This window comes from Oryctolagus cuniculus, unplaced genomic scaffold (genome assembly GCF_964237555.1).
Source record: "Oryctolagus cuniculus unplaced genomic scaffold, mOryCun1.1 SCAFFOLD_114, whole genome shotgun sequence".
NCBI lineage: Eukaryota > Metazoa > Chordata > Mammalia > Lagomorpha > Leporidae > Oryctolagus > Oryctolagus cuniculus.
The window spans coordinates 60,595-132,683 of NW_027208290.1; the positions used below are offsets into that span (position 1 = coordinate 60,595).

The 72,089-nt window shown below is 39.7% G+C and overlaps 1 long non-coding RNA gene across 5 annotated transcripts; it reads right to left on the minus strand.

Annotated features, from left to right (window-relative positions):
- Nucleotides 1–13,860: 13,860 nt before the first annotated feature.
- LOC127485835 (uncharacterized) lies at nucleotides 13,861–53,831 on the minus strand. Of its 5 annotated transcripts, XR_011385977.1 has the most exons (7): nucleotides 53,691–53,831; nucleotides 50,265–50,454; nucleotides 48,545–49,316; nucleotides 45,458–45,566; nucleotides 42,265–42,328; nucleotides 24,418–24,470; nucleotides 13,863–19,451 (listed from the first exon to the last, which is right to left on the minus strand). It is a non-coding gene; the product is annotated as an uncharacterized lncRNA (long non-coding RNA). The 5 variants fall into 5 exon arrangements; XR_011385978.1 differs by lacking the exon at nucleotides 53,691–53,831 and having other exon boundaries at nucleotides 13,861–19,451; nucleotides 48,545–48,728; nucleotides 50,265–50,551; XR_011385976.1 differs by lacking the exon at nucleotides 53,691–53,831 and having other exon boundaries at nucleotides 13,862–19,451; nucleotides 50,265–50,555.
- Between the last annotated feature and the right edge of the window lie 18,258 nt (nucleotides 53,832–72,089).

Consider the following 72,089-nt stretch of genomic DNA (forward strand, 5'->3'; position numbering starts at 1 on the left):
CAAGAGAAAAAAAATAATACTTGAAAAATATTCTGCTAAAGCCCAAATTCATTGAAAAACATTATTTACATTCAGAAAAGCTTATGAAGCTCAAATCAAAATAAGTTCGAAATATATCTATAACTAAATTCTTCATAATCAAATTGTCAATAGACAAACACAACAGAAGAATCTTGAAAGCAGCATCAAATAAGGTAATCATCACACATATTACTTGAGGCTAATTCTCAGTAGGAGTAACAGCTGATTTCACATCAGAAAACCTACAGGCAGTGAGATGAAAAATTCAAGGCACTGAAAGAAAAAAACTGCATACAAGAAATTGGTATTGGGAAAAATGAATTTTCAGACAAAGGAGCAAACAAGATATCCTCATATTAAAACAAAGTTTGTCACTTGTAGATCAACCCTACAATGAAGGCTACAGGGAGCTCTCCAAGATGACATCAACCCAAATCTACATAAGGAAATTAAGAACACCAGTAAAAGTAACTGTATGGGCAAATACAGAAGAAACATTTTCTTTGTTAGTAAGTCCTTTTTTATATTTTATCTAATTTAAAGGACAATTGCATAATGCAATAATTATAAATCTATACTATGGCTACACAATGTATGTAAATAAATTTATAATATTAGCAGCACCAAACAGGGTCAAATCTATACTGTTGTTTTTTTAAATTTACTATTGATATTAATATGCCATTTATTCTACTTAGATTGTTATAAATTATGGTGTCATTTGTAATTCCTAAGAAAATAACTAAAAAAATTATAGCAAAAACAATGACAAAGGATTAAAATATTGCATTGTAAAATATCCATTTAAAACAATATGAGACAGTTAAAAAATGAATGAGAAACCAAAATATATAAGGAATAGACAACAAAAAGTGAAACGAAATGAATAATCCTTTCTACATTAATTACCACATTACATGTAAATAGATTAAATCCTCATATTAAAATACAGAGTTTGTTGGCATAGATAAAAAAAAATCTAATACATGCTATATACAAGAGACTTATTTTAGATCCAAAGATGCATAGAGATTTTTAAAAAATTAAAAAAATTTATATTCAAACAAAAAGGATCTGTAATGCTTATGCTTAAGTTGTATATAATAAAATTCAATATGAAAATTGTTATTAGAGAAAAAGAAGGGCATTGTTTAATAATACAAAGGTCAATCTATTAAGAAAATACAGCTACTGTAAACATATATGTAAATAACAATATAATCTCAAAATACATGAAGCACAAAATGATAGACATGAACAAAAATAATCTTCGAGGGGCCGGTGCGATGCAGCAGGCATTATTTGCCACACCAGCATCCCTATCAGAATGCCAGTTTGAGTGTTCTGCTTTCAATCCAGCTTCCTGCTAATGCAGGCAGGAAGGCAGTGGATGATGGCTCAACCATGTGGGCACCTGTCACCCACGTGGGAGATCTGCAAGGAATTCCTGGCTCTTGGCTTCAGTATGAACCAGCCCCAGCTATTGTGGGCTTTTGAGGAGTGAACCAGGGGACAAAAAATTTCTCTCTCTCTTTCTGCCTTTCAGATAAATAATTAAATAAATCTTTAAAACTTAGTAGTTGCTTGAGACTCCAATGACTTTTTTTTTAAATAAGGAATAGAAAAACCAGTATGAAGAGCAGCAGGAAAATACAAGGGATCTTTAAAAACTTTGTGAGAAATGTGTATTGTAGAAAACTATGCGGGAATTTCAAACTTTTTTTGCACCAAAATAAAATTTATTTTCCAGTGTCTGTCTTCATGAACAACTGTACTGTCATAGAAATCACCAATCAACAGAGGCCAGTGCTCTGGCGCAGCGGGTAAAGCCACCGCCTGTACTGCAGTGGTTTGAGACCCAGCTGTTCCGCTCCTGATCCAGCTCCGTGCAATGTGCCTGGGGAAGCAGCAGAAGTGGCCCAAGTGGGAGACCTGGAAGAAGCTTCTGGCTCCTGGCTTCAGTCTGGGCCAGGCCTGGTTATTGCAGCCATCTGGGGAATGAACCAATAGAATCTCTCTCTGCCTTTCAAATAAATAAAATCTTTTGAAAAAAAAATGGCCAATAATCCATGGAAAGTTGTTCTACATCATAAGCCACTGGGGAAACACAAATCAAAACCACAATAATGGCCGGCGCCGTGGCTCACTAGGCTAATCCTCCGCCTAGCGGCGCCGGCACACCGGGTTCTAGTCCCGGTCGGGGCGCCGGATTCTGTCCCGGTTGCCCCTCTTCCAGGCCAGCCCTCTGCTGTGGCCAGGGAATGCAGTGGAGGATGGCCCAGGTGCTTGGGCCCTGCACCCCATGGGAGACCAGGAAAAGCACCTGGCTCCTGGCTCCTGCCATCGGATCAGCGCGGTGCGCCGGCCGCAGCGCGCCGACCGCGGCGGCCATTGGAGGGTGAACCAATGGCAAAGGAAGACCTTTCTCTCTGTCTCTCTCTCTCACTGTCCACTCTGCCTGTCAAAAAAACAAAAACAAAAACAAAAACATAAGATGCTATTTCCTATCTTCCAGCATATATAAATATATACTTATATGCTATTTGTATAGTACATATATATGTGTGTGTGTTTATTACATATATGTGTATATATATATATAAGTTGGTGAGTGTGCAGAGAAATTGGAACTTTTTTTTTTTTGACAGGCAGAGTGGACAGTGAGAGAGAGAGAGAGAGAGAAAGGTCTTCCTTTGCCATTGGTTCACCCTCCAACGGCCGCCGCGGCCGGGGCACCACGCTGATCCGATGGCAGGAGCCAGGTACTTACCCTGGTCTCCCATGGGGTGCAGGGCCCAAGCACCTGGGCCATCCTCCACTGCACTCCCTGGCCACAGCAGAGAGCTGGCCTGGAAGAGGGGCAACCAGGACAGAATCCGGTGCCCCAACCGGGACTAGAACCCGGGGTGCCGGCGCTGCAAGGCGGAGGATTAGCCTAGTGAGCCGCAGCGCCGGCCGAAATTGGAACTCTTATACCTTGCTGATGGGAAAGAATAATACTGTGTGGAAAAAACAATCAGTGAGTTTTAAAAAGTTAAACATAGAATTACTGTATGCCCAGCAGCTCTGCTATTACCAGGTACACTCTTGAGAGAATATACTTCAGATGTTAACCCAGAAGGCTGTAAATGGTTATTTCTAGAGGTATTTTCTACAGAAATCAAAAACTGAAAATACTCCAATTGTCCATGATCTCAGAAATACATATAGAAAACTGTAATGTACAGCCTTACAATTGAATATCACTCAGTCCTAAAAAGTAATCGTATGGTATGCATAAACCTTTAAAAGTTACACTAATTTAAAGAACTTAAAAGGTAAAATATTGTGATTCCACTTGTATGAAATGCTGAGAATACACAAATTCATGGGGACACAGTTATCCTTGGATGAGGGAAGTTACAGAGGGTGAATTTGGAGCTGATTATATTAGGCTGGGGCTTCTTTTTAGAATAATGGGAACACCATGGAATTAGATGTGGTGATGATCACTTAGCATGGTGAGTATACCAAAAAGCATTAAGTGCAGAGCGTTGTCCCTCAAGAGCCATGGAGATTTGTTTAATGTACAGCCTGTACGTGCACATTTTACACCTATTTGGGATAATCCATTACGTACTCTACTTAGAAGTAACTTACTTAGTACTTACTTAGAAGTACTTACTTGGTAGTAAGTACTACTTAGAAGCAACTTCAGAGATGGTAATTAGTTTATGACTAAGGATAATCTGTTCCATTTTGTGAAGTTGTATATTTTACAGTTTTCAATAGTCTTAATCCTTTAGGATCAGTGATTGAATTCATTATGAGTCCATGTGTATTCATATCCAATTCACACTTTTCTACTTTGTGTTCATCATCAACATGAAAGACTATTGGTTCTAGAAATACACATGTGAGTATTTTTTTTGTCTTTTGGTTCATAGATATGTATATATATTTGTTATGCTACAGCAACTCACATATATTTATATGTTTGAGTATGAACTCACTTTTAAAATTTCAGGGAAAAAGATACAATCAAACTGGAAAGTATATGCGATAAATAATTTTGAGGAAAAGTGTCAAATATTAAAGTTAGATAAGAAATAAAAATATGAATCCCTTGAGGAAGATAAGAGATATAAATATTAAGTACTGTAATTAAAATACAATCTTCCCTAAATAAAATTTTTAAATAATTTGGAACTGTACAATGAAAAAGAATCCACTTAGTAAGCATTCTAATCCATAATAACCAATAGCAAAACATATTCAAAAATATTACTGAATGTTAGAAAGGAAAATTGTTCTTTGACAACCAAGCTTATGAGGAAAATTAAAATGAGATTATCTAGCACTTTCAACAGAAATGCTACATCAGCAGAAAAAAAAGTAGCATACTTAAGAAACTCGGTGAAAGAAAATGTAACCCAAGCACTTTATATCCAGGAAAAATTAACTTTTAAGTATAAAGAGCACAGGTGAAATGCTGTGGACATGAAAGAACTCTTTTGTTCCTATTATGTCTCCCTGAGGGGAATACACCAGAGGTATTAGCATAAGGATCAGGGATGAGTGCTAAAGTTACAGTTATTTGAAAACCTAAAACTAAGTTGGGGGTAAGACTGAAAGAACATAGTGTGTAGTGCAGTGTGCAGTGTTTGTATAACACTGAAAAACTAGGTAGAGGAAAAAATGTCAAAAGGCAACAAAAAAGTGACTGGGGCCCACGCGTTCTCCCACTCCCCTTAGTCACGGTCTCAGGTATTGGTGCTGGTGTGAGCAGGCGGTGACGTCCAGGTGAACATAAAGTGTGGGAGTTTGAAGTTGATGGCCATTTATTCATTCCCTAAGAGAGTTTTTCAAATTTAGTTCATACTCAATAAACATCTGTTTAACATCAGTTGTACAGCTGACAATGCTTATTGCTATGATTCACAAAAGAAAATATATCACCAAAAATAAAGCCTCTAATAAAAATAAGTTTAAAGTGTGAGCTGGTCTTACACCTTTACCCAGCAGATCAAAAAATACGAATGGTATTTAGGGTATTAATGAGACTGGCTTTCATTCAGTTAGGCACTGTTCTCTTTTCCTCATAGCATAGGAGGTATCTGTGAGTAGAACATGCCTGACTCCTGTTAGAGCTGGTATTATTTTTTAACGTTTACTTGTTTTTTTTTTTTTTATTTTTAATTGAAAGATAGACAGACTGAGATTTTGCATCTGTTGTTTCACTTACCAAATGACTGAAACAGGCATGGTTGGACCAGGCTGAAGCCAGAAGCCAAGAACTCCATCCAGTTTTCCCAAATGAATAGCAGGGAGCCGGCGCTGTGGCTCACTATGCTAATCCTCCGCTGAGCGGTGCCGACACACTGGGTTCTAGTCCCAGTCGGGGCGCCGGATTCTGTCCCAGTTGCCCCTCTTCCAGGCCAGCTCTCTGCTGTGGCCAGGGAGTGCAGTGGAGGATGGCCCAGGTGCTTGGGCCCTGCACCCCATGGGAGACCAGGATAAGTACCTGGCTCCCGCCATCGGATCAGCGCGGTGCGCAGGCCGCAGCACGCCAGCCGCTGCGGCCATTGGAGGGTGAACCAACGGCAAAAGGAAGACCTTTCTCTCTGTCTCTCTCTCTCTCACTGTCCACTCTGACTGTCAATAAATAAATAAATAAATAAAATGAATAGCAGGCATTCATTGTCCCATCCTCTGCTGCCTCCCAGAGTGCGCATTCGCATGAAGCTGGATCAGAAGCAGAGTAGCTAAGACTCAAACCAAGTACTCCAAAAAGGGATGCAGTTGTACCAAGCAGAGACTTAAACCACTGATCCTAACACCTGCCCCATACAGCCAGCATTATTAATAGTCGTTTGTCTCAAACTAAAACCTCTAGCCATCCAAATAATTTAATTTAACATATCAAACTTATTCTGGAAACATTTTGATCACTAACTTTTTACATTTCTACAGCTTCATAAGAGTTCAAAGTAGCAAAATAAAATATATCAGAAAGTCATAAGATGATTTCCTTAGTAAAATTATATAAGGATAATAACTGAGTCTTCCTAAGAAAAAAAATAACTGTATTGTTTGGGGAAAGCCCTTGTGAAAGCTGACTTACAATTGGGCCTTAACAGAGAAACAGTACTTTGAATGGTTAAACACAAAAGTAACACATTATATACATGGGACACACTGGTACTTTTCAAATCGGCTTTAGCACAAAGCGGTACTTCAAAAACTCTGTGGAGAAATGAAATTTAAAGATAAATTCTTGGGGCTGGTGCCGTGGCTCACTTGGTTAATCCTCCGCCTGCGGCGCTGGCATCCCATATGGGTGCCGGGGTCTAGTCCCAGTTGCTCCTCTTCCAGTCCAGCTCTCTGCTGTGGCCCAGGAGTGCAGTGGAGGATGGCCCAAGTGCTTGGGCCCTGCACCCACATGGGAGACCAGGAGGAAGCACCTGGCTCCTAGCTTCAGATTGGCGCAGTGCGCTGGCCATAGCAGCCATTTGGGGGTGAACCAACAGAAGGAAGACCTTTCTGTCTCTCTCACTGTCTAACTCTGCCTGTCAAATAAAAAATAAATAAATAAATAAATAAATAAATAAAGATAAATTCTTATGCTGGAAAATAATTTTGGGAGCCAGTGCTGTGGCATAGTAAGTTAAGCCTCTGTATACAGAGCCAGCATCCCATATGGATATCGGTCCATGTCCAGCTTCTTCTCTTCCAATCTAGCTCTCTGTACCTATGGCTTGGGAAAGCAGTGGAGGATGGCTCAGGTGCCTAGGCTTCTGCACCCATATGGGATACCCAGAGGAAGCTCTTGGCTCTTGACTTTTGATCAGCCCAACTCCAGCTATTGATGCCATTTGGGGAGTGAACCAACAGATGGAAGACCTCTCTCTCTTTCTCTATGTAACTCTGCCTCTCAAGCAAATATTTAAAAAAAATTTTGAAATCCACCCATAATGTTCAATTATGTGCATTCCTCATGAACTTTTTGAAGACCTCTTGCATGTATGAATTTCAAAATTTTTTGCATCACAATAAACTTGCCTTTTAAATTCATTCTTCCTTCATTCTTCCGTAAGTTTTTTGAAGTACACTCATAAAATGTAAGCATTGATTTATTTATCATCCCTTAGACAAATACAATTAGATTCATTACTTTCTAGTTAGCACAGTGTTTTTAGATCACAATTATATGACACACAGCAAGTATTTTGTGATTTAGACATAAGGGCTAGAATTTAGTTGCATTGTCTGATTTTTTGCAGTACCAGAACAAAAATGAAAAACAAAACGATTAAAAAAAATCATGGTCCTCTTGGAATTTATTTTCTTATGGAGTGAACAGAAAATCAAATGAGTAAATAAGCTAATGAGGTAATTCATAACTTAACTATAAAACTACAGTATGTTACTTGAGAGAAATATGTGCAGAACAGGAATATGTGCATAACAGTGATTCCTGAAGCATAAAGGAAAGATAAAACAGGACATGGGAGGAGAAGCAGTGATTCGGTCACAAAAGTCAATAGGGTGCACTCGGTGACCCTGGTGATCCTGGAATAAAGATATGACACAAGTGAGATAACAGGCCTCAGGAAGACAGAGAATCAAGAGTCAAGTGTTCGGGGGCAGAACCCTGTCTGACCAGGCTCAAGGAAGAGTGAGGAGGCTGGTGTAAAGGGAGCAGGGGTGATAGGAATCTGGGGTGGAGACAGCGGTCATGGTCACTGTAGGCAGCTATTCTCCCCCTCTGGGTACAGACCATGACTTTGATGCTGAGTGAGATGCTGAACCAGAGTACACTATTGAGTACAGGAGCAGCATGCTCCAACCTCAGTGCTAACAGGATCATTTCCTTGCTGCACATGGATGCACTACAGAGTGACAAGGGCAAAGACAGGAGGACCAGAAAGTGAGCTATCACCAGAGGTGACAGCACACGCTGTGGGGTGGCCACACCAGGGGAGAGGTGAGTCTGTTTGCATAACACCCAGCTGCAGATTCACGATGGAGCTGAGAGATTACCTGGAGGGACGCTCCTCTGCACAGGCTCCTTCCGAAGGCGGATTGTGTCCAGAAAGGATCTGTTGGCAGGGAGCCACAGACACAAAAACGTATACATGGGGGCTGTGGGTGAGGAGAGCTGGGCTGGAGGGCAGTGCAAGGTGGAGGACTAAAAAGGAAAGAAGTTTGAGCCATGAATCAGTCTATGAAAAAAAATTTCCGAAGATGAGGTTTGTAAACTTCTGAGTGTAGAATTTTTGTTCTGATTGATACCAAGTCAGAAAATTCCCTCCTGTCGGAGAAGCGTTTGATAGTGCTGCATACAAAACTGTTTCAATTTTATAAAAAAGATCTTTTGATGGAGACAAGTGCTTGGCACAGCTGTTACAAAACCACCTGGGGAACACGTGCCCCAGCACCCCGTATCTGAGTGCCCGCGGTTGGGTCCCTTAGGGTTCCTCCTTCCTGCTAATGAGCACCCTGGGACGGAGCTAGTGATTCTCAAGTACGTGGGTCCCTGTCCTGACGTGGGAGACCTGAATTCCTGGCTCCTGGGTCCAGCCTAGCCCCAGACTGGCTGTTGCCTGTATTTGGGGAATGAGCCAGTAGGTGGAAGATCTCCATCCCTCTGTCACTCAGATAAAATGAAAATAAATACATAATAAAATTTGAAAACAAATTCTTTAAAAGGAAGAATATGAAATAGAATTTCATATAATTTTTGTGTTTGTATTCAGAAACCTATAGCATTTTTACAAACAGCAAGCATATAATTGTATTTGATCTCATACATTTTACGTATTCACAGGAAATAGTTCAATGAAAATGACGTAATGCACCCCAAAAATAAGGTTACCATTGGTAAATTGGGTAATGAATATCCTCCATTCAAGAAATATCAGAAATTTTCACATGAGCATTCAGATGCCTCTAATTTAGTGTTTTATATGAAGGAAAAATTTATGAATATAATTCTAAATTCCAAAATATTATTCTGGAAAATAAGCAATCCAATAAACTTAACATTAAATAGCATTGCCAAGTTTAGATTAGAATCTGGAATTAAAAATTTTAATTTTGAAGCAAAAGATAATTTTAAATTCAATTATTTTGAGGAAGAGTGAACTGTTTTCTTCTCTTTAAAATCAACACTGTGAATTATTAATAAGCATGAAGCCAAAATTTCTAAGAAACAATTGCTATCAAGTTGTGTCAGTGGAACCAGTATTGTGGCACAGCAGGTTAAGTAGTGGATTAGGATGCCAACATCCCTTATCAGAGTGCTGGTTCATGTCCGTTCCATTCCAGTTCCTGCCCAGTTTTCTGCTAATGTGCCTTGGCAGGCAGCAGAAGATCACCCCAGTACTTGGGCCCTTGCCACCCAAGTGGGAGACCTGGATGGAATTCCTGGCTCTTGGCTTTGGCCTGGCCCAGAGACCTGGCTGTTGTGGTCATTTGGGGAGTGCATCATCAGATAGAAGATTCTCTCTCTCTCTCTCTTGTTCTATCAAATAAACAATTTTTTTAAGAAGATATATCAGGTAGTTCCTTAATAAAATAAAATAATTACCTGTGTTTCTTGTCAGCTTTTAAAATCTTATATCATATTATGATTTGTTTTTTGTTGTTGTTGTTGTTTGTTTGTTTTTTTTTTTTGACAGGCAGAATTAGACTGTGAGGAGAGAGACAGAGAGAAGGGTCTTCCTTTTCCATTGGTTCACCCTCCAATGGCCACTGCAGCCGGAGTGCTGCGGCTGGCGCACTGCGCCGATCCGAAGGCAGGAGCCAGGTACTTCTCCTGGTCTCCCATGGGGTACAGGGCCCAAGCACATGGGCCATCCTCCACTGCACTCCCGGGCCACAGCAGAGAGGTGGCCTGGAAGAGGGGCAACCGGGACAGAATCCAGCGCCCCGATCGGGACTAGAACCCGAGGCGCTGGTGCTGCAGGCGGAGGATTAGCCTAGTGAGCCGGGCCCCAGCCATACTATGATTCTTAATGCAAATAAATATTCACGTATGTACCTAATCTTATTTTCAAAATTTTGCATGTTGTTTCTTGAAGAGACCCACCCAAACAGAAAAGGTTCAGGTTTTATAATATCCAGATACACCCCTAGTACTTGACAGTAGAGCTGGTAAGATTTCCTGTGACACTGAAATGGAGAAAAAGAAAAGAATTAAGAACATGTCCAATCTACAGAGATGCGGGAGAGTGGAAGGGATTGCAGGAATAATCAGGAGTCCTGTTTCCCTTGTGTTAATCTTCAGGGTAACTCTGAGGTATGGGGATGTCAGTAGATGGTGTAGAATCCTGGGCAGAGGCTCAGGTGTGATGCATGGATTTGAGAATCACCAGCTTACTCGTGGCATTTGAAGCCATGAGACTTGAAGAGACAATATCACAGTGAGGCAGCACAAACTTCGATCTGTGAATCTGAGTATTAACAGAGAGATATGGGATGGAAATATAAATTTGAAGGTCACAGTATAAATGTTTTTTGTAAGTCTAATTGACATCATGAAGAAAAGAAGATCAACAGAAAAGATTCACTATCTGAGAACTGAACCATGCGTGAGCAAGTCACCTTTCAAAGGTATGGGTGATCACGAGGAGGCACCAGAGAGGTGAGCCACATACCTCGCCAGGGTGCCAAGGTGCAAGTCAGGACTCCAATTCCGAGTCCAGCTTCCTGGTACTGCAGATCCTTGGAGGTAGTACTTGGTCGTTCAAGCAGGTGGGTCGCTGCCTTGGCCGTGAGTGAACCAGGGGTTTCAGCTTGGCCTAACCCTGGCTGTTATGGGCATTTGGGGAGTGAGCACATAGATGCGCATTCTCCCTCTCTGTCTCTCACAGTCAAATAAAAAATTAAAAGAAAAGAATTATGCAAGTGAAACACCTGATGCCAGGGATGGAGGACAGAATGGCTGGAGGGGCTGGAAGGGATGAGGTTCAAGTTCCCTGGCAGCTGGGTAGAAGGCAGAGTGGAAGGACACAGAGCAGGTGGGAAGCTGGGTGCACAGTGACAACTTGGAGGGCTTGTCTCTGTTTTCTGCTCTCTCTGTGAGATAAGAAATGAGGTCATCAGCTGAAAACAAGGAATGAGGGCGTCAGAATTTTAAGGACAAGAGTAAAAATGAGCACTAGTTATCTTCCCTTTGGTGCTAGATGCTTTGGAATTTATCCAGCCAGTGCATAGAACTCTCTAAAAATGTCTTGTTTCCAGTGATTTTAAATCCTCATCTATAGGAGAAAAAAAAAGCCATTCCTAATGCAGTCCTTCCCTACATCAGGTATTATGACTTAGAAGTGCCTGCATTTGTATTTTAAAGCAAAACTATTCTGGGGCCAATGTTGAGGTGTAGTGGGTTAAGTTGCTGCCTGCGACACTGGCATCCCATACAAGTACCAGTTAGACTCCCTGCTGCTCCACTTCTGATCCAGCTCCCTGCTAATGTGCCTGGGATAGCAGCAGAAGATGGCCTAAGTGTTTGGGCCCCTGCACTAACACGTGGGAGACCTGAAAGAAGCTCCTGGCTCTTGGCTTTGGACCTGCCCAACTCTAGACATTGTGGCCATTTGAGGAGTGAACCAGCAGATGGAAGATCTCTCCCTCTCTCTCTAACTCTGACTTTCAAATAAATAAACTTTTATTAAAAGCAAAACTATTTTGCCCTTTGAAAATACATGTAAAGAAATACTACCTGATTTTATGTAAGATTCTACAATTTTTTTCCTATATTTATCGTCTGGAAGACGATATGAAATATTTAAGATGCTATGCCTTGAAGTCATGACCAGTGGAGGTGCTCTGGGCCTCTGACCTTTTTCATTTGCATGGTTGTTAACCTCCAGACACAAATGATTTTTTTGAAGGAATATCTTCAATTTTATGCAGTTTTTGAAGTTTCTTTCTTTCTTTATTTTTTTACCTGCAGGACCACCAGCTCTGTGTAATTGTGGTTTACATGCTAAAGGTAATATAAATGAACACATAAATATATGTGTACATATTCAAATACATGTAAACAGCCATCATAACCACAGAAAAAAGAAGGAGGTAGGATTTGCCCATTTCAAATGCTAGAAGCATCCTGTATAGTGCATACTAAGAAGTCATAAATTTATAATATGAAGCCATTGTGGCTTGAGGATAAATATTCAGTACCTGGTATTACCTGATAAAGTCATACATATGTATAGCTCCATTTTATGTGATAATTACTGAATCTAGCTTTAGCATCTGCCTTTACCAGATAAACTGAATTTATTATTTTGAATAAGGCAGTCACAATAATTCATGGCCTTGTGAAGAATTGGCAAACAAAAGGTTCATAAGGGAGAGGAAAGGTGAGTAGGAAATTTCATTAGAAATTCCATATAAAATCACAATGGTCCACTTTATGTAAATTTTTGAAATTGTCCATTGCATGTTCAAATTTTTAACTCTCCAGGATGAAGTTAAAATAACGCTCCGTCCAGAGACATCTGGAGGATTGCAGAAGTACCCATTTTAGCCCTTGAATTTTAAAGTGACTTTTATCGTATTTCAAAATAGCTGTGCATCCTCTCTCCACATTACCAGCAAACAACTGAACATGTTTCTCTATTTTCTGCTCAAGTGCTGCCCATCTAAAAGCAAGCAATAAGCAGGAAAATGTATTTTAGTGATGAAAGATAAGCTGGAGAAAGCAGCCAGCCATTCGGACACACGGGCGTAATAAATCCACATGCATCTCCACAGAATTCCTCTGCTTGGAGCCATCAGTTGTCAGCTGAATCTGTAAGCTGCCTATATCATAAATACTGCGTTATTTTTCCTTCATAGAGCTCAAAAACTCGACTTTATCTCAGACATTTTCCTAAAGACTGCCCATGCCAACATTCAGATTCATGATTTTAGCAGAATTTGTCATTCCTTTTCAGTGCTGTCGAATAATATATAAAAGTAAAATAACTGCAAAAAAGGAAAATATTAAAATATTTGAAAAAATAAAGATGAACATTTAATCTTAAAATAGGGATGCTCATTGCAGTTAATCATAAAGACAGAAAAGGCTGTATCTATGAAAATTTATATTTACTAAATATAAAAAGAAAAAAAACTTCCTATGTGCTAGAGACAAAGTTTAACAGGAAGCCAAAAAGGAATTGGAGATATTAATGATCCACAAAATATATACATAATCTTAATACAAATTAAGTATAAAAGAGAATGAAAGAAAAAACTCCTGAGTACCTTTCTCTGAAGGGAGGAGAGAACTTCCACTTTGACTATGGCCTTGTCTAAATAAGATTGGAGTTGGCGAACTCAAGAGGCTTCCATAGTCTGGGCAGCTCATGACAAAAGCCTAGGGAGATTACTTACGTCATAAATAAGGGTGTCAATTGTTAAATCAACAACAGCAGTCACTGTGCATCTACTTCCCATGTAGGATCTCTGTCCTTAATGTGTTGTACTATGTGAATTAACGATATAACGCATACTGAAACAGTATTTTATACTTTGTGTTTCTGTGTGGGTGCAAACTGTTGAAATCTTTACTTAGTATATACTAATTGATCTTCTGTATATAAAGATAATTGAAAATGAATCTTGATGTGAATGGGATGGGAGAGGGAGTGGGAGATGGGATGGTTGTAGGTGGGAAGGTGTTTATATGGGGAAAAAGCTGCTACAATTCAAAAGTTGTACTTTGGAAATTTATATTTATTAAATAAAAGTTACAAAAAAAATTAAAATGTAAAAAAACTCCTAAAAAGAAGAAAATTCTCTAATGAATATTTAACTTTTTTCATCAGTTCATTAAAGACATAAAATTTAAAGTAAGAATGCTTTTTTCTTATTCCTTCAACAGCATTCTACAAATGTGAACATTAAAATACACAGTGTTCATTTGTGGTCCAATGACATATTGGTAACAATGCATAATGTCAAAACTTTTAGACAAACAATTTTCCAACAAGTCTAGGAATATTGTGATCTTTTGGACTAATAAGTATATTTTTTGAAGTTTAGTTTATGGGAAAATAATAGACACACACAAAAGATGGTATCTCATGGTAGCTTTTAATCTATATTGGGATATAAGTCACTGTCTTGTCAATTTCCTTTCTCTCTCTAAATATATATATATAACTGAATTACAGACAAATACAATGTAGGTAAAGAAATGTTATGTTCTTTGCAAGAAGAAATTGAAAATTAGACCTTTCCACCATTTTGAAATCTCTCTATTTCCTTCAGAAGTTCCAGACAAGGTGTCAGCCTTTTGAATGCTCTTGGTTTTGCTTGTTCATTTCAGGTGTTCATTTATTTGTGTCACTTACTGTATGCCAAGTACTCTGCTAGGCATTGGCAATAGAGCATCAGGTTGGACGAGCTGGATCCTTTTCCTCCTAGATCAGACATCTCCATATAGAACAGAGGTTGGAAAATCACAGCAAGTGAAGGATGACTATGAAGCAAAAGTTCCAAGTGGTAAAGTATCACTAAATAAGCGTAAGTGAGGTAGTGATGGTAGAGGGAACTACAGCATGAAGAAACTGGGCTTTAGATAGGGTCTAGGGAACACAGGTGGCAAAAGCTGAGAGGGTGATGAGAAAAGAGACATTCCAGACAGAGGGGCTGGCTCTAGGCTTTAAGAGTAGAAATGAGAAGAAATTAACGGAAATCTGTAAGGTTACGTCTTAGGGGGAGAAGGCAAGGGGCAGTAAAGCTCCCCCAGCATCCACAGACAATCAAGGGCTGTATCATATATGACCTAAGCCATGAGGGGTTTGGCTCTCACTAAAATTTTTAATGAGAATCCACTGGAATACTAATTATAAGAAATTCAAAGTATTTTTAAAACTGTATTATAAAATATTTCTTTTTTCAGAATTTAGGAGACCAATAGTAACTTAGCTCAATAGTCCAAAGGCAGAATGATTGTGATTTGGGCCAATGTGATGGAATTGTGAATGGTGGAGATAGACTCATATTTAGAGGAGTGACAGGGGTACTTCCTTTTTGTACAGGTGGAATTACAAGCGATTGACAAATCAAGCAGGAATGAGAAGGTTATCACTGAAACAATTGTATATCTGTAAGCGCTCTTTAATGTGATATGGAAGATTGGGAGGGGTAATAATTATTAAGAGCTCAATTTCAACTATATCTGCTCTTAAATGATTGGAAAACATGAAAGGTTGAATTCCAAGAGTGAAGCCTACATGCAATGCAAAATAAGTTTGGGTTGGAGGTATGTATTTGTGACTATCAGCATTTTTAGGAACATGAGTCTGGATAGGATCATCTACAGTGAAGATGGAAAAGGAAGTGTTACAATGGATACTACAGAAATAAAAAGAATCATCAGAAATTACTACAAACAGCTATAAACCAATGAATTGGAAAGTCTAGAAGAAATGGATAGATTTCTGTACACATATGATTTACCAGAATTTATATAGAATATTCAAATAGAACAATTGCAATACAGATACCGAATCCATAAGAAGGACCCAGAAAAGTACAGGACAGAAGGGCTTCAGTGCTGAGCTATGGAATGAAATCCCTTCATTTGTAGTAAAATGGATGCAAGTGGAGACCACTATGAAATAAGCCAGTCTCCAAAGGACAAATAACACATTTCCTCTGGTTTGCGGTAACTAATACTTAGAGTATAACAATAAACTCAAGTTTTAGGAGCGAAATGGACATCTTGGGATGTGATGATTGTTTGACTACACTTCTGCAGGATGGCCGTCTTTCTATTTTTTACTTGTTGAATCTTTTTTTAATAGGACAGTTAAGCCTGTGCTTATAAAATAAATTTTAAGAGAAAAAAGAATTCTGTTTAAAAATGTACAGTACTTAGATCCTAAGTTCTGTAACTCTGGAACCTATAGAAATACAGATGTGTTATCTCAGCTCCAAGTTCCCCATGTTGTGGCCTGTGCTGTGGCACAACTTGTTAATCTGCTGACTGGCATGCTGTCATCTCCTGCGGGGGTGCTGGTCCCAACTCCTCTGCTTCCAATCCAGCTCCCTGCTAATGCTCCTGGGGAAGCAGCAAATGGCCCAAACGCCTGGGCCCCTGACACCCAAAGACGAGACCCAGAGGAAGTTACTGGTCATTTGGGGAGTGAACCAGCAAATTGGAGCTTCCTCCCTCCTTCCTCTCTCTCTCTCTCCCTCTCTCTCTCTCTTTCTCTCTCTCTCTCCCTCCCTGTCTCATCCTCTCTGTGTGTCACTCTACCACAAAATAAATGCAAGAAATACAATAAATCTTGTATTAATAGCCCCTACCCTCATAGCTTGACTCCTAAATATGAAATATTTGAAATAGTGAAATATTTTAATATTTCTTACTTTAAACTATATATAAAACAATTAAAACTTAGCTAGGTTGACAAACATATATATTAAATATCCAATGCAATCTACAGATTCAATATGATCCCCTCAAAATACCAAAGATATTCTTCTAACATAGAGAAAAATGATGCTAAAATTTATATGGAAACACCAGAGATCCAAAATAGATAAAACAATCTAAAACAACAAAAATAAAGCCCTAGGAATAACAAAACTAGATTTCAAGGTATACTAGAGAATACTACTGGCCCCAAAATAGGCATGTGGATAAATGGGGCAGAGTGGAAACCCCAGAAATTAATCCACACATCCACAATCAACTAATCTCTGACAAATGATCTAAAATCATTCCCTGGAGAAAGGACAGTCTCTTCAACAAAATTGTTGCAAAATTTCATCTATGCATGCAAAAGTATGAAACAAGACCCCTACCTGAGAGAGAGAGAGAGAGAGAGAGAGAGAGAGAATCTTCCATCCTCTGGTTCACTCCCTAAATGGCTGCAATGGCTGGAGCTGGGTCACTATGAAGTCAGGAGCCAGGAGCTTCTTCTGGATCTCCCATGGGGTTCAGGGGTCCAAACACCTGTGTCATACACTGCTGCTCTCCCAGGTGCATTAGCAGGGAGCTGGATCAGAAGTTGAGCAGCCGGAACTCCAACCAGTGCCCTTATGGGATGCCAGCACTGGAGGCGGTGGCTTTACCCGCTATGCCACACGCTGACCCCATTATTGTGTTATTTCAAAAGACTTTTCTTTATGTTTGAATAGTCTCTTTTCTGCTTGGTACAGTCTTTTATTGAGGCTTTCAATTCTGTTTTATATTTGACTTACTGATTTCTTCATTTCCAATATTTTTGCCTGGTTCTTTGTAAAGATCCCTATCTCTGTACTGAATTTCTTATTCATAGCATGCATTGTTTTCTTGATTTCATTCAGTGCTCTCTCTGTGTTCTTTTGATTTCTTTTAGCATGCTTATAATCATTCCATTTGATTCTTTATCATCTTTTTCACCAATTTCCTTTTCTTTTGGAGTCTGTTATTAAAGTATTATTCTAAACAAAAATTGAAAATAGAAAGTGACACAATTTTCATTTAGCAGAGATTTTAATCGTTCAAAATAAAACATTTTGAAGGACTATAATTAGTAATTTAGAATGTGGACAAAATGGATGCCTTATTATAAAGGAATTAATGACCAAATATTGAATAGATTAATAATTAATATATGAATTAAAATAATAGTTTAAGATGTCGTGAGGTCTAGTTGGTTTTTCATAGTTTTGTTAAAATTACAATTGGCAGTGGGCTCTGTTCTTTATAGATTTTTTCATATGTTGAAAAAAATGGGACATCCGTTCATGCCACTTTAGCAATATGCAAAAACATTAAAATTAACTTTTGACAAGTACAGTAAAGGAAGATCAGGTTGTGACATTGTTTGTGAAAAAAGATGAGAAATTCTAAATGAAGAACAAGCATATCTATTTCTCTTTTTTCAAGGTACAAAAATTAGTTTTATTATTAATTTCCAATAAATGAATGAAATCAAGGAAGTAACTGCATTTACAATAGCATCAAACAAAAGAATAATCATTTCTTAAGTAAATAACAGTGATGACCTACCAGCATGAGGAAGATTTCAATCCTGAAGCAGTAGTTTGCAGGTGGTTTTTCCCACTGCATTTAAAAAACTCCACAGCATACAGGTTATAAGACCCTGTTTGTGACTATAATGCAGTAAGTTGAAATCTATCAGGATTTATCAGGGATGTATTTTCAGAATTTAGGAGAGGCACGTTGGCCCTTGAGGTTTTATAAACAGCATGACTTAATTTTTAAAAGATTTATTCATTTATTTGAAAGGCAGAGTTACAGAGAGGGACAAGGAGACACAAACACACAGGCACAGACACAGGGTGGGGATGAGAGAGAGAGAGAGCGAGATCCTCCATCCAGTGGTTCACTCCCCAAAGTGCCCCAATGACTGGGGCTGGGCCAGGCGAAATCCAGGAGCGAGAAGATTCCTCCAGGTCTCCCAAGTGGGTGCAGAGGCCCAAGGGCTTGAAGCATCGTCTGCTGTTTCCCAGGTGCATTAGCAGGGAACTGAATCAGAAATAGAGCAGCCAGGACTTGAGCTGGTGTCTATATAGGGTGTGACAGTGCTGGCACTGACAGCATCATTTTGAGTGGCATGAGCCAGTCTCTATCCTGACCAAGCCTTGTCCTGCTGGCAAGCTTTATACTCACAGCTGTAGGATGTGGAGGAAGCTTGGTCTTCACCCTGTGTCCTCTCTTCAGCAGTCATGGTTGGGGTAACTCTGGAACCTTTCTTGAGGTGTCCAGGGTCTGTGGCCCAAATCTTACAATTGCAGCTTTGTGATAAAATGCACAAACATCTTTCAACTCTGCTCTGCCATGTCAGCATTCTACCAGGACTAATTACCCTTCACACTGGATTTTGCCAAGTTTTATGGGAAAAGTTCACAAATGATCCTCCTCTCCCAGAAACCAAACTTGTTTCAAAGAAGATGGCTTGCAAGGAAATAATTTTGGATAAACCAGCCATTGTCTTTCAATCTATTGCCCTTATTTGACTCAGCTCCGTATAACCACAGCTCACTTTATCAGTACCTCCTATCATGTCAATCCATTACATATACAAGCAAATTGCTGACATCCTGAAGAAAATGCAGGAAGATGAACTGATAGGTACATAGGACAGGAAGTACTGTAATTAAGACCTGGAACTCTCCCAATCACGTGAGGACCATCATGCTGGTATCATAAAGCACTACGACTACTATTCAACACTTAGTAGTTTTGAACATCAGGGCTGAAGGGTGGTCTCGAGAACTGGTCCCCGGATGACTTGGAGTGGCTGAGTGATCAAGGTCTGAAACATTCGTTCAAAACTCCTCCCAAACCTAGGGAATTCTTGCCGTTCTATTCCGTGGGAGAACCCTTCTGCCAGGAATGCTTCGTTTGAGGATTTGAAGTCTGCTGTTAGTGTTCATTTGATTCACAGGAAAGATGGTATAACCTGAGAGTGCCAGGAGGCTGGTAAGACCTAGAAGAAAGGTTACACTTTGAAAGGGTGTTGGCATGGCTACAGCTCCCCATCACCTCATGGAGTATCTAAGGAAATTACAACATTATGATATGCTAGTAAAAAACGTCAGTCTCTAAGAGGGCACACCAAGATAATTTTGGAAGGATTCAAATGCAATAATTAACATAGTTAATATAAGGCTACCTCAACAGGTTCATGGAAAATTAAATTAAAAGGTAAGTATTTTGGTGCAAAAATGTTGAAATCTATGTATAACAAGGGTTTTTGAAACCCTTGGGTTTTATACATAGATGTATAAAAAACCCTTGTTATACATAGATTTCAACATTTTTGCACCAATGATGAAAAAACTATACATGCGTTTCAAATTCTTGTGCCAAAATAAATGTATCTTTTAATTTCATTTTATCTTTGCCATATATACAACTCTCCTTCCCTTGATCTTATGTTTCGTCTAAAAACATTTATTTCTAGAAGCATCATAACTTCTGAATAATTGCCTTGGATGTATCTAGAAATCATAGTCACATTATGCACCCACATGGTCCTATGGTACTTGGAGTCCATTTATTTTGTACCTACACCACAGTGATGACACAAAACATAACCACATTGGCTCAGAGCACCTGCAACAAGATAGCTTAAAGGTAAAAGTAGAGCCTTAGACTGGAGCCATAACAGCTAGGAGAAGACAATGACTTACAATTGATATCACCTATCTCTTGACACACTATAGAGCTCAAAATGTTCCCAAATTCCTCAGAAAAGCAAACTGGAGGGAAACCAGCAAGGATAGACTCATGATATGCACCCTAGTCAGGGCTTTGCCATTTATCTACTTCCCTTCTCCTGGGTCCCTGTGAGATAGTAAAAAGCAGAGGAGCACCTGCGAACAACAGCACCATTCAGAATGTAACGATAGTGCAATCCTATCAGTGAATAGTGAATGCAGGGTCAGGACAAATGCTGTTGCCAAGTTCTAAATCTCATATGTTTTGTGGGTGATGTTAAGAGAGTAGGCACTTCACTCTGTCTATTTGGATGATGCTTCCTTGCACATTCCAAGAGTAATCAGAGTCATCCCTTCAAGAGATTTCAATGAGATTTGTAGATGCACTGTCGTTGCTTCCACAACTGTATCTCCACTTCCATACGATTCCTGGAGTCTTAAGGCAGTTGGCTTGAACAACCCTGGATACCACAATCTGGAAATATGTACTAGACCTACACTAATGCCAATGATACCAGACATAATGTAGGGATGTTAAAGGATTTTGCAGATGTAATTACAATTTCAAATCATAAGACCTTGTAAGATATTATCCAAAAGGGATAATCACATGAGCACGTTAAGCATGACTTTAGAGTTAAAGAAGAGTCCAAAATCTGAAGCAAGAGGTGGGCTTACAGAGCTGTTGCTGGCTTTCAGACAGTGGACGCCATGTGGCAAGAAATTACGGCAGTCTCTAGTTGCTGAGAGCAGCCAGCAGCCAATAAGTAAACAGGCACCTCAGTTCCCTGCACGAGCTTAATTCTTCCACATACAAGAACAAACTTGGAAGCAGACTTTCCCTGGAGATTCCAGATAAGTCCAGGCAACACCTTAACTTCAGCCTTGATGGAGAAACCAGGCATGCCATGCCAGATTTCTGATCTGTGGAACTGTGAGCTAATAATGGTATTGCTTTAAGCTGATAAGTGAGTGGTAATTTGTTCTGAACAATAGAGTACCAGCACAGTACAATATCACAAGGATGGTATCACTACTCAAACTTCAAATAAGTTGCAATTCCAATTAAATTCCAAACATATAATTTAATAATACTTTACAAATTAAACAATAGAATGAAAAGCTAGGAAAAGGCAAGCTAAATTAAAGGAGAAAGAAATCAGTCAGTTATCAAGAACTATTGTAAAGCTATAATAATTAAATTGTTATATTGGAATAATAGACAAGTATTTGTAGGTAGCATTGCAAAGAACCCTCAGGCAGAGAAATATGTATACACGAATTTAGTATACACAGAATTAGCACACATATAAATGAGTTAAGAATAAAGTATTTTAAAAATATTGTATTAAGCAAATGATTTCAATAATGAAGAAAAAGTGTGATTCAACCCTCAAACAATGTATAATAAGTTCTAGTTATTTTAAATATTTTCATTTAAAAATAAAAGCCTTATACCCCTTACTAAAAATCTAAATACACTTTATGGTCTCCATGGGATGGGAAAACATCCCCTCTCCCAACCCAAGGAAATAAAATATATATATATATATATATATATCATGATATAAACAGCTTGTTAAATATTACTATATTAAAATGATAATTTTACAAGAATGCTATCAATCAAAATCATGAGTAACCAATATCTAAAATAATAGTTAACTCCAAAAATTACTAAGCAAATGGCAAAAAAATGCAGGGAAAGCAGGAATGGTTAAAATACATATACAGAAATACAACAAATAGTAAGTAGAAAACTGAAAAATGAAATAACAAGAATTATTTTTCACATAGCAGATAAAGAAAAAAATCTAAAAATGCCAAAGATTCATAACAATGACAGAATCTTTAGATTCTGTAAATGTAGGAGAGGTGCACATTGTTGTACCTTTTTGCAATACAATGAGATACTTTTTAACAAAATTAAAGTAGTCACGATTTATGATCTGGTAATTTATCTCCTAGATTTAAAATTTTGAGACACTTCTACATGTACTCTAAAACTCTTAAAGAATGGCCATTGAAGTGTTACTTCTCATAAACATTTATCCATAATCTAAACATTGAAAGAAAAAGCAATACATAAAACATCAGCTATTTATAAATGGGGTACTACATAACAGTAAAACAAATACATAAATAAACATGAATTAATAAACCTTGCATATGTCTTACAAATAAGTTGATGAATGAAAACATCAAAATTAGGACTTCTTGAAAAAATGGTTGATTCTATGGCACAAGAGTTGAGGATACTTCTAAAAGTTTGTGGAAAGTGAAATTAAAAGATAATTTTGTTACAAAAAATTGGACATCCATGCACTTCTTTCATATTACACATTTTTAAAAAGTTATTTTTTTCATTTGAAAGACACAGTGAGAGAAAGAGAAAGAGAAAGAGAAAGAGAAAGAGAAAGAGAGAAAGAGAGAGAGAGAGAGAGAGAGAGAGAAGCTATCTACTGTTCACTCCCCAAATAACTGCAACAGCCTGGGCTGTGCCAGGGTAAATCCATGAGCCAGCAGTCCCATCTGTGTCTCTCACATGGGTGCAAAGAACTTAAGTACTTGAGCCCTCCACCACTGCTTCCAACACACATTAGCAGGAAGCTGGGTCAGGACCACAGTAGCCAGGACTTGAACCAGCACACAGAAACAGATTGTGTGCATCCCAAGAGATGGTTAACCCACTGTGCCACCATACCTACCCCTCATACAACACTTTTGCATGTGAACTTTGCAAAAATCCCTGTGTATATGAAATGACCCTGGAACACCTTTTAGTGCCAGAACATTGCGGAATCACCACACAAAAAGAAAGACATCCATGACAGTGAAGTTATAACAAAGGGACACAGGAGCCAACCGAAAGATTGGCCCCAGTTCAAATATTAGGAGTAGCCCAATAGTTTTGGATTGTATCTAAAATATACAATCCATATCCATGAATGTACACTGGCATAAGAAATCATTGAATATATACATAGAGAAAAAAAGAAAAACCTGAATTGCAGCAGAAGTACAAAATTTATACTACTAACTTATTCTCAAGGAGAGAGAACTAACCTCTACATTGTAGCTGTGTGTATTAGTCTGTTTCATGAGTTTAACTTCTTTGGAAGGAAAGGTTTATTTCAGCTTACAGTGTACAGGTGGCCCATTGCCCACCGTCTCTAGAGGCTATTCATGGCAGGTATGGAGGAGCAATCATATGGTAAGCTAGAAAGCAGAAGGAATAGCCAGGCAGAACTTGAATTCAAATAATCAACCATCCCTCAAGGACAACCCTCTGAGGGAATCCCCCACTCCCACGTCCTGAAGACCTCCTACCAGATCCAGCTCTCTGTTGCACAATTAGATCAACTCTCCATCAACTCTTACCATCAACTGTTACCACTAAGACCCCTAATCCACCAGCTGTTACCACTAAGACCACAGGGTTTAAACTTCTGCGTGAATTTTGGGGAGACAAATTCTCCTCAACCCTTCACGCTGCACGTAAGAACTTCCATCCAAAGAAGGGTAAGTATGGAATGGGAAAGGGGGGGTGGGTACTCTCTCATGGAAAGAAGAATCAGATGTGTCACTCCCTCAGCCAGGTGGCTAGGGTGCAAATAATGTAGGAAACTGGGTGAGATTGTTCTGAAAACATTCTGCATTATTTTATCAATTTTCTGGTAAATATAAACCCATTCTGAATAATCAAATGCGTTTCTTTTAAAAAATGGAAAAAGAAGGCCAGCGCCACTGCTCAGTAGGCAATCCTCCGCCGGCACACCGGGTTCTAGTCCCGGTCGGGGCGCTGAATTCTGTCCCCTGAATTCAGGCGCTGAATTCAGGTGGCAGCGCACCTGCTGCATCTGCCATTCAGGTGGTGAACCAATGCAAAAGGAAGACCTTTCTCTCTGTCTCTCTCTCTGACTGTCCACTCTGCCTGTCCAAAAAAAAAAAAAAAAAAAAAAAAGGAAAAAGCAGAATAATTGAATATGGTTCTATTTTTAAAGAAAACACATGTATTATAACATGTAAAAACTACCAAAGTGGAGACATGTATATTACCTTAAACATTTTATATTTCATTATTTACATAATTTCCTCTGTCCTTCCTTGCATTATTTAATTCTTATAATTAAAATATAGGTCATGTTTGAAGAAAAAGGAAGCTCTGCCAGATATCCCATGAATAGGTAATATTGGCTAATTGTTGACCTGAACCACCACCAAATTACTGACCTGATTTACTGATACATGTTGTCCAATGATGGCCAGTGCATGCAAAGCAGGAACTGAGATGGAAGCAGAGAACAAAGAATGAGTAAGGACATTCCCTACAAGAACAGGGAGCTCATTTGGGGCAACTTACAGACTACCATATCAAGGCAGGTGGGCAATCTGATCAACAATACTGTAGAAAGGGCTGGGAGTTTGCTTCAGTGTTTAGAGTGCCACTTGGAAAACATATTACAAGTCAGAGTCTGTGTTCAAGTCCAAGCTCCACTTATGATTCAGATTCCTGCTGATTCACATCTAGGAGGCAACAGGTGATGACTCAGGGACTTGGTTACCTGACATCCATGTGGGAGACCTGGATTTAGTTCAGGATCCTGGATTTCACCTGACCAAAGCCCCGCCTGTTTTGGACATTTCAGGAGTGAACAAGGGGATGGAAGATTTTATGTGCATATGTATGTATATGAATATATGTACATGTGACTATATATGTACATGTATATATTCAAATAAACAAAAACATAAATAACATGAAAATAAACTTAAATATATAAATAAAACATTCAAATAAATAAAGTTAAGTACATCAATAAAATTCTAAACACTTAAAGAAAAGGAAGCTATGGCGAGATTTTTTTCCCCAAAAGGAAGTAGATGGAGCAAATGTCATGCATTCAAATTCCACAGGGAGCTGATGCTATACTCCCTCACATATGCTTTAGGAGCTAACCTCTTAGGCATTCTTGTGGGCTTTCTGACTTTATCAAAAAGAGTTATTACAGCACTTAAGCCTTAGGACCTGGGAGCAGTGCCAGCTAGATCAGCAGGTGGTTCGTGTCCTTCTGAGTTAGGGAGAGAGGTCAAAGCCACGTGAGGAAGATGGCATCGCTATGGTTTGCTGTCACACATGAATGTGTTCTTTTTCTTTCACATCCACTGACATTGTGGCAAGGAATTTAAGTAGCCCTGTTTAATAGTCAGATTTATATGTAACAGTTATGACAGCGCTGCAAATTTTGACCCACTACAGCTTCATTGCTTTGTAGAATATTTACAAACCGAGCAACTGAGACGTTAGGTTTTGGGGTCTGCATTGTGGAATAGCAGGCTAAGCTGCTGCCTGGGACAACGGCATCCCATGTTGGGATGAAAGTTTGAGTTCCAGCTTCTGTACTTCAGATCCAGAACTCTGTTAATGCCCCTGAAAGCAGGAAATGATAACAAGGGTACTTTGACGCCTGCCACCCATGTAAGAGATCTGGATTGATTTCCAGGTTCCTAGCTTCAGCCTGATTCAGCAAAGGCTGTTGTAGCCATTTGGGGAGTAAACCAGCAGGTGGAAGATTCCCTCTTCCTCTCTCTCTCTCTCTCTTTCTCTTCTCTCTCCCCATCCCGAACCCCATCCCTCTGCCTTTCAAATAAAATAAATAAATCTTTTTTTAAAGACTTTCAGTTTGCAGATCCTTTTAAAGGGTAATTTTTGTCTATCTATAAAAACACTTCAAGCAGTTGAAATATTACCAGTATATGATCATTTGTAGACACTCTGTTACAGGTAATCTGACTAATTTTCTCCACCTTATCGCTATAGAGCTCAAGACTGTACAACCTGAAGTGTGGAAGAAGTAAACATTTTCTTATATCCGCCACTCAAACTCACTTTCTAACATAGACTGCAGAGAACAGCTCTGTGGTTAATGGGCCATCCATGCAGTTTTCTAAAAGCTTCTGAAAGCCTTTTGAAAAAAACAAGATAGGAGCAAGGTGCTTGTATTTTGTCAAGAAAAAAGGAATCTGAGAATCAAGAGAAGGAAGGGAATACAGACTGGAATTACAAAGACGGCTCTGCAGAATAGACAACCTGTCAATTATTTAAGACTGCTCTAAGTGGACCTGACAGGTCATTACTAATGACTTTCTCGCGGTTAAGTGCCCCTGGGGAATATGGATAAGCTGATGCAAGTCATTTGTCTAAAACATCTGGTTCAAGATCATTGTTATCTGACCCAACTGGAAAATACTATTAATTAAAAGCCAAAGGGATGAACACTTCTGTACATTACCAATGCAATATGATAGCAGGATATTCTAAATGTGGAATTCGCTTCACTGGTTCAATCTCATCATGTTTTGCTCTAGTCTTATTAAGAAATTAGCTTTGGGGCTGGTGCCATGGCTCACTTGGTTAATCCTCCACCCACAGCACCAGCATCCCATGTGGGTGCCAGGTTCTAGTCCCAGTTGCTCCTCTTCCAGTCCAACTCTTTGCTGTGGCCCAGGAGGGCAGTGGAGGATGGCCCAGGTGCTTGGGTCCCTGCATCCGCATGGGAGACCAGAAAGAGGCACCTGGCCCCTGGCTTCAGATCGGCACTGTGCTGGCCATGGTGGCCATTTGGACAGTGAACCAACGGAAGGAAGACCTTTCTCTCTGTCTCTCTCTCTCACTGTCTATAACTCTGTCAAATAAATAAATAAAAATAGCTTTAAGAATATATTGGGTGAGGGGGAGTCAATTTTCTAAAGCAAAGTTTTGTGCATTTATAAAGCATCAGAGGAAAGTATATCTTTTGTCATGACAATGGTTCTTAACCTTTTGGTAAAAGGTGATAAATCTGTTCAAGAATGTGATAAAAGATATGGTAAATTTCCATGTTGACTATAACATACAAAGACATGCAGGCAGTGTTTTACAAACAATGTCTTTGTCGCCAGGTGCTCCTGAAGATGAGCAAGGATCTCAGATTAAGAGTGTATTATAGAGGACCTTGTTGTGGTATAGCGGGTTAAGCCACCATTTGCTATGCCAACCTCCCATATGGGCTCATGTTGGCATCTCAGCTGCTCCACCTCCGATCCGGCTTCTTGCTGATGCACCCAAGTAGGCAGTGAAAGATGACCCAAGTTCTTGTGCCCTTTCATCCAGGGGGGAGAGCTGTTCTGCAGCTCCAGCTCCTGGCTTCAGCCTGGCATAGCCTTGGCTGTTGCAGCCATTTGGGGAGTGAATCAATGGGTGGAAGTCTCTGTCTCTACCTCTCTGTAACTCTGCTTTTCAAATAAGCAAGTAATTATTTTTAAAAGTGTAAGATTTTTCTGAGTTGTTGAATTCTGGAATCTATTGTAGGCAATGAATGTTTCTATGATGGCATACAGGTATATAAATCTTAAGTAAAACAATTGTGAATATGAGCACAATGCTGCATATTATGTCAAACCTTCACATGAAACATTTAGACACAAAATAAATAAATTTAGCTTTTAAAAGGAAAGAAATGTTGGTTCCATGATAGAGAACAACAAGTTGTACTGAAGTTCTTAAGGGACATTGTTTTAATATTTTACCTTGAAAATTTTTAAAAAGATTTATTCATTTATTTGAAAGGCAGAGCTACAGAGAGGCTGAGGCTGAGGCAGAGAGAGAGAGAGAGAGAGAGGTCTTCCATCTGCTGGTTCACTCCCCAATAGCTGGGGTGTTAAGCTGATCCTAAGTCACGAGCCAGGAGCCTCCTCTGGGTCTCCCACACTGGTGCTAGGGCCCAAGGATTTGGGCCATATTCCACTGATTTCCCAGGCCATAGCAGAGAGCTGGATCGGAAGTGGAGCAGCCAGGACTCAAACCAGCACCCATATGGGATGCTGGTGCTTCAGGTTGTGGCTTTACCCGCCACAGTCCCGGCCCCTTACTTTGAGATTTAATGTGAATGAGAGTAAAAGGTTTTCTAAATAACAAATATACAAAATATATATGAGGATATTTAAATAGTCAACCACATATTAGATGTATAGTCAATGTATATCAGATTTTAATATACTTATCTGTCAGAAACAAGATAATTACATTAATTTTGTTTAAGAGATTTTAAAACATCATAAGAAGCAAATTTACAAGTAGGAGACTGAACCAAAACAGAAATTAGATGTCAAAATCGATCTTTATAGCTATATATGACTATACCTAAAAATATGAGTATGTCTGTCAGAATGAAAGATTTCAATCTAAGTATTGTTCAGTTCCAACAATATTAAAAGTATTTTATTCCTCACTTGACAATGTCCATGGGAAACTTGCAACTTGTCAGACACTGTACTAGGAAAGCATGATGCAGAATTAACCTAAGCAGGCAAGACTCCTTTCTTCATGGAACTTGTGTGGAGTTCCATGTTGGAGGAGGTGGTAGAGCTAAGCTTTGTGTCACCTAAGCTTAACCTATTTGTCTAAACTTTTCTTGAACCCTTTGCCTTAGCCATTGTTCACAATACCAAGCACACACAAGCCTTCTTTATATCTTGCCTTTTTAAGTTTCCCCTATTTGGTGTTCTTGGGAAACATCTTTTCACGCTAACCTGACACCTACCCATAATCCTATGTACTTCTAGCTAACTTCAATTTTTCAGGTCTTTTTTATATTTTGTCCTCAAAATTACTTGAACTTTTATAGTCTATAAACTTTTTTTTTTGACAGGCAGAGTGGACAGTGAGAAAGAGAGACAGAGAGAAAAGTCTTCCTTTTTGCCATTGGTTCACCCTCCAATGGCCGCCGCGGCTGGTGCACTGTGGCTGGCACACCGTGCTGATCCAAAGGCAGGAGCCAGGTGCTTCTCCTGGTCTCCCATGGGGTGCAGGGCCCAAGCACTTGGGCCATCCTCCACTGCACTTCCGGGCCATAACAGAGAGCTGGCCTGGAAGAGGGGCAACCGGGAAAGAATCCGGCGCCCCCACCGGGACTAGAACCCAGTGTGCCGGCGCCGTTAGGCGGAGGATTAGCCTGTTGAGCCACGGGTGCCGGCCAGTCTGTAAACTTTAAATAGTCTTTATGTTTCAAATTATTTGCCCAAAGTCTGTTTTTCATTGAGTTCTTAATCCATAATGACATGGACCCAAAGGCCTAGAGAAATTCTAGGAACAGAGTGGTTATTTGATAAAGGCCTAAAGAATAAAAAAAGGAGACTCTGGATAAGTGAGTGATTATGTAACATATTATTGTGGGGTTGTAATTTGTAGGAGCTTTGAAAGCTTTGTGCAAAGGGTGAGACCTCTAACGGGAATTCAGAGATCTGTAGGAGATAGACGGCAGTGCTGTCATGACTAGCAAAACTGAATGCAGTGCTGTATACTGGATGTCATAAAAAACACATTTGCTTGATGCTCCCACTCATCCATCCATCCCTCCATCTATCCATCTATAATTTACATTCATTAGAATATATTGAATGTCCAATAAATAAGAGTGCAATGTTCTTTCTTTTTTGTAACATTTTCTAGGAAACAACACAGGGGCTGCCCTATAGCAGAGATTTGACAATTTATTTAACTGGATGAATGGTTACACTAAGTTAGAACGATAGAAGTGAATAAAAAGAATAAAGTCGAAGATCAGGGTAAAGAGGATTGCAATGCTGTGTTTTCTAAAATACAACTGTTTTGACCAAAATAACCCATGTTGAATATTTACACTGTATAAACAGGATGGCATTTTTAGAAGTCAGTCTGTTGTTCCCTTCACTAGATATCTTCACATGATAATGTAGTTCTTAGTTTAAATATGTTGAAAATACATACAAATAAGTAGCAACATAGACTCACACATTTGCAAACATTTAAAATCAAAACAGAAAAACAGTCATCATCTGTTCCTTTCTCATTATACCTTAATTTGGTATGCAAATTGCACGGCTTCTACCCATACCTAAATTTTACATGGCAATTTGCTAATCCAGTTTATGTAATGTGGTGCAGACACAGACATTTATAAATGAAAATATAATAAGATCTTATTATGATTCCTGATATTTTATTAGCAGTAATTGAGTGTGATAATTTTCCAAGATAAGCAACCATTTTGATATATATATATATACATATATACTATTTGACAGGTAGAGTCATAGACAGTGAAAGAGAGAGACAGAGAGAAAGGTCTTCCTTATGTTGGTTCACTCCCCAAATGGCTGCTATGGCCAGAGCTGCGCCGATCTGAAGCCAGGAGCCAGGTGCTTCCTCCTGGTCTCCCATGCAGGTGCAGGGACCAAGCACTTGGGCCATCCTCCACTGCCTTTTTGGGCCACAGCAGAGAGCTGGACTGGAAGAGGAGCAGCCGGGACAGGATCCAGTGCCCCAACCGGGACAAGAACCCGGGGAGCCGGCACCGCAGGCGGAGGATTAGTCAAGTGAGCCATGGCGCCAGCCCTTAAATCTCATTCTTGTGCTGTGTGCATTGACATTCATTAGGACTCAAGTATTTCACCCATTTAAAAACAACATTGCAACTTTTGTTTAATTTCCAATTGTTGTAGGTATACAATTTTGATCTATTTGAAATTGTAAAACTATCCTACTTGACAGATTAATATTTTTAGTATACAGTGTTTTTAATTTGGAGAGAAATACCATCTGGAGATACCATTTGGAGATAAATACCAGGCACCCACATGGGATGCTGGCGCCACAGGCGGAGGATTAACAAAGTGAGCCACAGCGCCGGCCCCTGTGTTTTTTGATATATAGTATATGGAAAGTCTCAGCTCCATCCACCAGGATGTAAGCTGAACAAAATCAAGATTAAGGTAACAGAACTGGTTCAAATCAGTTAAATCCAAAATGGTATCCAGATTATGCACTACCTTTCCTCCAGTCCCATTAGACCCTCACTGTGACGCATTAACAGAGTAAAAACCTCTCCCCCTCCTGCCATCACAGGTTACAATTACCATGACAACCTACAGAAATGACCACAAAAGGGGAGAAAAAGAGGTGGAGCCTTAGTTCTGGAAGTTGCCCCCCCCTTTCCAGAAATACAATGACTACTCAACCCAGATAATAACTTACCTTTCCGGACCCCATAAACTTCATTTGTAAAGAGATTGCCACACTAAGAAGAGAGCTACTGCCAGAGGTAACTTGCCCTACAAAGCTTCTTGCTTGACTAACGAGACAACTCTACTGCTCATTTCCTGCCTTCCTTTTCCCAAACTTGATTTTCCCACTCAGAGGACCCACACCTTTTCCTTTTCTTAGTCCAAGACTATCTAGAAACCTCAGTCATGTGGCCACCGCCTTGAAGGACATTCTTTGTGAACTCTTGTGTGTGCATATATACCTAAAACTCATTTTTCTTATTATCTGTCTCATATTACATGTGATTTGTAAGCCATAACCACTGAAGTAGAGGAAAACATTTTTAACCTTCTCTATATGAAATATAGTCAGAGTCTCAGTTCTTCCTGCTAAATTGATCACAAAGCATGTGAGTGTGCCACATGCCTCAACTTGGCCAAGGAAGTGGTAATAGTAAGGAACTGTCTCTATAAGTGGTTGGAGGAGTTGCTGTAGAACCCCCAGACTGGAGATGTCTGCCCCACATGCAGAAAGCCAAATCACTGGCATTGAGATGCTGGGAGAAAGGAGGTACTTATTGCAATGTTCAGAACTAGGAGCCAGGCTGCTGTAGCTCAAGTCGCAGGCTCCTTGTGGGGAGAAGGACAAAGCTTCTTATAGATTTAAGTTGGGTCTTGAGAATGGATGTTCAGCTCATACCTAAGTTTCTGGTTGGTCTGCAGTGTTTGGGCTTTAGCCATTCCGAGGACAACATGCAGATGGTAATTACTTCCTGCCACAGGCCTGGAATTTCCCTGAGAAGATACCCTTTGAGACCATACCAGCCATCAAGTTGGTAATTATTGGAGAAAAAAATGACCACATGAGACCAGTGATGGCTGTAGTACTCCCTCAATTCAGTAAGTTAAATTTAGTAAGAGGCCAACTTGCAATAAAAAAAGGTTAAAACAACAACAACAACACACATGCACACACAACACAGGACAAAGACACCTTACACTAAGGGAGAGAGGCTGAGAGGCAGGGGCCTGGTGGTATCCAACATTTGCATTCAAGGCCATGTATAGGGGTTCAGTTTCACTAACAGGTCAATGTAATGTTTGACGTAGCTTGACTGCCAGTGTGAGATAGTAATAGGAAATACATATATCTTGGTCTCTGGTTCCAGCCCTGAGCACAGATCACCTAACACCTTTGTAGTTTTCTCAGTGATAGGGGTGCTAGAAGAATCTTTGATCCCAATATTTTATTCTGGCCCAATCTCCTGAGTCACAATTCCTAATACCCTACTAGATGGGGGCACTAGGAAAATTACTTTGCTGTAATACTTGGCCTTTGACCCCAGTTCTTGACCCAAATTCCTTTGGAATTTACTGGACACCTTTTTTTTTTTTTTTTCCCTAATGAAACAACTCATAGTGGGCTCTTGACTAAGGTCTGGTCACCAGAATGAGATAACCATGATTATAAAAGTAGGTCATTCAGTTCTCCCTCTCCTATTCTCCAGAGAGGGAAGAGACACTGGAAATAAATAAAACCTCCATAAAGTTCTCCAAATTTAAGGGTTCAGAGAGCTTCCCAATTGTCAAACATATCCTTGTGCTGGGACAATGGTCATCTCAACTTCACAAAGACAGAAATTTCTGTGCTTAGGACTTTTCTAGACCTCACATTGTGTAGCTTATCTGGCTTTTTTATTCTTTCTTACCTTCCCTATCATTCAACTGCTACATGTAAACAAAGTGTTTCCCTGATCTCTGTGATTGATAGAAAATGAATTGAACTCAAGGGGAAGGAAGAAAGACCCCTGATGTAGCTGGTTGGTCAGAGTATAGCTGATGATCTATTACTTATGATTGGCATCTGAAATGGGGAGGGAGCGGTCTTGTGGAACTGAACCTTCAACCTTTGGGATCTGACTCTGTCTTGAGTGTTGGAATTAAGAGGAGTTATAGAGTGGAAGTATCACTATGTATTTCATATCACTATGAACTACATGAAATTTGTTCAACTTATATAAATTTAAAAAAGAGGAGTTATGATGTTCAGAATTTAAGAGGTTCATGTTCTTATCTCTGACATACGAAAGAACTCAAGGACAAGACATAGATAAAGCTTAGCAGAGGAATTAGATTTACTAGCAAAGTGAAAGTACACACTTAGGAGGGAGTAAACCCTTTCAGGAATGGACAAACATTTCCAGGAATTTGGTGACTGGACATTTTCTGGCCTTTATAAGAAGTCTTGGAATTTTCATGGCATCAGGAGCACAATGGGAGTGGGAGTGTCAGCCATGGTAATTTTATTATAATGGAATTATAATAGGCTATAAGTTGTCAGTGCGACACAGTAAATAGCCATGTTGATATTTTTGGCTGGTGCTATTTCTGGGCAGCAACTTTGCTATAATAGCAATTTCAAGTTGCCATTCATGGGATGAGTTTGAGCGGCAACCCTAGCAGGAATGGTATTTCCTCCACCTCTTTCTTGGATACATATCTGTCTCTATAGCTATAGCAATAGGACTCCCAGCAGGCATTTTCTAGAAAATTATTGGGAACTGGGGAAGTGCTTTTCCACATCAGATGTCGGAAGTGTTATTTTAAATGGTGAGTCAGATGGAAAAAACATTTTGTTTTTTCTTATATTTCAGAGCCAAAAAAGGCACCTTTTCAACAATAAGAATTTAGTCTGATGTTTAAACTGTGGCTTTAGGCATCTGCCTTATGGCTTCTTTTTGCTTCTGTATTTTATTCTGTAAAATGGATATATTAATACTGTCTTTGTAAAATTGTGACAAAAAAGTTAGATAATAATATATTCAATATGGTTAATACTGTTTCCAGTCAATGACAATCACTAATTGATATTTAGTTTATATTAGGACTATAATTAACTTTTATATTTTAGGCTTTATAGAGACCTTCCATAGATTTATATAAACCCCAACAAAATTAACTTATTTGTACAATGACTATTGCTTTCTTATCTCAAGGCTTGTTGTTAGAGAAGGAGCTATTCCATGACAAGTTGAATTTATGTGACCCCTCTGCTTCTGCTCCTAGAAAACAAGGAAGTTGAAGGAATCCCATTTTCTTCTATCCCACCTTGTAGTCCATGGAATAACTTGCAATAAAACCCTCCCTTTTCCTATAGGACATGGACAACATCCATGCATTCCCCATTCTTTCTTTATGAAAAGATCATAACACAGAAACCATGCAAATGCCTACTCTTTGGCTCATAAATGACTAATTGAATTGCTTTTTACTGCTTCAGAATATAATCCATGATGTTAAACGAGGTAAGGAAGACTGTAATCAAGAGGAGGCCATCACTATAGGTGTGGAGTCCTATGAGGTGTTGCAGTGGGAGAGAGAGGTGGAACCCAAGCCTATGCGTGTGACCATTTCTAGACAAATAGCAAGGCAAGGGCAGTAGTTGGAGAATTACTAAAAGGAACATCAGGGTCAATGGGGATTCTAGCTGAAGGCAGGCCAGGGAGATGGGACATCATTTGGAAGATGGTGGAGGATGATGAAACTGATCAGACAATGAGGATGATCCGATATTGTTGATGGGGAGTTCTGCTGAAACTGGTGTAACAGGAATCTTCTTCCTAAAAGCAGATAGTGCAGCGGTAGACAAGAAGACCAAAATCTGAGCCTCACTGAACAGTGGATTCAGAAGGAGCCTAGTGCAGGTTGGTCAAGGAAAGAATATGGATCAAAGGGAGCAAAATGCTTGTAGACAAAATTTGGTTGGCTTCCCTCCTTCCCCCAAGCCCTTGAACTCAGGTCAATCTCAATTGGAAACAGCAGATAACTTCCACTATGCCCCCGTTAAGGGCCGCTACCAGAAAATAAGCTGGCCACAAGGTAAAACACTCTTTGACCTACCATCCAATCAAGACACTTTTAAAACCTTTCTTCTCCATAAAACAAAGCCTCTCTCTGGCTAATTCTTGAGACTTTTGCAGGTCTGTAGTCACAGTGTTTTTCCTATTGCAATAATCTCTCCTGTATAGGGCCTCCACCATCTGCCTAGCAATGATATTTTAAAAGAAAATCTGTCCTTTCTAAGTATGAATTTTTTTTGGTTACCTGTTATAAGTGTGGGTGAAATCAGACATGACCCCCTAATATCTACACAAAAATGTGGCCCTTTAAAGTTTCCCAGAGTGCTATCTGGGATGCCACATATGCTACCGGAATTTGGGGTGCCATATGATTTCACCATGAGCTTATTAATAAATCCCCGATATTAATAAGCCCAAGAGTGTTCTTACCTAATATTTAGAGGAGAATTCTAAATACTGGCACAGATAAACGAGGCAGCATAGTACATTTTAAGCTTTTATTTAGTGAGGAAGGTTCATAAGAGAGTGAGAGCTTTATTTAAGAGAGAGGTGAATGGGGGTTCATACCGAGCACCAGGAACCAGCCACGTGGATGAGTATCTAGGCCAGGAAGCCTAGGGCGCATGGCCCAAAGGCCATGAGCCCTGGAGGCACAGGGCTACAGCAAGCCCGCCTCCTGCCAGACACTCTGTGCCCCAGGCTTTTAATCTACTTCCAAAGGGGAGTGGATAATTAACCTGATTGACTGGTTGGCACCCAGGTCTGGCCAGGTAGGGGCATGAGGTCACACAGGGGCGTGGCGAAGGCTTGGTCTTCCAGTTCACAAATCTAATCAATTTTAGCCTGTATGCCTGCCTACTTCAAGGGGAAGTAGGGCAATTTTCTATAAAATAAACTAGAAAATATACATACTTTATTTTGCTTCCTCTTATAAGAGAAAAATATGTTTTCATGGCGAAGACAGTATCCACCTTTAAGTTTTGAGTTTGAAAGAAGGAAAATGCAAGATGGCTTCTCCATACAGAGTCGTGGTATTGCTCAGAGGGCTTCTAATGTTCTTTGGTTCTTATCACCTGCTTTTAAAGCATATGTGACATGACTCTTGGCTCAGCCTTGGAGGCTGGTCTCACCCTTCCCTTCTACCAGTGTCATGGGCATAGGTATTTTAATCTGTATTCTAGGTTCTTGTCCCACAGAGATAAGAATCCAAAGCACAAGCATCCACATAGTGCCCAAGTGAGAGAGAGCAGGATTTATTTAAAATAGAGACACAGTGAACATACATTCACGCATGAGTGTGGGCCCCTCCACATGGAAAGATGACATCATGAGTGGGCCAGAGAGTTGACCACGAGAAGTAAGGGGGAAAAGAGGAGGCCTGAGAAGGATCCCCAAGCATGGCAAGTAGCAAAATAAGGCATCTCGCCTGTTATTAGTCTATTTTATGTGGTGGTGGGGAGTGGCTTATGAGAATTTCTGGGATCTATATAGTCCCTAAACACGGAGTTTAACTACCATGTGGCCAGGAAGGCATCTCTTCCTTGCTGGTCCCCAGTGAGACACAGGTGCATCATGGGAAGGTGGACATATTAGATTGAGAAATGAAGGGATAAAGTTACAGTGGAGGACTGGTAAAAATTCCTGTTGTCCGGCGCATAACAAATCTTCCCAGGCAGATGAATCAATTAAATTCACAGGCTTTTTTGGGATTCTGCTCCCGGGCGAGGTTCACCAGTCCCAGCAGAGCGGGGGTCCAGGGAAGTCGCGTGTCAAAAGTTGAGAGGGCTCCTTTTATAGATTCAGGGGTTAAAGGTTGAGGCGGGTCTGATCCTCCTTGGTTGCCCTTTAGGCACCGTGGGGACCTTGACAAGGACTTTTCTTCCCCGGAAGTGCGGGTAGGGACTTTCTATTCCCGGAAGTATTATAGGCCTTCCCTCCTTGGGGATCCCAAAGCTACCACCTAGTAGTACCTAACTCCCTGCCTAATTTCACAAGGACTAAGACAAGAAATACACAGGGTGTTACTTAAAGCAACTGTCAATGAGTCTGCTGTTTAGGACAAACATTAAGAGTGTTAATTGTCACTGTGCACTAACTCCCCATGCAGGACCTCTGTCCTCAATGAGTTGTTATTATGGAAGTTAACTGTAAAACTAATTCTCAGTTTTTTGTGTGTGTGTATGTGTGCAAATTTTTGAAATGTTTGCTTAGTATAGAGTTGGTCTTCTGTGTGCAAAGTTCATTGAAAATGAATCTATGGAGAATGGGACTGGGAAGGGGAGAGGGAGGAGGAGGAGGAGTGGGAGTGTGGGTGGGAAGAATAACTATATTCCTAATCTTGTACTTATAAAATTTGTATTCCTTAAAAAATAAATTAATCAATTAAAAAAGAAGTACATAGGGACATTCCAGAAAAAAATCTGCCCAATAGGTAGTTACTGCAGATGTTTCCTGAAAATGTGAGGTATTATAGAGGATTCTAGTGTGGAGAAGCAGTTTAATAAAAAAATAGATATCAATTTTTAGAAGATTCTCTCTCCCATCTTGTTCCTCCTCTACATCCGTTTCATTTCTTTGAAGTGCACACTTCTGCTATGCAGAACAATTCAAGAGTTTCTTATCCCTACCACAGACTCAACTCTGGGAATCCCATACCTATGCAACTCATTAATGGTCCTGCTAATCTGAGATCTATTTACAGTAGAGTTAGTTCCTGTGGGGAGCAACTCGGACTAGACTAAGTTACTGGAATTAAGACTTATTCTATGCATCTGCTCTCCCACAATATGGTGCTGGGAGAGGAGCAAACAGCTTCTACCCAGCTGCCTTTCACCAACTTGACAAGCTGCAGGAGCTGCTCCTGATTGGAGGAGAGCAGCGTACTCGGCGTGTGGGTAGCAGAGTTGGGATTGGTGGAAGAGGACTATAAAGGAGGAGAGAGACAACATGCACCAGGAACATCTATCTGAAGGAACACCTGTGCAGCCCTGGAGCGAGCCGGCCGGCGGTGTGCTGCTCCCCCGCGGAAGTGGGGAAAGTGGCTAGGGGGAACCGCCCTTCCACGGAGGTGGAAGGGACGGCAGCCAACCTGGGAAGAACCAGCAGCAAACCCGGGGAGGGCCGAGCAGACAAAAGAACAGCGCAGGGTCCTGTGTCATTCCTCCACGAAGACGGGGAGCGACAGTTCCAACCTTTAGCAACAAAAAACACTGGAAAAATGCTTTGAAAGTACAGACTCCCAAACACATTAAGCAGTAAAGAGGCAGAATCGTTAAATAAGCTAGGGGCCATTGGCCTGAGGCTATCTTCATATTTTCAAGTTTCTATATGACAAGCTGCACCCTCTTTTTAGCACAGAAACTCAAACCTAACTTGGGAGAATGTTATTGTAGCAGAGCGCAGAGGCTCAGTCAATCATAAGCACCACCGTTCAGTCAATGACAGACTGATAGAACGATGCCAAGTAAGGCACTTGCTCTTTGAGAGAGAAAGCAAACTATTTATGCATTTTACCTCTACCTTCACACTACAAAAACTCACTGCTTTGTTGCCTCGGAGCCACTTCTGGATTTGAATGCTGCTAAATTTATGAATCTTTTCATGCATGTATAAACTCAGCTCAATCTATTTTGTCTACAGTTTTTCCTTCAGTGGTTTTTGGAATCAGCATTGATATCCAAAGGAGACTTTCCTCTTCCCCAACAATGAGTAACCAAGAAGCCCATTGTACTCAATGCTGAAACCAAGCCCTTATGGCCTGGGGGACTAGGCTGCCTCTGGCCTTCTCACCAGGAGTACCTCCTCTTGGGGTTGGCTGCCCTCATTCCTACCTGTACACTCACAATCCCACTTTAGATAAATCCTGCTCTCATTTTTGCACATTATTTATGCCTCTGCTTTGAATTCTTCTCTCACATGGGACAAGGAGTTAGAATAAAAACAGGAGACACTTTCCTAAAATACTTACCCAGTGCCTTGAATTCAGGTGCTAAATACTGCCAGATCCTACTCTACCATGGTCTCAGTCTCCTTCCTTTAAGTATTCCTTGCCCTGCTTTCATTAAAATTAACTCTGAGTTGAGGGTGTGGTGCAACCAGCCCTCCAGGATCCCTAATGCCCTTGTGGATAGCATCTTGATGCTGGGCCTTGTCTTGAGGAGTTTCTTTCCCAGGAACTCCAGGCCTGTAGCAAAAAGTAGCCACCACCTCCACATTGCCCCCAGACTGACTGAAGGGCGCTTTGCCATTATCAAAATTCCCAGGGAATCAAAGCAAGGTCATGAGCACAACCTTAATTCCAGTCGCAAGCTCTCTCCTTCTCTCTACTACTCTCAGCCTGCTAACCTTTTAACTCACTTACCTTCCCACCTCATGATGAAAAGAAAGCAATACAGATGCCTTCTAAAATTAGGCCCTCAGAACAACTAACTCTGCTTCGTTAGCCTTCTTTAGGCCTTGGTCATTATTGAGTTCACCACAACAGTGAACATTTTCCCTTGCAAGGGAAAGCTTCCTCTGCTACCCCAGAAATTTTCTGAGGCATTTAGTACTTTCGTTGGAAGGCAGGATCTGGGACTTCCTGATCTTTGAAGCCAGATTAGACTCCAATATATGCCTGTCTGCCCTAAGAAATATTTGCAGCTACTTATTTTAAGAAGCTTTTGAAAGACCAAATTTACATCTATAAAAGAAATTTCCATTTGTAAGGCTGCTTGCCCCTCTGCACCAGGAAAGCAGGACAAAATTACTACAAATATTCCTAAGGAGCTGATGGGCTAAAATCTGTAGGACATGCCTTGCCTTTGTTTAAGGTGTTTTCCCTGTCTGTAAGCTGGACTTTTACCTGCACATTTATTTCTTTATTTTGGAAAGTAATGGTTTTTAAGTCTGAAATCTAAGTTCTGTGTATTTGAGATGTGAATTTTCTATGGTCTCCCACCCAAGGCCGTCAATTTGAAAATGCAAATTTGAGGGAGATGACTCATCACAAGAAAGGAAGAGAACTATTTGGAAAGGAGCAATCAAAAATCTCAGTATTTTTCAAAAATCTTAGTGTTAGTTATCTTGTTCCTGAAAACCAAAATAATGGGGACAAAGTCTGAGGGTAAAGAAAAGACATATGAGGGTTAGCAGACCCTCCAGTCTCCAGATCTACCACCATCCTGAATAAGGGTGCTCTGGGATGTTTAGGAGGCCACAGGGAAGCAGAATTCAGGAATAAGGGAACAAAGGACACGCGCAGCAGCATGTTGGCCGCTGGCCAGGTGATAAGGGGCTAGTTGGAGCTGCAGTGCTTATCCAGTCCAGTTACAAGGTCAGCTCAGGTCCAAGTTCCTCAGTGGTCAGCAATGTCATACTCTTCAGAGATTTTGATAATGGCAAAGTGGGTCTCAGGGCTTTCTGTCTTGCACCCAGAATTCTCCTATAGAACATTGTTCATGACAATGCTGTCCACAAGTGTCATCTATTATCTCATGAGTCCAGCGATTAGAATCCTGTAGAGCCATCTCCACCACTCTCTCGATTCAGTGAGTTAAGCTAAGAGAGATTGGCTGGGAGACTGGGGCCTGAGGTTTTTCATTCAAGGCATTGTTTGGGAGCTTGCTTTGAACCTAGAAAGGTTATTTTTTTTCTTTTGTCCAGAAACACAGTTCAGATCTAACTATTCTTCTAGAAACTAGCAGGTTTTGTATTATTATACATAGCCCCTGATTAACAATTTAAAATGGAGGTGATAGCATCTTTGTCTCTGTGTGTACGTCTATAGATGTCTGTGTATGTTTCTGTATGTCTATATAAGCATGTATGTTATTTATAGCTTGCCTACCATCTGTGTGGGTTTCAGGTCCTTGGATTTAAGGAACTGTGGGTCCAAAATATTTTTTTTAAAAAGATGCATATCTACTGACCATACATACATATATTTTTCCTTTGTAATTATTTCCTAAACAACACAGTGTAACAAGTATAAGTGTATTTCAAACAGTTTGTGGAAAATAGAATTAAAAGCGATAACAGACTTCTCCATTCAGCTCTGTTTTCTCAGGCAGCTACTGAAAGCATGTCAGTGAGAGCAGGTACACTCAACTGGTCTTCCCATTCATGTTCAGACGATTACTGTTGTAAGAACTCTCCATTCAACTCTGAGAAAGAGAACATTCATTGCTCATTATAGGTCTGTAGGAGAAGTGGCAGATCACAGTGAAGCCCAAAGCAACCTCTCCATTTCGAAAGAGATTTGTAAATTTTTGGAGTTAGGCTAATTGGGGGCAAACTGGACAAAGCAGTGACAGAACATGACAGGTACAGAGGAAAGGGATTGGGGGTGTTCTTTGAATAGGTATTGCCAAGTGACAATTATGGGCTATTAGTATGTTAGACAGCCCCTGAAGCTTACCATTAAGCATGGAGAGAGGGGGTCCTCTGTTGTCTCTAGTTTCAACAGTATTAGATTTCAACAGTATTGTGTGAGTGAGAACAAGCTGTCCCTAAATTGCCTGTGTAGGATTCAAAAGAAACATCTAGTGAGCATTATCTGAGAAGTGGTGGAACACTTTTATTTATTTATTTTGTTAACTATCAGGTCAGTTTGACACAGGGGACATGTTGCACAAAGGTATGTTTTGTCTTAGCCACCTGCAGCAAACTGGATGACTCCTTTGCTCTGTTTTTCTACCTCGTCATGCATCCCTAAAAATGTCCTCCTTAAAGTCAACGAGCACCCTTCTTGTCAGCAGCCTCTTTTCAGAGACAAAACCCTCGTGTCTCTGACAGTGCTTGTAGACAATCATATCCTAAAGGAAGTAATCTCTAACCATTGAGAAATTTTCCCCTGGTAGCCCAAAGCTACTTTTCAAGCCAAACCAAAGTATGCACATTGTGTATTCAAATTTGGATGGGAATTTGACCACTTTGGAATACTTCCAAAGACTCATTGTAAGTTGTTGGGCTTGGGTTTCCCACGAATAGGTCACTCATGTTCTACCCTGAATAAACCTCATATTAAACTTTTTTTCAGATCCTGTTTGTTTTCATCAACGCTGTCTGATTGATTCTGAGTCCCTCTAATCAGAACTTGATTTGCCAGCATTTTTACATACAAGCCCCTTCCGACCTAATCCATAAAATCTTTCCCCAGGCCCCTTATCAGACTCCTTACCTGATCTCCTTGTAATAGCTTTCTCTCTGCAAAATAACCTGGATTTGGTGATTGGTCTTCCAGCCTACAAATACAAATACACCAAAAGACAAAAGACAAAAAATACACCAAATGCCTTTGGTAACACAATGGCACTGCTGGCAGAACAGGAAGTCCTTCCTAAATGTTTGCCAGTGGTACACCAGCCCCAGTCAGAGAGCTGGACACAGCCTGTGAATAAAGCAGCTGCCAAGCCTGTAGCTCCGTGATTCTCCAAGGCTTTCACCTCTGGTACAGTGGTATTTCTCTCTGTGTCTCTGTCTCTGTCTCTGTCTCTGTCCCTCCCTCCTTCCCTCCCTCCTTCCCTCCCTCCCTACCTCCCTCTCTTTTGTTTGCAGTAGAAAAATGTCTCCAGGTGAGTAATCTCAAAAGGCCACTTTATCTCCCTCCTTGACTTTGTATGCCCCTATGTGGGTCCTGTCTAACCCTCTATGGGTTCTGTTGGGGTAAATCCCCAATCTCACTATTTGAGGCAGGACTGGGTTTCACGGTGGTGAGAACACTTGCTGAGTCCTTCCAGGACCCTGGTTCTACTGTACTCCGACCTTTGGTGCCTGTTCTTTGTTTAGCATCTGCTACGATTTGTGCTGTGTTAAGTTGTGTACTTTTTATGGAATCATAAAAAGAAAATTCTAAGAGCGCTTAACTGACTTCATAGCCCCTCCTCTCTCATCATGGCCCCAGCTGCACGGCCTTAGGTAGCTCCTCTGTTTCACTGTCTGCTACGTGGCAGGGTGGAGCCAATGGTGGAAGCCTGGCCTAGTTTTCCATTAATGGATGATGTAGAACAACAAAGTTAGGTAAGATTTGATGTGTACGTGTGTGTGTTATATGTGTTGCATTAGTTACATATAATATTTACATGATAAAATACCATAAAGAATTGTATTTTGAATTGACTTACACATCAATGAGTGCTCACATAAATTAAAATTGCTAAATTAGTCCAAATGCCTTTTGGTTCATGTGACTTAAGTAAATCTTTGACAAATAAATTTGTAAATTTGTTGGTAAAAAGAAAGTTAAGGTTTTTTTTTTTTTTAATGATCATTAACATCCATTTGTGTCTGGGGTTGATGACCTAGAAAAAGGATGCTTATCAAAGCTGTTAGATATTTAAAATCATAAAAGCATAATTTTAATCTAAATATAAATGACGGGGATGAAAGAGCAATGTGGTTGGTGTTCACTGTTTCCTGGGAATCAAGTACCACAATTCAGCTTTGGGGATTTTCTTTTGACAGGGACAGATCCTGGGTTTTGGTCGCTAGACAACATTGCTCCTGGCTTGGCCAGCTCAGATAAATTCCTTTACCTCACAGCTCAAATCATTGTCTCCCTGTTTCCATTGGCATGTGTGCTAAACAAGAACTCTTGGGTTTTCTGCCTCATTATAAACACACGATGGATGCTGGTGTAGGTGGCATTGTTCCACCTCTGGGTGGTACTGCCAAAGTTAATTGGTTAAAATTAGAGCCCTCTATTTAGTTGGCTTCAAAGAAAATATATGCACATATAAACTAACTATCCTTTAAACTGTTAAAGTGATGGAAACTGAACTAAAATATTTCAAGTTTACATGATCTGTGATAATCTTCAGTTAATAAAAACTAGTGAAATTCTGTTTAATCAGAACAGGTCTATATTCAGAGTTTTGGACATCAAAAATGCACACACACAATTTTTAATTTATATCTGGGTTGATTAGTTATGTAGGTTTATGCCATCTTTTTTTGAGGTTTAAAAATACCGAACTATACATTCTACCTAAGAATAAATGTTGTTAGAAGAAATACACTTATTCATGTATGTCAAGCACATTTTAAAACTAAGTCAAACAAAAGGATTCATATACAGGGTTGTATAATAATTGGAAAATATATGTTGTAAAAAATCTATGAATATTTTTCCAATTTTTTGCACCAAAATAAATTTATCTTTTAATTATATTTTTTACAAAATCTAATTACTTAACATACAAATAAGGTAAAAATGGCTAAAAGATAAATAAATTGATCATTAGCCTTTTTTGGTGTGTTAACACGTATACTTTAAAAAAAGTACAAAAGTGAAAAATGAGCTACATAATTTTCTGTAGCCTTTGAAGGTCTGTCTTTGATTATCACTTTGGTTACATGAATAGTGTTATTTAAAAGTGATTTGTGATGCCATTTTAATCAAGTGCTTTGAACTTTTGATATTGATAAACTTCCCCAAATCGAGACATAAGTTAAATCTTTTGACCTCAAACTGGTATAGGGAGCTTGCAGATAGATCCCTGATTTATAAAAATAGAGGCAGAAGGAGATTAAAATAATTCAGCATATTTGATATGTTAAAGTGCATGGAAACCATTGTCAAATAACATGTAATACTGAAACTTCTTTAATTCACATTGTATGGATACATTGTTAATGTACTTTATATATTACATGAAATTCCTAGAAATCTGATGGTTCTAATATAACCCATCAGTCATAATTATAGTTGTTATCTTAAATATTGTCTGTCACAGAAATAATGAAATTTCTTTGTCAATTGCCTTATAATGATCTCTCGTCAAACCTTTAATTATGGCCATTTTAAGTCTTGTCATCCATAGACAGTTAATTATTTTACTCTGATACTTGCATGAAAGCTATTGCAAGCAATTATAACCGAAAGTGTTTCATCTTATGAAAGACTCAAGGAAAGAATTCTCATAAGTATAGGTTTCTGATAACTTTAAGATCAAACCATGGCACTAAGGATTCCAAAACTCTAATGACTAAACTGACTGACTTACAAAACCATTATCAAGCAAAACATGAACTAACTGAATACCCAGAAAATTCTGTGGTAAATTTCATGTTTAGTACAGCTGGTACTGAAATGTGATGATAGGCAGTCACAAATGAAATCCATACATGGTGCCCTTTTGCATCACTATCATTCAATATAATTCTGGAAGTTTTAGTCAGATCCATTAGTCAGAAAAATAATCAAAGGCATACAAATTAGAAAAAAGATGACAAAAATATTCCTATTTTCAGATAACATAATTCTTTATTTGAGGAGTCAAAAACTCCACTATTAGAATTCATAAACAAAATTTGATAAAATTTTAGGATATAAAATCAACTTACAAAAATCAGTAACATTCTTATACACTTACAGTGCTCTGGTGGACAAAGAAGTTACAAGTTCAGTCTCATTCACAGTCATTACAAAGCAATTAAATACCTCGGGATCAATTTAGCAAAGGATGTGAAAGCTCTCCACAACTGAAATTACAAAATGTTAATGAAAATTATAAAAGAGACACAACAAAATAGAAACATTTTCCATGATCATGGATTGTAAGAATCAGCTTTATCAAAATGTCCATACTACCCAAAGCAATTTGCAGATTCAATGTGGTTCCAATCAAAACACAAAGGAAATTCTTCAAATATGTAGAAAAAAATACTAATGTTCATATGGAAACAGAAAACACCCTGGAAAACAAAAGCAATTCTAAAAAATTTAAACAAAGCCAAAGGCATCACAATACCAAATTTTAAAGCATAGTATAGGGCTGTTATAATCAAAACAGCCTGGTTCTGGCACAAATTAGACATTTAAACCAATGCAACAGAGTAGAAACCCCAGAAAATAACCTACCACAACCAACTAATCTTTAATAAATGAGCTAAAATCATTCTCTGGAGAAAGGACAGTCTCTTCAACAAGTGTTATGAAATGATGAACTTCCACACACAAAAGTATGAAACAAGACCCATACTTTATAGCCTATACAAGAATCAATTCACAATGGATCAAGGATCTAAACCTAAGACCTAAAACCACTAAATTACTGGAGGGAAGCATGGGAAAAATGCTCTAAGACACTGGTGTAGGCAAAGACTTCTTGGATAAAACACCAGAAACGGAGGCAATAAAAGTAACAATAGATAACTGGGATTACATCAAGCTAAGAAGATTCTGCACAGGAAAGGAAACAAGCAACAAAGTGAAGAAGTAACAGATAGAAAGACAATATTCACAAACATCCAATAAAGGGTTAATATCCAAACTATACAAGAACCTCAAGGAACTCAACAACAACAAAAAGCAATCAAGTCAATAAATGGGAAAAAGATATGAACAGTCATTTTTCAAAGGAGGAAATCCAAATGGCCAACAGACACATGAAAAAATGCTGAGGATCACTAGCCATCAGGGAAATGCAAATATAAACCACACCTCACCTTAGTAAGAAGGGTTGTCATTGAAAAAAATTAATAACAATTGCTGGCAAGGATGTAGTGAACAAGGTAACCTAATGCACTGCTAGTGGAAAATAGCTAGTACAATTATTATGTAAGAATAGTATGGTGGCCAGCGCTGCGGCTCACTAGGCTAATCCTCCACCTTGCAGCATCGGCACACCAGTTCTAGTCCCAGTCGGGGCACCAGATTCTGTCCCGGTTGCCCCTCTTCCAGGCCAGCTCTCTGCTGTGGCCCGGGAGTGCAGTGGAGGATGGCCCAGGTGCTTGGGCCCTGCACCCGATGGGAGACCAGAAGCACCTGGCTCCTGCCTTCGGATCAGCGTGGTGCACGGGCCGCGGCGGCCATTGGAGGGTGAACCAATGGCAAAGGAAGACCTTTCTCTCTGTCTCTCTCTCTCACTGTCCACTCTGCCTGTCAAAAGAAGAAGAAGAAGAAGAAGAAGAAGAAGAAGAAGAAGAAGAAGAAGAAGAAGAAGAAGAAGAAGAAGAATAGTATGGTGATCCCTTCTAAAACTGAAAAAAAAAAACACCAGATCTACCATATGACCCAGCCAACACACTCTTGGAAATATATCCAAAGAAAATGGAAGCAGCATATTGAAGAGTGACCTGAAATCCCATGTTTATTGCAGCTCGATTCACAATAGCTAAGATATGGAACCAACTTAGATGTCCATCTAATTGGGTAAAGAAAATGTGGTATATATACATGATGGAACGCTACTCAGCTGTAAAAGAATGAAATCCTGACATTTAAAGTGAAATGGATGCAACTGGAGACCATTATTCTAAGTGAAATAAGTCTTACCCTAAAAGAAAAATACCACATGCATTCTTGTTTTTAATAGTGAATATAGAGAGTATAAATACTATGTGGATGTCGTATAATTTGATATATAGTTATAAATTGTGTTTCACTGAATCATACCACATACATGATGATACACTTTCACATGTTCAAAACAATAGAAATGTGGAGAATAGTTAGAACTCTCGAGGTATCATTAACCCTTTCTTAGTTTGAGTGCTGGATATGAGTGTGATTGGATGGCAAAAACCTCATTCATTTGTACACTTATGTGCATTTCTTGGTATGTATATTGTACTTTGATAAAATGCTTAAAAATTAAAGGGCTTACTTTCCATAATTCATCACAGAACAAAGTGATACAAATAACTAGTTTAGTGACACTGTAAAATTGATAAAAATGGTTATAATTAATGTTTTGTTTGTCAAACATATAATTCTAGCAAGATAATTGGAACTGCAGATGGTATATTTTTGCTACATGATCTATGATTTGAGCATTTACAGATGGGTTTCATTCAATTTTCATCTTCAATGGGTTTAACACAGTCTTTTAATAGTTTGTAGGTTCTCCAGCTGGAAAACTTGTGCTAGGACAATGGTTACCAAATTAATAACAAAGGTATTTCATTTGTGGGACATTGCTAGAGAAATCTTCACTATTGGCAAGCTATTTTATGGACAAGTTATAAAGCAGTTAGGTAAGGTGTTACAAACATAATAATGATATTATCATTATCCCGGTTACTCTCACTCTTCTGTAAATGTCAAATGGACAAATGGCATTTAAAAACTAAAATTGACAAAGTTAATTGAATTGATTGTATTGGTTTGGCCAAAGGTATTCCTATAGGCCCTGATGGCAATTAGATCCACTCCCATTGGGAAATACAGATTTACTCCTTATGAAACAGTTATTGGAAGGCTTATGGACTAAGAACATATTATCATGTTATACAGTTCTTGGCTTCAGCCTGCCCCAGCCCTCGCCATTGCAGCTATTTGGGGAGTGAACCAAGATGATTTCTCTCTCGTTCTCTCTCTCTTTTATTCTCTCTCTTTTTCAAGTAAATAGAACAATTCTTTTTAAAACCATCATTTAATTTGATTTTCCATGAACTTTTTAAGCATTCATATTTTTCAGTCTTATAAATTCTGATAAAAAGTTTCTTACCAACCCTACCTCATTAAAACTTCAATACTTGGGAACTTGATCACATACATCTCAAGAAAGCAGATCCAGACTCTTGAAAATGTACGCTGTTGAAGTCATAAGGTGCAGCTGACCAGGTAAGTCTTTCCCAGAAGTAGATGGAATGATGAATGTGTACAACGTTCCAAAGATCAACAACCAAGTCTTCCCTTCTCTGCCATCATGAAAAACTTCTCATTGTTCTTTTGTTTCTTGCTGTCACAATCCTGTCACTTACTTTCTTACACTCACTGAAAGTCATATCCCTACCTTTTAAGCTGATAACAAAACTCTAACCAAATCCTATCTGGATGATGCTTGTGGAAAGTCTATTATGCTTCCCAGTATCAGGAACCCAAAACCTGGGGGCTGTCTAAGTGAGGTCAAGTAATTGCTTGTACAATATAACTGGGTTAATTCTGCATGGTCCCTTTTCACAACATGTGGTTGTACACCCTTACAGCCTGCCACAGAAAAGTCAATTTCTTCCCAGACCTTGTTTCAAGAAGTGTGCTAAGAAATAGGCTGACAGATTTAACTGATCTAAGCTCAAATGCTATTATGTAGCCCTCTTTTCCATTCCCTGAGGATCCATATTGGATCTGAGGAGAGTTTGCCTGCTTTGTTCTGCTTCCCCACTAGTTTGGATCTTATTTTCTAGCTTGATTCCCTCCTGCCTTCTGAATTGCTTCTCCTATTGGTCTATACAATACTTGCTATAAATAGAAGCCAAAATGACCATCAGTAGAAATTAGCATTAACCCTGAAACAGATAAAAATAAGCTAATGTCAGCTGGAGAAAAACTCCAAATGAAGGCTCACTCTTGGTGGTAATGAGGTGCCAACTGTGTGGAATTTGAAACTAATGCATAAATTGAGAGAAAGTCAGACTTTTTGACTAACTGGAATTCCTAGGGTTTTGTATAGGTAGAAGTCACCCTCCAGAAGGTGTATGACAGCATATGTGTTCAACAAAAGTAGTTACTGAATATTATCAGGCATCTTTAGATTTCCTAGGGACTTGCATATGGCACTGAACAAATCTAAATGCACGTATCTTTCCACTTATTATGCTATTGTTTAAAGTTTAATTCAAAAGGTGGTAATACCACTTTTTCTTTAGGCATTGCCAACAAATGCATTGAAGAAATTCTTTTTGGAAAAGGAGTACACAATGTATTTGTGATACTGGATGACAGTTTGAAGGCATTCTAAGTGGTGGCTAACTTGCCCCCAAGTTTTCTAAGCTTAAGACTTCCTCAAGTAGGTGTCTAGGTCACTATGCTTGTGTTTCCAAGCTGATGACAAACACGGTTGCCTCTTTGGCTGGGCATTTGGTGCAGCTGTTAAGATGCTTCTTGGGTTCTCTGCATTCTATTTCACAGTGACTGGGCTGCAATCCCAGCTCTGTTTCTGACCCCAACTTCTCCCTATGCAGACCCCGGAAGGAAGTAGGTGATGGCTCAAGTGGTTGAGTCCCGGCCACTGGATAGAGTTCCAGAATTAGCCCTGGCTGTTGTGGAAATTTGGGGAGTAAACCACCAGATGGAAGATTTCTCTGTGTGTGTCTTTCTCTCTGCCTTTCAAACAAACAATTTAAGAAAAGATTCCTAGGCAAATCAGATCATTCTACAGTGGATAATAATCCTTAATCACCACAAATTCCTAAAGATTGTGACCAACCAGACTCAAATACTGTTGAACTACTTACATAGCCAGAGATTTGATTTTTTTCAATTTGATCAGTTGAGCTCCGTTGCGTTCTTGTGAAGCATTGCACTGTAATCTCCTGGAATCACCTTCCTGCTAATCATCACAGTCATCTCTCTGGTCAACTCTGTCCCCTCAAGAGTCTTAAAGATTTGTGTGCCACCATCCAGTGTACATTAGTCTCACTTTGACTAGAATGGAAAAAACAGGAGTCATGCAACTGACCTAACCTCAGGACTTGTGACCAAATGAGTCCATTATGATGATGACAGGGAGTGTTACCAAGCTCCAAGCTTCTGAACACTGCCATTGGACAGAGTGCCCAGTGCTTTGACATTCTACATATTGGACTGCAACCTAATTTAGGAAGCTAACAAACCAAAGTCTAACTTAGAAGTGCTTTAAAAAAAAAACAGAGAGAAGAGTATTGGACGATTACAGGCTTCACACACAGGCAGCCAATGATCATGCTATTAGTCTAAATAAGACAAATACCTAGTGATAACTAATCAAGCTGTTTCTCTATTCTATTTAGACTACAAAAACTTACTACCAATAATGTGGAATAGAGTTCCTCATTCCTCTGCAGGTTTTGTATGCTGCATCATTCATTAATCCTTTAACAATCAAACTACTCAATTGGTCTATATTTTTCTTTTAATATAGAACTCATTCACTTCCCTTTCATATAGATAAACACAATTATTGGTGTAATATGCGTTATTTCAATGAGTTATTTCACATATTTGCAATTTCCTTTTTCTTAATTTTTAATTAAAATCATTCTGCTTATTTGACTGTATATATTTTTTACAAATTTATCTCAAATTTGAAATAAATTAATTTAAGCTGAAGTAGGGAATAGTAATTTTCCAATGGTTAATTACACCTTGTATTTCCTTTTTTTTGAGTTTGAATATTAATTTTTTATTTGACAGACAGAGTTAGACTGTGAGAGAGAGAAACAGAGAGAAAGGTCTTCCTTCAATTGGTTCACCCCCGCAAATGGCCACTATGGCCGGTGCTGCGTTGATCCGAAGCCAGGAGCCAGGTGCTTCCTCCTGGTCTCCCATGCTGGTGCAGGGCCCAAGCACTTGGGCCATCCTCCACTGCCTTTTTGGGCCACAGCAGAGAGCTGGACTGGAAGAGGAGCAACCGGGACAGAACTGGCGCCCCAACTGGGACTAGAACTTGGGACCTATATGCGATGCCCGTGCAGCAGGCGGAGAATTAACCAAGTGAGCCATGGCACCGGGCCTGATACCTTGTATTTCCAAAGTAGATTTTCCATTTTTTTCTTCACTGAATTTGACTTTTCCAGGGTCTGTTGGAAAAGGGATGCCTCCTGATTCAGGTGAGTTCCTGGGGGTAGTCAGGCTGAAAGGACCATGGGAACATAGAGGAGCTCTAGCATTGCTAAAAGAAGATTCTCGTTTTCTTATCCCACAGACTCCATTCTCAACCTGTGCGAAGTTTTGGCTGTGTTCCTCTTCGACAGCTATCGGATTCTGCTTACAATCACCTGATCTTGCGTCTCACAGATACTTTCTCCCCTGAACTGAACCAGAACATCTTCATGCGCCCTCTCCTTATGCCATTCTTCCTTCCTACAGAGCTTCCTTTAATTCATTTTCTCTCTAGTTCCAAAACTTACGTTCCATAAATTAATGTGTTTCTAACATTTAAATCCAAGGATCAAATCATAGTATTTTTTCTTTTAAGTCTTTTTAAGCAATTTTCATTTTCCTTTTAGCTCTGCCTGTTTTCTTTGTGGTTATATTATACTGATATTACATACATATGGCATCTTAGATATACATGGAACATCCCTAAATTATAATTCTCCCTATGCAGAGAACCCTGAACTACAATGTAATGTGCATGTAGAAGGTAGTACTTCTGACTCAGGCTATGGATTACAAAATAGATTTATTATTTCTGGAGTCTTTACATTATATACCCAGATATACTTCTTTTTTTTTTTTTTTTTTTTTGAGAGACAAGAAGAGCTTTCTTTTTTTTATTTTATTTTATTTTTTTTATTGTCTATTTTATTTTTTTTTAACTTTTATTTAATGAATATACGTTTCCAAAGTACGAATAATGGATTACTATGGCTTCCCCCCCATACCGTCCCTCCCACCCACAACCCTCCCCTTTCCCACTCCCTCTCCCCAGATATACTTCTTTGTTTTCTAATTAGTGAGTTTTAGATATATTTGTCAGGTATTTGTTAAACCTAACAGAAAGCCCAGATATATGATTTATGTCATATGACTTATTATCTAATTGTAATAGTATTTCCTTTTAATTTATAGCAGCATCCCTCCACCTCCCTCCATTCAGATAAATTAGATAATCCTATAGCATTCATCTGTAAAATTTGCTTAAGAAATTTCTTAGCACTAGTTTTCTCTCTACTCTCCAATAAAATTGTTATATTTAAAAATAAAAATTGTGTTTTTTTCAGATAACCAAATATATGAATTTCTTTTGCTATCTCTATTTTCTTGAACTAGACACTCTCCAACTTTATTATATTATTTTGCAAAAACCAAATGGAAAATAAATGAATATGGCATTATAATAAAACTGTGCTTGTATTGTTCTTATGGGTAATAATCTTTATTCACAGTTTGGCTGTGAAAACTTATCTTGCCACTCTGCAGAGAAAAATGATAGGAAACAGTAGATAAGATGTGTTTCTAGAGATAAATCTTCCTTATTCTCAAGCATTTGCCCCTCTCCAATGTCTGTCTCTGAATTGATCACTTCATAGCTCATCATCACTTCATAACTCATCTGTGAGAGGCATCACAAGAAACTTAATTGCTCAAAATGTGAATGATACTAATGGAAAGGAAAAGAGGAGGCTGTGTTCAAGCCATTAAGTCTTCAAAAAGCAGCAGATGCTGCCAGCAAAAAAATACTCTAGAGACACATTTGACAGTTGTGCTCAGATCACAAGGAGGTTCCTCTGAATCAATTTTGCAGAGTCCTCATATAAATTGTAGAGAGATTGCATATTAACAAGTGGGGTTGACATTCGGCAGAACAGGGACAATAATGTTCCATCTTTACAATCTTAATTTACTGATGTGAGCAGAGCTGATTCCTGTATAAGATGTCTCACCCTTATCAAATCTTCACACTCCACATGAACCCAGTTGCCATGACTTGCACCACTTTCTCTACCCTATCAACCCCTTACATCTCTGGCGATCTTACTACTCCAAGTGCTCAGTGAAGTGAGAACAAGAGGGGAAGACTGTACATGTGACAGTAGTATATTCCCAGCTAAGTCCAGATCTGTGGCAAAAGATAGAACTGGAGAAAGGAATAATGGAACTGAATGCCAACACAGTCAAGAATCAGGATGATAATGTATATGCTGATGGGGTTCAGGAGAGCTGCCACAAATACTCACACTGACAATTGAGGAACTGCCAGAAGCAGAAAGCTCTCTGACCTTCTCCCATCATTCTCCCCAGTAGAAATGAATTTTCAGAAAAGAATTTTCCGATGTTCCTCTACAATGGGTCTTTAATCCCTCATGGACTCTTCCTATCCCTAGAATAAAGGAACAAAGACACAGAGATGCAAAGAATAATCTGAATAAACAGGATTTGATAATCCCCCCTTAATTATTTTTTTGTTTTTGATTTGTTGTATTTTAAATGTAATTCTTTAGTTGAAAGGCAGAGACAGAGAGAGACAGAGATCATTCATTAGCTGGTTTACCCTCCAAATGCCTGTAATGGCTGTGGCAGGGCCAGACCAAAGCCAAGACACCAGAAATCAATTTTGTTCTCCTACATGGATGGCAGGAACCCAAGTACTTAAACCATCACCACTGCCTTCCAGTGTCCACATCAGCAGGAAGCTGGAAGTGGAGTCAAAGGCTGCTATGGACCCCAGGCAGTTGGATATGGGATGAGTCATTCTAAGCATCTTCTCAACTCCTGGGTCACATGTCTGTCTTCCTCAATTTGTTACCATTAAGTCATACCCTTTAGTCTTCCAATATTATTTCTGCATGACTACCCATAAAAACCAAGAGATTTTAAGTGTCTTTAGGTCTTCATTTATGATGGCTCCATGTCATATCAAACTTAAATAAAGTTACGTGTTACTCCTTGTTAATCTGACATGTGTTTTACTTGATCATAAATCTTGTGATGGAAGAGAAAATGTCTACTCCTCTGCATTTCCAACTTATGTATTAGAGAACAACCTGCTTTAGTAGATCTGGGTTAGTAGAAGGGACTTCCAATAATGTTTGTGATTTTCTAATTATGAAGGCACTTTAAAAATTTTAAAGAAAAAATAATTTAGAAATGAACTTATTTTTTTACAAAAGTATTTGAAAACCATGTCTAAGTTCCTCATAATACATATTTGCCATGAATTTTTGAAGCTCCCTTGCATCATCACATTGAAAATGAAACATGAACTCTACACAAAAGAAGCAAATTATAATTATTTTCCTAAAATATTCATTGCAGCCTTTTGTTGAGTGCTGTATTAAATGCTGAGGACTTTATAATGAACAGAATTGCCAAAAATCTCTATATCTTTGGTGCTTATTTATATCTGGGTGTGGGTTAGGTGCACATAAGTGCATGTCTGTCTGTTTATCTGTGTATCTATCATCTGTCTACCTATATCTGTATCTATCAACTCCATCTTTCTAGTATCTACCTATCATCTATGACAAGTACTATTCAAAAAGTCAACCAAGCATAGAACGAGAAAGTGTGGAAATGTGAAGGATTATGGCTGGATCTCATTTCTAAATGGGCCTTGAAATTGATCTCACTGAGTTGGTTACATTTCAATGAAGGCAGTGAGGAAGTGAGTCAGAGCCATAGCTGAGGAAAGACCACTCCAACTATAAGAAATAGGAGGTTCAAAGGCCTTGAAGTGTAAGAACAGCTGGTATATTCCAAAAGTCACAGAAAACAGCATAGATGAAACTATGATTTCAGAGAAGGAATTAAGCCCATTGAAAGATTTTGACTTTTATCCTAACTGATCTTTAAGGTGTTTATTTAAAGTAGTAAACTTGTCACTGAAATTTTCGTAAAAATAATTGATTCCTGTGGGGTTTTTTTAAAAGATTTATTTATTTATTTGAAAGTGTTACACAGAGAGAGGAGAAGCAGAGAGCTAGAGAGATGTCTTGCATCTACTGGTTCACTTCTCAATTGGCCACAATGGCAGGAGTTGTGCCGATTTGAAGCCAGGAGCCAGGAGCTTCTTCCAGGTCTCCCACTTGGGTGCAGGGGCCCAAGGACTTGGGCCATCTTCTACTGCTTTCCCAGGCCGTAGCAGAGAGCTGGATCAGAAGTGGAGCAGCTGGGTCTCGAACCAGCGTCCACACTTCAGGCCAGGGCGTATAACCCGCTGAGCTACAGTGCTGCCCCTGATTCCAGTGTTTTAAAAGGACCAAAACATTGTAGGAGTATGAGAGAATTTCAAAGAGTTTGTGGAAAATGGAATTAGGTAACTATTATTTTGGTGCAAAAATGTTTGTTTTTTTTCATAGTAGTACATTTTCCATGAACTTATTGAAGACTGATCATGTATGTCCATGAGGTGGGGGAGAAAAGTGTTAAAGGCTTAAGGAAGGAAAAATATTAAACAGAAGGAAACCTAGAGAGGAGCTGGCATCTGACATAATGATAGGATGCCAGGTGAGACACCTGTATCCCCTACCAGAGCACCTGAGTTTGAGTGTCAGATCCAGTTCCTGATTCTGGTTCTTTGCTAATGCATACCCCACGAGATAGCAGGTAATGATTCAGTCGTGGACTCCCTGTCACCCATGTGGGAGACATAAACTGTGTTTCTGGCTCCTGGTTTCAACCTGGTCCAGCCCTGGCCATTTGCAAGCATTTGAAAAGTGAATGAGGAGATGGAAGCTCTCTCTCTCTGCTTGTCTCTCTCTCTCTCTCTCTCCCTCTCTCTCTCTCAGACTCTGCCTTTTTTTCCTCTCAAATAAATTGATAAAATTTTATAAAAGATAGGGAAAACAAGAGACCGAATGAACAAAAAAATATATTGCAGAACTCTGTTATGTTGCTTTGATTTAATCAGCATATATTTGAGATGGGATAATTCAGTGTTGTGCTGTTCTCCAGCCATATTAGGCTGAGAAGGTGTAGGTGTATTTTAGGAGTAAAGCTGCATTTAATAAGATGAAGATTTTCTCAGATCATTAGCACAAAGGATGAATTGTGATGAAGTCAAAGATTTATATAGAGGATTATCAATAATAATTTCCTATAGAAGGCAAATAAAGAAAGGGGAGGAAAGTCACAAGATATGAGAAACAAAAGGGTAACAAGATTCAAGGATTGTGGACCTGTTAACAGAATCAGCTGAGAGCTGGATTATTGGTAACAGACACTGTTAACACTAAGGGAGAGACAACCCTCAGCACGTAGGATGCTTGCAAGTGAGATTGTAGTGTGTGAGGTATAATTACCTGAGAGCTTCCCGTAGCGTGGAAGACAGGCTCATTAAAGGAGAGTGGGCCAGGACACTGGTGGGTTTGGGCTACTTTCTCTGCTGAATGATACCCCGTGTTCTTTTAAGAAACTACACTCCTACGTCTTGATAGCTGTAAGATTCTGGTAGAATTGATTTCTTTCACACGTGTAGGGATGGCCCCCATGGTCATCAGCCTCCATGCCATGGTAGTTATTTCCATTTCCAATCAGAAATAATGCAAATGACAATAAGTGCTCACAAAATTTTGTGGGGAAAGGAAGCGTTAACTCTGTTCCATAGTAACTACAAGAGCTTGATATGAAGGTGCCGCTGCAGAATTTAGACCAACACGAATTAGAGAATCTGAATCCTTGGGATTCCTGGACTGAACCCCTGGATCAAGCCTTGCCTGAGAACCATCTCTGAATACTTCAGTCATGACAGTCGTATTTATTGTATATATTCTTTCCAGTATTAAGCCAATTCGTTAGCCTGGTGATGAGAATTTTCTGGAGTGTGTGAAATTTCCATTCTGTAGAAGTTGTATGGTATTAGCTAATGTTACCCTGAGCTAAGAATAGAAGAAGGCTTCAAAAATAGTTTTAAAGAATCAAATTATAATGTATGATTTACTAACAAGTTGAATCAATCACTAAGCATGTCAGAAGATAAAAATTTAGAAACAAAAAATTAGACTGCATTGGTAATGATAACGGAAATAGGAACATTATGCATTTCTTGGCATAATGATTAAAGTAATATTTTCTTCCCATTTGTCCAGCCAGTTAATTGGGAGTTTGGAGAGCAGTCTGTTGATATAATTATTTCCCTGTGAATGGATATCTTTTTCATCCTTTTAGAAATAACATGGTACACAGTATTATAATATGAAAAGGAGAAATGAGTACAAGACCATCTGAGAACATGAGCATTTATATTTAAACATGAATAAACCCAAGAATAGTGACGTACTTATCAAGGAAATGTTAGGAAGTGACCTTGGCTGTAATCTCTAATTTTGTGAATACCGCTGCAGTTATGCCCATACATGAGCATTGTGCAGTTAGCCTCATTGTGAAGCATTCCTTTAGGAGTAAAATTTCAATTCATATTATTTCTTACCTGTTACTTTTACCACCTGAGATTAATGGTGGGCTTTATTTAATATATACGAGCAATATTGTTAAATCAACAACAGGAGTCACTGTGCACTTGCTCCACATGTAGGACCTCTGTCCTTAATGAACTCTACTATGAGAATTAATGGCAAAACTTGTCTTCAAACAGTACTTTATACTTTGTGTGTCTGTGTGGGTGCAAACTGTTAATATATTTACTTAGTATAGAGTTGATCTTTTGTATATAAAAATCACTAAAAATTAACCTTAATGAAGAATGTAATGGGAGAGGGAATAGAAGGTGGGACGGGAGTGGGAGTGGGAAGGCGAGTATGGGGGGAAGAACTGCTGTATTCCAAAAGCTGTACATATGAAATTTATATATATTAAATAAAAGCCTTCTAAATATATATATATACATATACATGATCAATAAGATAACCTTTTCATCATTTTGCTGTAAATGATTCATAAATCCTTAATAACTATTAGGAAATATTAAATAATTATCTTACCAAAAAAGATGAAAATCTTTACTGGTGAATGTGGTATATGCCAATATATTAAACAGTGTCCTGTATAAAGTATTTTCAGCTTTTGGGTTTGATCAAAGTTTCATATCAGTTGATTATGTTGACACAATGCACTACAGAAAGGACAGTGTTAGCTTGTGAATGAAAAGGTGGTGCTAAGCTTAAATCATAAAATTAGAAATGTCTGAATGACTATGTAGATATTTGGAAAATATTTTAATAGATAATTTTTATAAAAATTAAAATTGCTACCTTTCACTTGTTATATTTTTAATTTATACAAGGTGAGCAAATGTCATGTATTTCATATATACAGACTAAATGGCTCTCAAAGTATTGGCGACTCTTAGCTTTCCACAAATGATGTTTGGTAGTAGACGTTTCATTACAGTCTTACCAGATACGGCTCTAGCCATGTAAAAGGAGGTCCTTGGTCGCTGTCCTGCCTTCCCCTTCCAACGAGTCTGTTCCCCAGCATGCCTTTGACCAAGGACAGAAACAGACCCAGGCCCACCCCCACCTCGAGCTGAGCTCCTCCAGGTGTCCTTCCACTCACAAGACTCCTCAGAGGAGTGGCTGTTCAGGGGAAGGCCATGTTAGGAGGTTTTATGTGATGAAACCAACTCTCATCCTCATGAGAGCAAAGTCTGAAATGATGGGGAGAATATTACACAAAGTGTGTAGTTTGAATTCCCTCCAGATGAATCTAATGTTCCTATAGTCTCTCACCTCACTTCTGTGCACACAGCAAGTCCTGGATTGATAAGGCAAGGATTTCAGACAGAGATATGACATGACATGACATGACATGACATGACATGACATAATATGTAATATAATATAATGTAATACAATGTATATTCTGCTCAGCCAATCTATTCCTGCTTTCCAAAGATCTGTAGCTAAAATACATCTCTGACATGCTTTCCAGGTACTAATATATATAGTTAGGCTGTTTCCAGGAACATGAAATGGTCTGTAAATAATCCTGACTGGCAGGAGCTCAGGGATCTGAAAAAATTCAACACAGTCCACATAACCATAACGAAAAAGAAAAAAAAAATGTGAAAATGAAAAAAATAGAAGAAAAAGATCAGTTCAAATGAATTGCTCTGAAAAAAAGAAAAAAGAAAATGCCCATTTGAAAGACTTGGTGACAAAAATGTCTCGGCATCATCTGCCAATCCCTAATCCTAAGGACAACCACCCAGCCCATCAGCTGCATCAACCTGACAGGATCCATAGGGAGGGAGAGTGTGGTGGGTGACATGGAGGGAGGAGTGGGGTAGGGTTAACAGCTCTTTCTGCCCCTTGGACCCAGCACTGACATAATTGTCTTGGAAGGTACACAAACTCCAGAGAGCAATTTAATTTTGGAGTAAGCAAGAAGTCTGTCTAGGATGCACTCATAATTTTCCAGGAAACTGATTTTTTTTTTCCCTAGAGGGAGCTCTTTCCAATGAAAATGGCCCAGCAGTTCAATCTGCTGGGCCTTTTGGGGATCATTCAATTCTGTACAATTCCTGTTCAACTCATTGTTTGTAATACACGAATCACACTGAAAAAACACTCTCTCTCTCTCTCTTCCATGCACTGGTCCATTCCCTAAATAGCCACAACATCCAGGGCTGGGCCAGGTCAAAGCCAGGAGCAGGAACTCCATTCAAGTCTTTCACATTGGCTGCAAGGGATCAAGTTCTTGGGCCATCTCCTGCTGCCTTCCCAGGTGTATTAGCAAGAACCTGGATTGGAAGCAGGGCAGCCAGAGCTACAACTGACACTCCGATGTAGAATACAGCAATCATTGGCGGCAGTTTAACCTGCTGCACACCAATGTGTCCCACCTCCTTTTTTCTCTTATATTCCCAGAAATATTCTGTAAATCTGAAAACAATTTTGTAAGGCTCTTACATCCATTTTTCTGGTAGGTGACACCTGTCCCAACCTGACCTGCTCCACCACCTCTCACTTCACCCACTTTGAAACTGCAATTCCAGCAGCTCAGGGCTTGGGAAGTATGTACAAATAGGGTTGTGTCCCCAGAAATTCAGTGTGAAACCTCACTGGGTTCTGAAATACCTGAAGACAAGGACACAGTCACAGGATGTTTTCCTGCTAAAATTCCAGTAAAGATATTTATTTTTATCACTGATAAGGTCCTACTTTTTCTTCATGTATCAAATACTGTATTTCCCATGGGCTGAGTGCTAAGGACACAGATGGAACAGCCAGCTTCGCCGCTCTCGGAGGGCAGCTGAATCTGCAGAGGAGACACAGGCACACAAAGGATGGCATGGCCGATAAGCTTAAGGTATATGAACAAATTATGCTTCCACCAATGGTACAGCAGTTATTATAGCACTTAAAATCTGGAAAGGGTACAAATTAATCATTTTTACTTCTTCGAAAGGTTCTAAAAATGATGCATTCTTAACAGCAACCACGGAGCAGAAGCAGAAGGACTGTCCGGTGTGATGTGACGGCTGCGGTTATCAGTGTAGGCGGAGTAAGTGCTGCAGAGAATTCAGTGAGTTGGGGCCTGGGTATGTGTGCACCACCTGTCACTCCCTTAACAGCTCTGATCTCAACCAACTCCTTAGAATATTATTGCACCATTTTTCAATCTCTGCCTGTGGAAGCTTAATGCAGTCACTGATGCTTTTTCCCCCAATCTGAGTTAATATAGACAAGCATTTTTTAAAGCAGCCCTAAGGCCAAGGAGAGTATTTATATCCACCACTATTCAGAGAATAAAAGAGCCAATAAAGCACTCGATAGATTTTGCACTTTTCCCATTATGTTTCTGGGCTTCCTGTGGGTATTCTATGAAAGACTGTGGGTGTACTTAATCAAGGAAAACAGCATATTTCTTATACCACTGTGTGCTAGCAACGTTTTCATTTAAACAGATTTCTTGTCAAGTGATATTGAAGTTTCTAAAATATTTTCTTTGTCCACTGGAACATGTACAATGACGCCAATGTATTGGTATTCATTAGCCACATTCAATTAATTTTGATAGACTGGGAAATGCATTGAGGTTTTCAACACAGAGCTTTTCCTCTTCAATATAAGAATACATGAAACAGAGGCACGGCAAATACAGCTCAAATGCAAGTGCTAGGAAAGCTCTAAGGGAACATCGGAAAGCAAGTTTCCCTAACTGTGGGAGCCTGGATTGTCCCCTCTGCTGTGCTTCTCATTGGTTACTGATTTCCTCAAGTTCAGTCTGGAGGACTTTTTCCTCCTGAAGCCTCCTGGCATCCTTGACCTTCATATTTCCAAATCAAGATAGACATAGAAGTGATAGACAGATGATACATTAGGTAGATGATAGATCGATATAGATTATAGATGGCTAGATGTGATAGATATATGGTACATAGAGAGATGATAGCTAGCTAGCTAATAGATGGATAGATATGATAGATAGATGATAGATACAAAATAAGAAAAAACTAAATGCTGAATGTGTCAACATCTACAGAATCAAAAGTACTTATAGAATTTGTTTTTATGCAACCAAAAATGCTTAAAGAATTGTTTAGGTAAGGAATTCCTTACAGTCTCACCCAATCACTAGCAATAATGAAAAGAAAAAAATGATATGTCGGGGGAATAAAAGACAAACATTGGAGAGCATAGAACTCACATATTTCTATGCAAAAACATTATAATTCATAAATCTGCTTTAATTTATGTAGGATCAGGGAAACTATTTTCTGAAATACTTATTTCTTCCTCTGCTTTTCATCGTGAATTGATATGATGATTCCAAAACAGATAACTGGGCCGGTGCCGAGGCTCACTAGGCTAATCCTCTGCCTGAGGCCGGCATACTAGGTTCTAGTCCCAGTCGGGGAGCGGATTTTGTCTCGGTTGTCCCTCTTCCAGGTCTGCTTTATGCTATGGCCCGGGAGTGCAGTGGAGGATGGCCCAAGTGCTTGGGCCCTGCACCCACATGGGAGACCAGGAGAAGCACCTGGCTCCTGGCTTCGGATCAGCGCGATACACCGGCCGCAGAGCGCCAGCCTTGGCGGCCATTGGAGGGTGAACCAATGGTAAAGGAAGACCTTTCTCTCTGTGTCTCTCTCTTTCTCTCACTGTCCACTCTGCCTGTCCCCCCCCCAAAAAAAAGCAGATAACTCGATAACTTGTAACAAGTATTATTTAACCTTTCTTTTCTTCTATTACTATACACCAACTCTTCCATTTAATGTCTAGATAAATTATATTCTCCTTCTACCATTTTTTAAACTAAGAATCTTTTTAGAACTTATTTATTTGAAATGGAGAGAGTGAGAGAGAGGGAGAGAGAGAGAGAGAGGATAGAAAGAGAGAGAGAGAGACTGGCTGGCACCACGGCTCACTAGGCTAATCCTCCACCTGTGGCGCCAGTACTCAGGGTTCTAGTCCCAGTCGGGGTGCTGGACTCTGTCCCGGTGGCTCCTCTTCCAGTCCAGCTCTCTGCTGTGGCCCAGGAAGGCAGTGGAGGATGGCCCAAGTGCTTGGGCCCTGCACCCACATGGGAGACCAGGAGGAAGCACCTGGCTCCTGGCTTTGGATCGGCACAGTGCACTGGCCATGGCGGCCATTTGGGAGGTGAACCAACGGATGGAAGACCTTTCCCTCTGTCTCTCTCGCTCTCTCACTGTCTAACTCTGCCTGTCAAAAAAAAAAAAAAAAAAGAGAGAGAGAGAGAGAGTTCTTCCATTGACTAGTTCACTCCACAAATTCCTGCAACATCTGGGCTCACTCAGGCTTATGCAAGGAGCCAAAAACTCCATCCCAGTCTCCCCCATTGGTAGCAGGGATTCAAGTACTTGAGCCATTACCTTCTGCTTCCCAGGTGCATTAGCAGGGAGTTGGATGTGAAACAGAATAACAGAGACTCTCACCAGGCACTCAAACTGAAGATGCGGATGTCCCAAGCAACAGCTGAATCCACGGCACAACACCTGCCTCTAATTTATTCTTTATGTGCAAACCTAATGGAAGACAAAGAGAAAAACAGGTCCTGCTCATTTGACTTAGAAATTTATAATTTTGCTGTTATGGTGAAAAGATGACACCAAAAAGCCACCCCTTTCATAAAAATGTATACTTTATTTGGATATTAATTAGGTTATTAGGTTAATTTTTCTAATATGATAACCTCTTACTCTGAAAATTTTAGCAAACAGAACTTAAATACAAGTCTTCCCAGAGGCTATGTGCCTTCAGTTACAAGTCACAGAAAAGTGACAAAGCTTTCCTACATGACGTCCCTAACGGATGCTTTTCATGGGTGGTTGGCAGGGAGATAAGGAGAGGGACATTAACAGCCTCTCCTATAGGTTTTAGTCACTGATAAACACAGAGGGGATATGACAAGTAATCCTTGCAGTCAAATCCATCGGACTGTGGAAAAGTGAAAGCTCTCTTCAGAAACAGAACTGAAGTTGGAAAATTTGTTGAGTTTTGCCAAATTCAAATATTCATTTTCCTGTCTCAGCTTTTTGAAAACAAAATTAAACATCATGTGTTAATCTGGGCATGTTAAGGGAGAGAAGACATGATTATGATTTTCAGCTCAAGAAACAGGCTAAATTCTTTATGAAGAATGAAATACCTGCACCAACCTTTGCATTTAGAGAATAATGCAAGGCATAAAGTTAGCTTTCTAACACAGGGAAAAACATTCACGTTTATGAGAACAAATAGTTTGTTCTTCTATCACCAACTCTTGTTTTACTGTATTTTGAATATTATGTTTAATGATCCAATGTGATTCACTGGACTCAGCAGCATAACAAACTTAGTTTCATCTGCAAGTCCAAGTTTCATAATGGCTCAGTATTCAAGGGCATCTTCTGTCTAAATAATGGGCATGCATTTAAATTCCATGAATGTTTGGTGTCAAATCCTGATCAAAGAATTATAAAAAAAAAAAGTCCCATGGCCTATACCTTAAAATCAGTATGAAAGATTTGAATTATTTAAAAAGAATTATAACAATAAAAAATGAATGTTGGTAAAATATGAATAGCAATAAAATGATAGGATTGTGGAATTGAGATGCTTAAATAAAACAAAAAGAAGTAAAAAAAATAGACATTTACAACACTCTGTTGGTCTAGTACCAAGGAGAATCAGTATAAGTGGAGAGAAAACAACCTCATTATATACAGCAGAGCTTGCTTTTTAAAGTTTGATTTATTTATTTATATGAAAGGCAGAGTTACAACGAGAAGGAGAGAGAGAAAATCTTCCATCTGCTGGTTTACTGCCCAATTTGGCTGCAACTGGTGAGATAGGGCCACACCAAAGCAAGAAGCCAGGACCACCATCCAGATCTCCCACACAGGTGCTAGGGGCTCATCTTCTATGACATTCCCAGAGCATTAACAGGGAACCGGATTGGAAGTAGAGCATCCGGGACTCAAACCTGCACTTGTCGCAGGTGGCTGCTTCACCCACTGCAGCACAGCCTTGACCCTGAATCATGTGTTAATTATTCTCTCAGTATTTGCAGAAGGCAACTGTATGCATCAATCATGCTTCATTCGATGTCAATGATTCCAACTGTCACCTTCCTGTCCCGAGAATACAACATGCTTATTCTTTTATATGTTTCTTGTGTTTTCCTCTGTTTCTCAGTCCCTCAGTATCTGCCAGATTCCTCATCCTCAGCCGTCTCTTTCTCTCTAGCTACAGTTTCAACAATACAGTCAACAGATGGTAATTCAGCACTCGCCACAAGCTCCAGTCAATGAAAATTCAACATTACACAAAAGTCCCTGCAGTCATGGAATTTATATTGAAGTGGCAGAAAAATGAAGATGAACAATAAGCATTTAATCTGAGTTATTGATGGGAAGGAAAAGGTGGTGGTTTATGGAAATAAAGAAAGAAAGAGTAGTGAAAACACGAGGGCATTATGTTTATGGAAGGTTTATCTAAGGAAAAGAGGAAGTTGCCCGTCTCCGATCTAGAGGAAGAGTGCTCCTGGCACATGGATCAGCAAATACCTGAGCCTGAGGTAGGACTAGAGCTAGTACCACAAAAGAGGACAGGGAAAGCGCAGTGCAGGGTCATGGCTGTTGGATCACTGTACCAAATTCAAGTTCTCAGAGACCTTACTACAGTCCTCAAATATGGAAGGGGTCTTGCCATTTCTTTTTGCTCTGAAACTACCAAATAAAATTCTTTCAAATTGGAATCTAAATTTTAAAATAATCTGAAAATGATATTCTAATGATAATAATCAAGAGATTACTGAGATTAGTGGTATAATTTCTTTCCAGGAAGCCGTATTTGGAAATGATACATATTCATTGATTAGCTCCATGGACACACAATACATGACATTAACATACAGATACTGGTACTGAAAAAGAATTATAGGATAAAGTTCTTGTTCTCAGATGAATTCCACCAAGAAGAACTTTACCAGGTAAGCGCATTTTCTGAGGGAAAATCAGACAGGCACTGAATCTCCCTTCAGACATGTAACACAGTCCATTGAAATGGTTGCTGGTAGCGCTTTCCCCTTCTGTTATGAGCCTTGTAAGGTAAAAATGTGCCCTGGTTCATGGGTGTGTGCTTGCCTCAGAAGAAGGGAGAGCATTTTAAAATACAGCAGGCATTCAGTAACTACTTGTTGAAAGAATGAACCCATTAGAAAACAAAGCCACGAAAAACAACGACTCTGATTCTGTCTTACAAGGATGGTGGAACACTCTGTTGGGCCCGGCGGTGATGCAGAAGAGCGCTAAGGCTGCAGCTGAGCAGCGTCTTGAAGGACCCAGAAGAGTTAGTGGGAGAAGGGAGGACGTGGCTTCTGAAAGCACATGGTTTCTAGAACACAGGCTACTCCAGGTCATTTAATTCATTCTCTGTTACTTGAGCCAGGGGAATCTATAAGAAAATGATTTGCGATCAAGAATCGGTTTACGTGTCATGACAAGGAGTTTGCATTTCATACGGAATGCGACAAGGATTGATGGAAGAAATAGTACCCTTGCTTTGCCAGTTCAGCAAGACCAATCTAGTGGGAATAAAGAAGATATTTTGGAGGGGCCTGAACCTGCTTAGGAAGTGTTGACAGTCACTCCAGATGAAAATCACAATGGGGAGCCTGTGTTTGTCCTAGCCCTCAAGACGCCATTTAAAACAGCTGAATCCCACCTGGATTAAATGCCCCCTCTCCAACCCCTGTGAAAGCAGACACTCAGAGGCAGAGGTGATAGAAAGCTCAAGTTCTTGGGCTCCTGTTCCTGTTACCCACAAGAGAGAACTGAATTGAATTCTTGGATCCCAGCTTCAGATCAGCCCAGCCCCAGCCACTGGGAGCATTTGGGGAGTGAACCCGCGGTTGGGGGTTCCCTGTCTAGCTGTTGATCTCTCTTTCACTCTCCCCGTGTCTCTCAAATAAATATATTTTTAAAAACAATAAAATAAAGAAATGGAAATAATAAGGGTGATGACAATGGGTGGAATGAGCAGAAATAAGTTTAAAGGACACAATCAGATGTGATGACTGCATATTGAGATTAAGGGGACAAGGGAAAAAGTTGTCTGAGATGATTAGCAGGTATTTATTCCTAGTTTGCCCTGGATTTATCTCCACGAAATGGAGAGAAAAAGAAATCATTGCTTTCTTGACCTGTAAATGCCATTTAAAAAACATTTAGAATCTCTATGGTCAAGCACTAGCTGTTTGTGATCAAATCTCTTACCTTCATTTTCTTTTGTATCTATTCATTGAATTGGGAAGAAAATCAATGAGATGATGGATGAAAAAGTTAATGTTAATGTTAAAAGTCACAAAAGCTACAAATTTGAGTGCCTTTATCACTTCATTATTTTTCTCCACTACTTTTATTGTCTGTCCTATCTTGTAAATTTGGTTTTTAGTTAAGCTTTCTCACAGTGGTCTGCCTATATTTTTCTTCCTTTTTCTCTCTTATCCTTTCTCTTGCTTTTAATACAATTCAGATTAAGCTAACAAAGTTTTGATGGTATCTTGAGTAATTTTTCCTCCCTACCAGTGAACAACCTCAATATTTAGAAAAAGTTGCACTAAGTACATATTAGAATATCTTAGGCTGGCGCCACGGCTCACTAGGCTAATCCTCCGCCTTGCGGCGCCGGCACACCAGGTTCTAGTCCCGGTCGGGGCGCCGGATTCTGTCCCGGTTGCCCCTCTTCCAGGCCAGTTCTCTGCTGTGGCCAGGGAGTGCAGTGGAGGATGACCCAAGTCCTTTGGCCCTGCACCCCACGGGAAACCAGGATAAGTACCTGGCTCCCGCCATCGGATCAGCGCGGTCCACCGGCCACAGCGTGCTGGCCGCGGAGGCCATTGGAGGGTGAACCAACGGCAAAGGAAGACCTTTCTCTCTCTCTGTCTATCTCTCTTACTGTCCACTCTGCCTGTCAAAAAATAAAAAATAAAAAAAAGAATATCTTGTGCACCATTATCAAGAACACAAGAATATATATATACTAACAGTCATAATAGTCATACAGACTGTGTCACACAGCATGGATTTTAGTATTAGTAACAATGATGACAACAATAATAAAGTAATATTTTTGGATTGCAACATTGTAGGTACTTCGCATTTTTTCATTAAACTCTCATGGTAATCTATGGACAAGTGATATTGTTTTAGTTTCATTTAGGTAACAAATCTTTTAAAAATGTAGATAGTATACCTAATACATGAAGTGAGGATTAAATTCATGTATGAATGTCTCCAGACATCCATAACAATAAATGCTTCTAGCATATATTTTCAGCCACAGAAATACTCCTACTGGGTCAAAAGGATATTTTTCTTAAGTTATTCGCTTCCTCTTCCTAAATGCATGAATTCTGTAAATATTCGTTTGACTTGGGATTCTGAAAGATGCTAGAAGAAAGCAACAACACAAAGATATGCAATTAAGTACCAAACAAAGGTATATAAATTCTGTGTTAATAAATGCAAAGTATTTACGTGAGATGTATTCAAATAGGAGGAATGTCATGCCAATCATGTGGGAGACATGGATTGAGCGAGTTTCCGACTCCGGCTTCAGCCCAATTATTCCAGGCATTTAGAGAGTGAGCCAGCAGATGGGATCTCTCTCTCTCTCCCCCCCTCTCTCTTTCTCTTTCTTTCTCTCCCTCTGTTTATCTCCCCTCCCCCCAAGTAAATAAAAATTTTAAATGAAACCAGATGATTTTGCTGGACTAAAACATAAATGCACCCAGTTACATAGTATGCTCAAAACAAACCAAAAAATTCAGGGCGATGAGAACTCCACTCTCTTCACCGTGGGCAAAGCATGTCCTGAAGACTCCTCAAAGGTGACAGGGGCCTGCCCGTTTAAATCAGGGAGTCTATCAGAACCACCTGCAGGACCTACTGACACCCTGTGCCCAGAGTTTCTGACTCAGCAGATTTAGGTGGGAGCTTGAGAGAATTCACATTTCCAGAAGGCCCCTGGCCAATGCTGCTTTTTCCTGAACACTCCATGCTAACACCTTTTATGCTAACCAGTTTCTAGAGTCTCACTTTTCACTTACAATAGTTCTCTAGAAATATGCTTGAAAAATTGCCTGTGGTGGAAACCTTTAACTTCTCAATTCCTACCTCTGTCCTCATAACTGCCTTTAGTTTACTCATAAAAATGGAAAGTATTCCTGGGTTCTTCCTGTGGTTTGTTGTCCAAGATTTTAAAATTTCTATGGCCCCATATAAAAGAACAGTTACAGATATCAATATTGAGAGAGAGAGAATGTAAATTAATTTATTCATACCAGGTTTTGCAAGTAAGGTAATCCCAAATTTTATTTTCTACAAAATGAAGGAGAATCTGATGAAAAGTCACCTGATGAATTTTTAAAATTAATTTTGGAGGACAAATATGAAGTCAGCAAGAAGGAATTCAAACTTCTTTAGCAACACTGCTATATTTCTCTTTATCTTGTATCATCAAAATTTGTCAGTCTATTTTTATACAAAGAAAAATAATAATAGAACTGGTGGAGACAGCATTGTGGCACAGCAGGTGAAATTGCTGCTCTTGACACATGCATCCGACATCAAAATGTCCGTTCAAGTCCCATCTGTTCTGCTTCAGATCCAGCTCTCTGCTAATGAGTCTGGGAAAGCAGCAAAAGATGGCCCAACAGCTTGAGCCTCTGCCACTTCTGTGAAAACCCAGAGGGAGTGCCAGAGTCCTGGCCTTGGCGTGACCCAGTCCGTAACATTCAGAACCTTTGAGGAATGAAGATGGAAGATTCTCTGTGTCTCCCTCAACCCCCACCCCACCATGCCACTCTGCCTTTCCAATAATAAATAAAAGTCAGACTTATAAAGAGTGATGGGGACACACACACACACACACAGAGAGAGAGAGAGAGAGAGAGAGAGAGAGAGAGAGAGAGAATCTCCCACCTGAGGTTCATTCTGCAAATGGCTAGATCAGGGCTGGTTCAAGCTGAAGCCAGTAGCTGAGAAATCCACCTGAGTCTCCCACATGGGCAGCCTGGGCCCGAGTACTTGAGCCATCCTCCACTGCCTTCCCAGGTTCATTGGCAGAGAGCTGGATCAGAAATGGCATAATTAGGACCTGAACTGGCACCCATATGGGGTATTGGCATTACAAGTGGTAGCCTAACCCACTGTGCCACAATGCCAGCCCCATGTCAGGGTCTCTTGAAGCAAAGCATTTAAAAAACAATGCAAGTTCTATTTTTCTTCTTCATATATTCTCCCTCATCCCACTTCCTGCTAACATAGACAAACTCTGCTGCTCAAAGTTTGAAAATGTAGCTTGGGAGTGGATATTAGAGAATGTCTTAATTGTGTTACCCATAAAATCTGATGAAATCCTTTATCATACATCTTGCATTGACCCGGATTTTTCTTGACTTCCATGAAATGAAGGGCACCATGAAGCCAGTGAAATATGCTAGGCCGGCGCCGCGGCTCACTAGGCTAATCCTCCGCCTGCGGCGCCGGCACACCGGGTTCTAGTCCCGGTTGGGGCACCAGATTCTGTCCCGGTTGCCCCTCTTCCAGGCCAGCTCTCTGCTGTGGCCAGGGAGTGCAGTGGAGGATGGCCCAAGTGCTTGGGCCCTGCACCCCATGGGAGACCAGGAGAAGCACCTGGCTCCTGGCTTCGGATCAGTGTGGTACATTGGCCGCAGCGCGCCAGCCACAGCGGCCCTTAGGGGGTGAACCAACAGTAAAGGAAGACCTTTCTCTCTGTCTCTCTGTCTCACTGTCCACTCTGCCTGTCAAAAAAAAATGTGCTAAACCTCCACTGTAAGTATCCTCTCGTCTTACCTTCGGCATAACCCTGATTCTAGAGTCAATTCTCACTGGGAAAGGCCAGGTTGATTCACGAGAAAGATTATTATCTTTACATAACAGGAACTATTTTGCAGACTGCTTTCCAACATTGTATCTTCTCCACCCCATTAAACTGCCTTCCTGTGCATTCATTTTCTACAGCCAAAGGAACAACTGTCTGCAGCCTTTGTGACTGGAGGCAGCACACAGTTAGATTTTGCTGCTCTGTAGATCAGAAGTCTACCAAGCTAAAATCAAGGGTCTCCAGGGCCTGGGCTATTCTGGAGGCTCTACAAGTCCACTTGTTTCCTGCTTGTTGAGGTTTTGTCTGAATTCACTCCCTTGTGATCAAGGTCTCTGCTTTCTTGCTGGCTGTGAGTAGATATCTGTCCCCAGCTTCTAGAGGGCACTGAAGTCCTTGGATCATGGCCCCCTTTCTTATCTTCAAAGGATGCAACAGATAGTAAGAGAATCCTGTCACACCTCCTTGTCCAGCCCTTCTGCCTGTCCTTTCTCCTTTTAGAAGCCAAATGTTTAGACTGGGCTCACTGGGGTATGCAAGAATAGCTCCCCATTCCAAGGCTTTTATCCTTAATCCTATTAACAACATAAAATTTCCATTAGGCACATATGCAATTTAATCTCAGACTTTCAGGGTTAGGAAAAGGTGCCATCGCTGGGGTTTTCAAGGTTGTGCCTTCAACCACAAATGTGAGTTTTCTTACTTTTTCTTTTTTTAAGATTTCTCATTTATGTTCTTTGCAGTAACTCTGTGTCTTAAGGGTCTCTTCCTGCACAGTGGACAGCTTACTGAGCCAATGGGCAGGAATTCATGTACTTTCTGCCAGGAAGCACCTCATCTTGTCTCACAATGAAATGCATCAACCCCAATTATAGTCAAAGCTTCCATCCCAAGCCACAGTGTGAGAAGTGGGCATTGCACAAACCATGGTGAAATCATTCCATCAATATTGCAAGCAGGGGGATCCTTTAGCAGCCATTAATCTGTACAATCTACTTCACTATGGGTGAATTCAGGACTATTTAGACTTGATCGCTTTCTGGGACTTAGGTTCCTAAGGTAGGAATGACTCTCTGGAGACGGGCATGTGGCACAGCTGCTTAAAGTCCCCACTTCAGGCACCGCATCCCACATCAGAGTACTGGGTGTGAGTCCAGGCTACTTTGCTTCTGATCAAGCATTCCTGCCAGTGTGTGCCTGGGAAGCAGCAGATGATGGTCCAAGTGCTTCCATTTCTGCCACCATGTGGGAAACCTGTACTGTTGCTGTGAACATGGTGGCACAGGTGTGTATAGTGTGTTCATGTCTTCTGGGTATATACCCAGTTGT